The sequence below is a fragment of the Hemiscyllium ocellatum genome, chromosome 26, assembly GCF_020745735.1.
Source record: "Hemiscyllium ocellatum isolate sHemOce1 chromosome 26, sHemOce1.pat.X.cur, whole genome shotgun sequence".
Taxonomy (NCBI): Eukaryota; Metazoa; Chordata; class Chondrichthyes; order Orectolobiformes; family Hemiscylliidae; genus Hemiscyllium; species Hemiscyllium ocellatum.
Window position 1 is genome coordinate 44486116 of NC_083426.1, and position 72089 is coordinate 44558204.

The 72089-nt window shown below is 47.3% G+C and overlaps 2 protein-coding genes across 2 annotated transcripts; both read left to right on the top strand.

The window, feature by feature from the left end:
- The first annotated feature begins 34190 nt into the window (after positions 1 to 34190).
- On the top strand, positions 34191 to 36222 carry LOC132828122 (uncharacterized). Its single transcript, XM_060845029.1, has 4 exons — positions 34191 to 34405; positions 34452 to 34651; positions 34752 to 35643; positions 35805 to 36222. Exons 1-4 carry the CDS (start codon positions 34191 to 34193, stop codon positions 36220 to 36222), a joined length of 1725 nt encoding a protein of 574 aa, XP_060701012.1.
- A 1084-nt stretch (positions 36223 to 37306) lies between these two features.
- Positions 37307 to 38981, top strand: LOC132828123 (uncharacterized). Its single transcript, XM_060845030.1, has 2 exons — positions 37307 to 37391; positions 38329 to 38981. The coding sequence occupies exons 1-2, from the start codon at positions 37307 to 37309 to the stop codon at positions 38979 to 38981; spliced, it is 738 nt and encodes a 245-aa protein (XP_060701013.1).
- The last annotated feature ends 33108 nt before the right edge of the window (positions 38982 to 72089 follow it).

Here is a 72089-nt window from a genome sequence, read left to right on the forward strand (position 1 = left end):
CGGGAATTGAACCCGGGTCGCAGGCGCTGTGAGGCAGCAGTGCTAACCACTGTGCCACCGTGCCGCCCACTATGTGTAAGTTGAGCTCATAACAGGACATTACTTCAATTTAAATAAAAAACATTCAATTTAAATCATTCAGCTTTAGGATTAAGAAAAAGTCAAGTTACCTTCTTGGGACCCAATGAAATATCCTCCTCTTTAAAGACCTAAGCTACATATCAAATAAAGGAGGGAAAATAACCACAATTGTCCTGCCCAGTACAAACTATACCACTCAACTCCCTGAAGGGAGGTGGGTCAGGAGCAGGCAGGTTGGACTAGTTTAGTTTGGGACTATTGTTGACATGTACTGGGTTGGACCAAAGGAGCAGTTTCCATAGTCTGTGATTCTATGACTCCATGACCTTATTAGAATGTGACTGAGCTAATAATAAAATCTTTGCCCAGCCCTGAAAAATGAAGTATTCACCAATCTTTACAAACCAAGTACCTCTGCCTCAGTTATTGCACTTCCAAATATTGAATTTTTTTCTGATATTTTCCATCAATTTATAATGTTTTTTTTCCCTTTTTGCAAACAGTTAATGTGTTCTCCTCTGAGTCTCAACTTCAATCTTTTTGCCTGAACTTTGTGTCCTCCAGTAAAATCTATGACTCATCTCCATGCATTCGTTCAGATGGGGAAAAATACATTGCACTTGATGAAGAGCCAAACATTAAGCCCTTAAAATTATGATTTTGTTTTACTTTATTCAGAAATTATATTAAAAAGGAAAGCTGCTTTATGCTTTTGTACATCTAAAGTCAGCAATTACATTTTGTAATGGCAATATGTAAATGGCACTCCACTCAATTTTAATTCAACAAAGTTTTTCCCTCAATAATTTTAAGTGGTTTAATGGCATTCTTAAAAGAGCAAGAAGTAAAATGGTGTAGAAATATGTTTTTTATTGATACCCTTTGATGCCCTAATCCAAATTGAAGGACTTTGACATTTTCTTATTCTTGTCTGTGTGGAGTTTGTACATTCTCCCTGTGTCTGTATGGGTATCCTCCGGATGCTCTCATTTCCTCCCACAATCCAAAGATTTGCAGTTTAGCTGGATTGACCATGCTAAGTTGCCCATTGTGTTCAGGGATGTGCAGGTTTGGTGGATTAGCCATTGGAGATGCAGGGTTACAGGGATAGGGTGGGTCTGGGGGGGATACTCTTCAGAGGTTTGGTGTGGACTAAATGGACTGAAAGGCCTGCTTCCACTCTGTAAGGATTCTATTCTATGATTCAATGGAACTATTAGTTGTCCTAGAACACTGACCATTCCCCCAGGAACAACCCTTATCTCTGCTTCTTTATGTCTTAAGGGACATACATTTTACCAGATATGTCAGAAAACTGGTTTTCTGGTCACCAGATCTGACTGGATCACAGAATGCACTCTCCAGTCCTGCTCTCCCATGCCAAATCTGCTCATTATTCCCAGATCATCCTGGTAATGCCCAGGTTCCTTCCTCCACTTCCAAATATCTTCTTATTTCCCTCTCCTTTCCCACTTTCATACTCACCTCCAACATCTGGAAAAGAACACCAAAATCGAGCCACTACTTGTGGCACACACAGGCTAATCCCAGCCTGGGACATCCCTAGATCTGCATCTTTTTATATACCCTAGAGCACTATAACACACAACCGAATGCTTTTTTCTCCCACCACCAAATCATCGTGACTTTTGTTTTCTGTTTTTAACTATTAACCAATACTAGTAAATGTCCCACGTAGCCAATTGCGTATTAACATGCAAAGCTTGATACAGGCAACGCAAGCCATAAAAGTAATACAGGGGTTGAGGGTGGGGAGGGGCTAAATCAAAATGGAGTGGGAGGGAATTAAAGCACCGCATTTGCCATGTGCCCTCCTCTTTCTAAAGGCATTAGGACCATTGGTGAGCATTGCGTTCTCCATCTCCAGGGATACCTGGGCACCAATGTGACCATGGAAGAGGGGCAAACGGTCAGCAGATATGCTCCCCTACATCGCCGATGCCTTGCCCTGTTTACAGCCAGGTCCAGAGAAGACCCACAAGGAGACCCTCCAATTTTCCCAAGCCCCTCTGCTGGGTATTGATTGTCATTTATAATCAGCCACCTCAGGAATGTTATGATACACCCCTGGAGCAGACGGGACTTGAACCAGGGCCACTACAACCCGCACTGCAAGAATGTAGCCTTTTGTCTGCGTTTTGATTTAAAATTAGCCTGTTCAGATGTTTTTTTGACACACCTCTGGAGCAGATGGCACTTGAAGCAAGATCTCCAGTCTCAGAGGTAGGGACACCACCACTGCACCACAGTAGTCCTCTGCATCTGTATTTGTTTTGGATGTAGTTGAGGGTGTAATCCCTTTAAGAGGGTTTGGGCAAGTGACTCAGAGAGAGGGCAGAACTGGCTGTGGAGATGTGAGCATCGTCAATAATGTGTTCATGTTCAGATTTACCATTCTTCTTCATGGTGTATAATTCCTGACTCCAAAGGAAACACCAACATAACAGCTTCTTTTTCAACATATTTTCTCATCAACTTGCTCAGTAATGTTATTACACATCTCTAGAATAGATGGGGCTTGAATCCTGGCTCAGAGATAGGGAAACTACCACAGTGCCACAAGAACCTGAGAATTGATCTGCCTTATTTTCCTTTCTATTTTCCAATCAACCTGTTCAGAGATGTTATTACATACATCAAGAGCAGGTGGGACTTGAACTCAAGTCCCCTAGCTTAGAAGTAGGCACTATCATGACACTACAAGAGCCCCTAGCCCTGAGCTTGAATCCTTCTCTGATTCATGAGGCCCACCTGTTGATCTTTCAATCCACCACCCAATAATTGATTGATTCCCCAATATCCCATCCTGGAATCCACCTTATCTGATATTGTTAGACATTCCCTCTCTCCAGCTCTTGTGAATCACTTCTTCAATTCTGATGTAATCACTCCTCTTCTTGAAAAAGAAAACAATCCCTGACCTCTCCACCCTGGGCAACTACTATCCTAACTCCAACCTGCTGTTTCTTTCCAAACTTCTAGACTGCTTGCCTTTTACCATACCTTTCTTTCCCAGAACTCCATGTCCAAATCCCAGGGTTCCCACCTTGAAGATGTTCTCCTCCTCCCTCCACAAAGACATTCTCCTTCCTACCTATCTGATCCAGCCTCCCTCTGACCTATCACCATCACCATCACCACCCCCCCACTTGCATCTACCTATCAATTTCCAAGCTACCTCCTCCCCCAGACAGTACCCACCCCCGCAACTCCTATTTATCTCTCAGCCACCTTCCACTTCCCTGATGAAGGACTTATGCCCGAAATGTTGACTCTCCTGCTCCTCGGATGCTGCTTGACCCGCTGTGTTTTTCCAGGGCCACACGTTTCGACCCTGATCTCCAGCATCTGCAGTCCTCACTTTCTCCCTGCCAGAATACTAAACTAACTCTGATCAGAATAATAACCTACATGACTGTAAGAAAGACACATTTTCTCTTTCTCTCTATCTCAACCTGTCTGCATTCTTTAATGACCTTGATTGCATCACCCTCCTGTAATGCTTGTCCATTGTCACGAAGCTCAGTATCACAACCCTCACTTTGTTTAAATCTTATCCATCTAACTGTAGCCAGAGAATTGCTTGTAATGACTTTTATTTGGGCTCCTTACCTTATACAGTCCCCGAAGGATCCATCCTTGGCCCCTCTGCTTCTGAATTCTCAGAATCCTCCCACCACCAAGTTAAAACAGAATGGCCTATTGTTGCTGGCTGGGTGAATCATTCTTTTATAAGATTCTTTGAACAGGATGCAACATTTACAAATCATCAGTCATCTGACATCACCCTGAGTCTAAAGGATATTGAATGTAGGATTTGGAATGTCATGTTGCATCTGTACAGGGCATTGGTGAGGCCACTTTTAGAATACTGCGTACAATTCTGGTTGCCCTTCTATAGGAAGGATGTTGTTAAGCTTGAGAGGAGGTGGAAGACATTTGCAAGGATGTTGCTGGGTGCTGTGGTAGTATCCCTATCTTTGAGCCAAGGAACCGGGGTTCAGCTCCCACCTGTTCCGGTGATGGGTAATAATATCACTGTGCAGGTTGATTAGAAAGCTGCTTAAAAAATTGGTTGTACTTTCTATGGAACCAGGAGGGTTTGAGCGATAGGGAGAGGCTGAATCGTGTCTAGATTAGAGTGGTGCTGGATAAGCACAGCAGGTCAAGTAGCATCCGAGGAGCAAGAAAATCAATGTTTCGGGTAAAAGCCCTTTATCAGGAATGAGTGCTTCATTCCTGATGAAGGGCTGTTACCCAAAACACCAATTTTCCTGCTCCTCGGATGATGCCTGACCTGCTGTGTTTTTCCAGCCCTACTCTAATCTAGACTCTGATCTCCAGCATCTGCAGTCCTTATTTTTGCCTCGAGGCTGAATGGGCTGGGGCTTCTTTCCCTGGAGTGGCCGAGGCTGAAGGGGGTGACCTTATCGGGGTTTATAACATCATCAGGGGCATGGATAGGATAAAGAGACAAAGCCTTTTTCTGAGGATGGCAGAATCCAAAACTGGAGAACATCTGTTTAACATGAGAGGGGAATGATATAAAAAGGACCTAAGGGGCAACTTTTTCATGCAGGGGGTGGTGCATGTATGGAACGAGCTGTGCGAATTGGGAAATTTGAGGTGATGATCAATGTGAATGGTGATGCCAACTCAGGGCAGGAATCCACCACCATCAGGACATGTGATATCAAAAACTCCTAAGTTGTCTCAGATGATGGGTTTATGCCCAAAACGTCAAATCTCCTGCTCCTCAGATGCTGCCTGACCAGCTGTGTCTTTCCAGGGCCACACTTTTTGATGCCAACCCTGCAACAGGATCAAGAGCAGAAATTATCCCACAACATTGTCCAAGGACAACTTCATGTGTGGAAACCTTTGCCTTCCCAGAACTGACGTGTTCAGCCATCAAAATAAGTGCAGCTGATGATCTCATTTAATGCCACAAATGTTTAGGAGTACTATTCGCATCATCACTTGCAAATAGAATAGTGATAATCATTTTCCACATATCTCGAAATTGTATATTAGAAAATGTAACCTAGTCCCAACATGACTGCCTTAATTGTAACCAAACAGAGCAAGTCTGCTAAATATCTGCAGCATTTTCTGTTTTCTCTACGATTAGAAATATAGTGTCAGGAGAACGTTTATGTGCTTTAACTCTGAAAGGCAGTCATAACCCATATTTTCTGTCATCTTTCATAGTATTTTAGAGCGGTTTTATGGACAATTTATATGATTTCTTCACTGGGCAGTCACAAGCAATTTGTGTTGTTCTACATTGAAGATTGTGGTATTTCGAACAAAGTTAAGGTGAGCAATGAATAAAATAAATGTCAATTTCTGAACAGCACAGAGGTAGCAGCTTTGGGGTGGGTTAAGAAATACAAATTCAACCTCTCAAATGTTAAAATGGACGTGCTGGTGACTAGATGAGCTAATCTCTCGAATTAATCTTAAATCAGCACTCTCCTCTCACACAGAATAAATATTGGTTTTCCACTAGAACTGGCTTTCCTGCAAATTGCCCTAATGATGCAAAATGAAAATCTTTTGACATGTCAGGCTGAATCTTAAGTTTTCTTTGGCAGAGAGTGAGGGTGAGGTTGAGTTTTCGACTGGGATTGGCCAAGCGAGATTTCTCACAGTAACTTACCCAACTTGCCTTGTGAACTATCTACCTCAATCCAATGGCATCTCTCATGTGTAATTCTTACCATTCGCTGTGCCCAGAACCATTAGCTAGTCATCAGATTTTCTCTGACAAACCTGCATCCCTTGCATCCCTTGGATAGTCTGTGCCAACTGCTGGCAGTCTGGAGCTGCCCTACATGCTGCCTGCCATTTTCCCTGCACATGGCAGACAAGAGGAAATCGGTGCCCTGCTTTGCGGGCAGTGACCTAGGGGTCCGGCTGGACAGGGCAGGACTGAGGTAGGACTTCCTCAATCCCCAGGACGAACAAAGAAGGCTGCAGAATGAGACAATGCCAGTCTGGCCTAGGGTTGTCATGTAGGCTAATGCAATCTCTACAGCAAAGCCCAGAGGTAAAGGAAGATGGCCAATGATTGTTGCCACCCCATCAGGATTGGTGCCACCATCTTATCCCTGATACTTCACACTACCTCTGCTACTGTACCCAGCTCCCGCCAATGCTCATCCTCTGCCGCTGTCCCTATTGCCTGCAATATTTTCCGTCACTCGCTGTAGTGCATCCCAATCTCTGACACCGCTAACCCTGCATGTCCTCTGCATTGCCTACTCACTCGCTTAGGACACCAATTTGCTGCTGCAGCACTTCCATCCACTTGTAATACCTGCCTTGCTTTTATTGCAGGAGGAAATCAGCCCACGATAGGGCGAAGGATGACAAGCTGGGTGGTGGGCAGCCTGACATTTAACACCCTACTCCTTATGTGTGCAGTATCCTGACTCTGAGTGGTTCACTGACACCCTGCACCCCCCCCCCCCCCCACCTTGTCCAAACCCCTGCTCTGGTATCAGAGGCTGCCCTTGACATGACATACTGAGGCCCACCCTCCAAGCCCAAAGCCTGCTCACTACCATGACAAGCTTTGTCTGACATTGTGCCTGCGTCAAACTGCAAGGGAAGACAGAACTAAGGTGGGTCTGAGGGGACAAAGTGTAAAAATGCAAGGCAAAGGCAGGGATGCTGTGAGGGTTCAGATAGTCACAGAGTGAGTGAGCTCTATGAAAGAAAGTGAAGACTAAGAGATGCAGCCTGGTCCAGTGCAGGAGCTGGATGTGTGTGTCTCTGTGAGCACAGTGTCCTTGCTGCAGCATTACAATCAGAATTACTGCACAGCCCAAGCCCATGGTCCAAGTGTAGAAGTGAATAGGAGAAGTGCCATGAGGCTGGCACATGTCAGATGCCAATGTTAATGGGCATAGGGTGAATGAAGCTAGTGCCCAATGGGAGTACCCTGAGATGTTTGATGCTCCCTCGGAGCTGTGTGGTTGTATGTTGGGCAGCTCCTGCTGTTTTTCAGCAATACACAAGTTCTATTCTACTGAATAACTATCCACTTAAATTTGTGATACTCTCTTACTTCAGCATAGAATTGGAATTGTCATAATTAGATGTGGATGGGAAGAACTCCAACTCAGGCAATGGTGCAAAAACAGATGGTACCAGATTGACCATTTAATGGACTCTGAATGGCTGGGATGGTACTGAGTGCCTCGTTGTGGCCAATCCAATAATATCGGACTCGCAGCACTGCTTGAGACACATTTCTAAATGAAAATCTTTGCAGTTCATAAAATAAAACAGCCAGCTTTCCTCTAAGCTGATCTCCATTCAGTGTTACCCTCTGGAGAGTAACATGCAAAGGTGGCTGAGGTTTGTGTTGGATTCACCTTTGGCACTACTGTATTTATATAAGTTAGTACTTGAATATTGTTGAAGTAGGATGGTTAGTCAGACTCGTGGTATGGTGCATTTCAGCAGGGTCTTGTTGCTTGCATACAGAAAGAATATATATGTGCACGATGCCTGTTTCAACACAACAGAACTTGTGCCAGTTATTTGTTGGTTCATTTTGAAGAGCAATTCCCTGAATGTTCAGTGTAAATCAGCATAATTTAAATGCAATTGTGGTGGCACGGTGGCTCAGTGGTTAGCACTGCTGCCCCACAGCGTCAGGGACCTGGGTTCGATTCCTGCCATGGGTGACTGTCTGTGTGGAGTTCGTACATTCTCCCTGAGTCTGCGTGGGTTTCTTCCGGATGCTCCTGTTTCCTCCCACAGTCCAAAGATGTGCAGGTTAGGTGCATTGGCCAGGCTGAATTGCCCATAGTGTTAGGTGCATTAGGCAGAGGGAACTGTGTCTGGGTGGGTTGCTCTTCGGAGGGTTGGGGTGGAGGGAATCTAATCAAAGACTGGCAGTCCACTATCACACATTGTTAATTGGTGCCTGACAACGTCTCTTCCAATCAGAGTCCACTTGCCAACCAATCAGCACTCTTCTTTCATGCAGTAGAAATGTTGGTTTCCCCCTGTACTGATATCCTTGCAAACTGTCCTGGTGAGTGCAAAATGAAAAGCTTCAATACAATGTGTTCTTTTTCGGCAATATGAAAATTCTGTATGACCAAATTACTACTTACTTGAATCAGTGCTGCTCACTTACTTCCACTTACACATTATAAATGACTTCTTAAAAGACGTCATAGAGATGTACAGAATGAAAACAGGCTCTTAGATGTATATAAAAGATTTCCCAGAATTTCCTGACATGCATGTCTTCAGGAGAGACAATGTGAGTACTTCACAAGACATCATTGCATTTCACTACTGCATAGGTCTTGGTTATTTGTGCGTTAATGAAAGCAACAAATTATGCAGCATACTGGTCTCATTCTGTGTAACGATGTTTCCATGCAATCTGTCCGTGCTGAAATGCATTGCCCAGAACTGAACACAATCCTCCTGAGGAGGTATCCACAACTCTATGCAGGTGTGGTATAATGTCTATCTGTTGTTTTCCAATCCTCCTGAGACAATGGCCAACATTTCATTAGCCAATTGAATTTACCTGCTCTCTCACACAGTGGGGGAATGGGTTGAATTTAGCTTGTAATTGCATTCCTCCTCTTTAACCCAAGACAAGAAGGTAACATTTGATACACTCCTCCTCCTTTTTAATAGTATCCCTTACTAAGGAAGGCTGAAGATTTTCCGCAAACATTGCTTTACATTTTTATTTCAATCTTTGATCAGTAATCACTTAAAATGAACTCAAAGATACAACTTATTAGCAAAAGCATTCAAAAATGTGGAGAGTTGCTTTGCTACTGCAATCACACATACAAGGGAGAAAGAAAGGAAAAGGGAACAAAGTAAGTTACTAATTATCAATATGTTGAAAAATAAAACATGTTGGTTTCAGTTTCTGTTTCTGTGATTCAGAGTCCACTGAATCAATATCCAATTGGGAGAACGTCAGTTACCTAATCTTACAGCAATTATTTTCCTGGAAGTTGGGATAAAGATGGACACCAGTCAAAGGCTCAGCAATATCCTTTGTACTTGGAGAACTAACCTATTTTGGCAGGTGAGGCCTGAGATTCTTTCTTGAAATTAATAATCTGAGAGAGGCAGAGAGCTGGAGAGCATGCCTTCAAGCTGCTGAAGTCCGGAGTTGTCTTTTGCAATAAATTAAGACAGTAACTAACATCGAATCCCAGCGCTGTATACTGAACCAATTCAGCAAGCTCAGTCATGTGATAGACACAAGTGTCTCATATACTGAGGCTCCATTGTGGCAAAACAAAAGACCACTATGTTAACAGTATAACATACCCCCAATCAGATTTTCCATTGTGAGGTGATAAATAACTAAAAGTGTTGATGCTCATTTTAACACAATGACTTTTGATATTTTCCTTTGACTGGAAGCAGATGGTTATCTGTGAGTGTATTCTGTCAGCTTTAGCTGGAACATAATGTGGGAGAGATGTAGAAGCTTCTGTGATATAATCCAGTGATCAGCTTCAGCCATGTTATAAGTCCAGCAAAGTTGGTCAGAAATTAAAAACCAAAAATGTAGAAGAGAATATATTTTTCTTGGGATTTCTCTCATGCTTTCTGAACATGATGCTGCTAATGAGTGTTAAGTGATATCTGTACTGTATTTGGACCCTAAATAGCGTCTTGCTATGTAGAACAGAGGCTGTTCATTCTTATTTCGAAACAATTTTAAGACCTCTATTCTTTTCATCTCAATCTGCATACGTTGTAGTTCTCTTTCTAATAACTTATTCTTAGGACTCGTGCTTCATTGGCAATGCTTGTATGTAGTGTCCATCTACAGACTCCCCTGACAAGGTTGTGATGGACCTCTTTCCTGAATGGTTGGACTGTGTATGTGAAAATACTCTGACATTGTCCTAGGACTGGGAGTGCCAGGAGATCTGCCAGCAACAATGGAGAAACAGGAATGCATGTGCAAGTTAGAATAGATTTTGACTTGAGGGCTCCTTGGATGTGGTGCTGATACCAAAAAAGCCGTTGCTTTTGTCCTTTTAAATGGTGGACACTATGAATTTAGAATGCATGTCTATAATAAATAATTGTGCACATCAATTAGGGTGTGGGAGTTTCAACTTTTGCTCGTTCTACGATTGATGGATACCATGATAATTGTCAGATGAATTAGGAGTGCAATCGTTATTAATGCCACCAATAGCTTAAATTTGTATGGAACCCTTATAGTAGGAAAGTACCCCAAGTGGTTCACAGGCAAACTAGCAAATGAAACTTGACACAGAGTTGCAAAAGGAAATATAAGGACTGGTAAACTTGGTAAAAGAGGTCATTGAGTCATAGAGTCAAAACAGAACATCTGGTCCAACTAGTCCATGCCAACCATGTTTTCCAAACTGAACTCGTCCCACTTGCTTGCATTCAGCCCATATCCCTCTCAACATTTCCCATTCATATACTTATCCAAGTGCCTTTTAAACATTGGAACTGTACTTGCATCTACCACTTCCTGTGGAGGTTAATTCCACACATGAACCACTACTGTAAAAAAACGTTGTCCCTCAGGTCCTTATTAACTCTTTCTTCTCTAACCTTAAACTTATTGCCCCTAGTTCTGAACTCCCCCACCTGAGGGAAAAGACCTTTGCGATGCACCTTATCTGCACTCCTCAATATATTATACACCTCCACAAAGTCCCCCTTCAACTGCCAGTGAAAAAAGTTCCCAGCCAATTCTTATAAGTCAAACTCTCCAGTCTGGCAACACCCTGGGAAATCTTTCCTGAACCCTCTCCAAGTTAATAATATCCCACTTATAGCATGGTGATAAGAACTGCATGTGGTACTCCGAAAGTAGCCTCACCAATGTCCTGTAAAACCTTGACTCGGTCTTTTCTCCCCTTGTCCAGTCCCTTCCCCACTTACATCCGCACATCCTCTGATGCTTTATGCCAGTTTCAGAATTTCCAGTTTGCAGGCTCCAGCCTCCTCCTCTTTACCATGCATGTGCAATCCCTTTACATGACCATCCCCTGCCAGGGTGGTCTCATGGCTCTCCCCTTCTTCCTGGAGCCAAGGCCTGAACTGTCCCCACCCACCATCACCCTCCTCCACTTGGCCCAGCTTGTACCTCACTCTCAACAACTTCTCTTTTCACCTCCCTCACTTTCTTCAGGTCAGAGGGGTGGCTTTGGGTATGCCTTTGGGCCCCACTTCTGCATGGCTTTTCATGGGGTGTGTGGAACATTCCTTGTTCCAGTCCATTTCCAGCCCCACCCACAATTCTTTCTCCCATATATTGATGGTATCATTGGTGCCGCTTCCCTCCCTCACCTGGAATTGGAAAAATGTATCGATTTTGCTTCCAATTTCCATTCCAACACCACTTTTACTTGGTCCATCTCTAATTCCTCCCTTCCCTTCCTTAATATCTCTGCTTCCATTTTTGGGGATAGGGTCACACTAACATCCATGACAAACCCAATAATTCCCATAGTTAGTTTGGCTCCACATTCTCATACCCTGCTTCCTGTAAAGTCTCCATTCCATTCTTCCAGTTTCTCCAGCTCCGTCACACATGTTCCGATGAGGCCAACTTCGACAAGGGCACCTCTGAAATGTCCACCTTCTTTCTCAATCGAGGGATCCCTAGTACTATAGTTGACAGGCCCCTCAACTGAGTCCAATCTATCTCCCACATGTCTGCCCTCATTCCCTGTCTTCCCTCCCACGACAGCGATAGGGTTCCCCTTGCCCTTACCATTCCACCAGCATCTACATTCAAAGGATCATCAGCCAACTTCAGCGAGATGTCACCACCAGATACATATTCCCCTCCCTTCACTTGTAAGCCTTCCGTAATGGCCATTCCCTCTGAGGCACCCTGGTTCAGTCCTCCTTCACTCCCAACTCTTCCCCACACTCCCACAGCACGGCAGAAGGTGTAACTCCTGCCCATTTACTTCCTCCCTCCTCAGGTTGCAAGGCCCCAAACACACCTTCCAGGTGAAGCAGCACTTTACCAGCACTTCACACAATCTAGGCTGCTCACAATGTGATCTCCTTTACACTGGGGAAACAAAACATAAATTGGATGACCACTTTGCAGGACACCTGTAAAGCTTGAGCTTCCAGTTGCCTGTCACTTCAACACATCCCCCTGTTCCCTGACAAACATCGCTGTGTCAGGCTTGCTGCAGTGCTCCAGTGAAGCTCAGTGCAAGTTGGAAGAACAACAGCTCATTTTCCACTTGGGAGTTCCCCAGCCTTCTGTACTCAATATTAAGTTCATCAATTTTAGGCCTTGAGCTCTCCCATGTCCTTACCCCAACCCCTACACACCAGCCTTTGTTATCACATTATTTACATATTACACACAACCCGGTCTGCAAGGTGCTCAGTGGTTAGCACTGCTGCCTCACAGCACCAGGGACTTGGGTTCCATTCCACCCTCAGGGACTGCCTGTGTGGAGTTTGCAGCTTACTCCCATTGCCCAGGGGTATGCAGGTTAGGTGGATTGGCCTCATTAAATTGCCCATAGTGTCCAGGGATGTGCAGGCTGGGCGAGTTAGCCATGAGAAATACAGAATTACAGGGATGGGGTGGGTCTGGGGTCTGGGTAGTTCTTTCAGTTTATATTTCGGAAAGGAATGCCAAGCGTAGGTCCCATGCAGCTGAAGACTTGGCTGTCATGGCGGTGTGATATCAATCATGCACTTGCCTAAGGCCAGAACCAGAAGAGGGAAGAGATCTTAAAGGTTGTAAATGTGGTGGAGGCTGGAGAAAAATGAAGGGGAGAAACCATAAAAGCGTTTAATTGATTAGACTTCCTCCCTGAAGAAAATTACTCTTCCTCTGTGAAGGTCTCAAGTAATATTTTTAGTGTTGTATATCTTCTTTCTGTCTTTCTTGGGATTTGAAATGCACAAAGTTTCCTACTCCATTAATAATTCATGTAAGATACTGCACTGAATTGCACTCACTTGTTTATTGACTATAGATCTGTAGTTTGTTGCACTTGTTTTATTTTGGAACAATTCCTAAGGGATATTCTTATTACTTTCACTGTCGAATAATTGTAATCAAAGTAATGGCTAACTCCAGGGATGCTGCTATTTCCTTAGAGTGCCTGATAGTTAAGGGAGAATGAATAAATGATAAACAGAATGGACAATTTAAATGGGTTCAGGGGTCAACGTGATATCTTTGTGGAGAAAGAGAAGACAGGAACACAACACACTGAATGTGAGCTGATCTGTGCATCCCCTGTGACTGAGATTTCTAATTCACTGTGACTAAGACACTTGCATGAAATTCAATTCGTTGTTATTTTTAAAAAATGTCACCCTTTGAATAGCATGGCCTCATTCAAATAGAATTAAAGAGGAACAATTCATTAAATTCAACTGATTACAAACAAATAAAAGCAAACTCCTGCAAATGCCAGGAATCTGAAACTTACACAGACAGTGTTGGAGAAGTACAATAGCTCTGGCAATATCTGTGGAGAGAGAAACAGAGTTAACATTTCCAGTCTGGTATGACTCTTCTTCAGAAGTTGCTGTTTTTTGGAGCTTGTATTCCTTAACACCTGAAAGGAAGAGAAAATGTTAAAGTATCAAATGAGATCAAGAACGAAATGGAACTGGTGACTGGGTCTGTTTGGAAATAGCTTGAGGCAGTGCTGATATAGAGAGAGATGTTGAGAGTGTTGCAGGTGATGGTGCATGGCACTGAGTGTAGATCCCAGGGTGTAACAAGAGCAGCTGTCTGAGGAGTGTTGTATCTCTGCAGAATACCTATAATTCTGGATAGATTCAAAATATGAAGGATGAAATTTCAGTTGTGGTGTAGGACAGAGCCTGAGACAGTCACTGAAGAGGTGATTTAGCTATGAAAATGAATTTTGGAAACTTATCCAAAGTTAGGAGGGAGATAGATAGTAATAAATGTGAACAAGCCAGAATCCCATTGGAGAGAAGAGCAGAGCTATTTCAAAGTGCGCATACCTGGAAATGGGCAGATGTTAAACGCAACAAATTGTCAGACTCCAGATATGGGCTGAGAGCTCATGACCAAGAAAATAAGGACTGCTACCTCTTGCTCACCTTAACCACTGCTGTCCCCACCCTGCCATACCCTTCCATCACAATCACCAATCTCCTTCCAAAGGAGCATCTGAGGGGTTCACACTGTGAAGCAAGAATAAAGATTGGTTCTGATGGAAGGATTCTGAGTTTACAATAACACTGTCCATGTTAAAGGATGGGTTTAGAAATGGAAGTGCCATCACCATCACACTCACCTCTCCCCACCATGAGACCCTTCCATGTGGGACAGAGGGAGAAACTGGAAACGTAAGAGGGAAATGTAGTTAAAGAACCAGAGTCCTGTGTTAGTTCTCAGTATATATTTGTTTTGTGTTTAAACATTCTGTTTTCACAAGATACATACTTAGTAATGAGGCAGGAGACAATAGTCCAACTGTTTAGACTGCCAGCTTGTCAACTTATCAATATGAATAATTCAGCAAATTTAATTAGCATTTTCAGCTCATGTAATTGGCTGCTATCTAATTAAATTGACAATTTCCCACCACCGTGCTTTTATAGCTGCACTCTCCAGTGAGAACAGAAAAATAGTTTCAACAACAACTTGCTCTTTGTGCTCCATCACCAATTAACATTGGATAGTTGGCATTGAGTATATGATAAGTAAACTCAAACTGAGTTAACCCTCAGACTGCTGGTAAATTCAGAAAATTTCTTTCTGAGTTGGCTGACTTTGTAAGTTTCAGTTCAGCTGAAACAGACACAAGTATCATTGCACCAGTCCTTTGTCTTCCTGCTCTGATAAACACAGAAAGATCCCATGGGATTGTTTGAAGAAAAACAGAAGATCTGTCCCGTGTCTTGTTCAATGTCATAACATTGAATAGTACAGCACAGGAACGGTGTTATGCCAAACATAATGTCAAATTAAACTAATCCCTACTGCCTGCTCTTTATCCATATTCTTCCATTCTTTACAGATTCATGTGCTTACCTGAAAACCCATTAAACACCCCCACCGCATCTGCCTACACTACTCCCAGCAGCATGTTCCACACTCCTACCACTTTCTGGGCAAAACACCCGCATCTCTTTTGAACTTTCCCTCTCTCACCTTAAATACATGCCCCCCAGTATTAGACATTTCAACTCTGGGAAAAAAATTCTGTCAACTCTTACTGTACAGCCCACAATTTTATAGGTTTTGGCCAAATCTCCCCTCAGCCTCCACTGCTCCAGAGAAAACAACCCAAGCTTTTCTGGTTTCTCCTGATAGCTCATACCGTCTAACCCAGAACAGCATCCTGGTAAACCTCTTCTGCACCCTCTCCAAAGCCTCCACATCCTTCCTGTTAAGTGCAGATCAGAATTGAGTTTGATATTCAAAGTGTGGCCTAACCAAAATCTTATAAAAATACAACATGACATCCTGACTCTTGTATTCAATGCCCTGACCAACAAAGACAAGCATGCCACATGCCTTCTTTACCACTCTATGTATTATTATGGCCACTTTCAAGGTGTTCATCTCAAACAATACCCTTAAACCAGATTAAAACGTCTCTTACTTACACATATAGTATTGTTCTTTTAGTTGTCACATTTTTAATTTTCCCAAAGGCTTGGACAATATTGAACACTGAATCCAAACACCAAAAACAGATCTTCTCATTATGATATTGTTATTGGTCTCGTGTAGTGTTGGATTGTATCAAGGGCTGACTGGCCCATTGACCTGGCTGTAAATGTATTCAAATGCTTGGCATAATTGAAAGCCAAACAATCTCATCACCATGATGCCATGTTCTCTGAGCCTTTATCACATGGAAACCTGTCATTTTACACATCATGTGATGGTTACCTGAATGAAGTCAATTTTTTTTTAACCAAACATGGTTACATCCAGTTATGGCCCTTTGATTGGACAGGTCAAACCATAACATCACAGGGGAAGCCTCACGGTCACACAGTGCATCACCGTTCGACCAGATGCCACAATAGGTTGGTCATCTGAGTAACTTTGTGGCAAGACGCTGGATAATTAGTTTAGTTGCAGGGAAGCAGCTCAACTAACTGTTATTCAATTTATCGAGGAACGACTGTGGCTGCGCAAGAGCATGTGAGCAGGTTTGCTTTGTAAAGGGAGTTTGGGCAATGGGACCATCTCTGATAGCTGTTGGTTGCAGGGGTGTTGTATAGGAAGGTTTGTTTAGAGCTGCAGTCCATTTAACAGCAAGATCCTGGGCGGCACGGTGGCACAGTGGTTAGCATTGTTGCCTCGCAGCGCCAGAGACCAGGTTCAATTCCTGCCTGAGGCTACTCTCTGTGTGGAGTTTGCACATTCTCCCCGTGTTTGCATGGGTTTCCTCCAGGTGCTCCGGTTTCCTCCCACAGTCCAAAGATGTGCAGGTTAGGTGAATTGGCCATGTTAAATTGTCCATAATGTTAGATGCAGGGATAAATGTAGGAGAATGGGTCTGGGTGGGTTGCGCCTCGGTGGGTCAGTGTGGACTTGTTGGGCCGAAGGGCCTGTTTCCACGCTGGTAAGTAATCGAATCTAATCCTCTGTAGTAAATGTGAGGATAGAAAGGTTCAAATCCCAGAAATTGAAAACACGTTGTCTGGGCTGATAAGCTCATCTTGGATCAATTGAGATTGTCTTTTGGAGAACTGATCTGATCGAATAATTTTAACAGTAGATGGAGTCGTCATAAACAGGCTCCAAAAAATCGAGTGTTGGTGTTTCACTCAAATGTGCTGTTTGGGACTGAATCAGACACAAGGAGGGAGAGGGAACAATTGGATATTGAAAACTCAAATTAATTATGTATGAACATAGATTATTACAACAAGATTGTTATAGTTAGACATAAGCTGTGAAATCATGCAATTATGAATTGGACGTTGGAGAAGGAAGAATGTGAAAGGATAGAAAGGAAGGCAAAAGGCTTAGGTAGTGTCAGTTGAGCTTCTGGTAAATGATGTGCCCTTCGATACTGTAACTGAGCCACTGTAATGGCGAATGGGATGGCCAGTGGACTATAAGCAGCACTTATTTCAGCAATGTTGAGAAATATTCTACAGCGTGAATATTTGTACAGTTTCATTATCACTGAGACTCAGCAGCTGTTTCCTTGGTTTGTTTTGTGAGATTTTCTCTTACTTTAACCACCCACCCCCCTCACACCAAACCCATTTAAGTCAAGGACCTACAGGCAGATACAGAAGGCCGTAGTGGAAACATAGAGCTCAATGTTCCTCTTGTCTGCAATCCCATTGGAACTAGATTGAGTAGACTTGGGAGCTGCCCACATATCTTTTGACACTGGAGAAGAATTAAGTTCAAAATAGAATAGGATATATATGTAAAAGGAGAAATCTTGAGTGGATGAATTGGTTAGTCATTTGAACCAGGCCACACACAGCGAGATAGGCTGAACAACCTTTTGGTCATCATTCTGTGACATCGCAGGGTAACCTTTACACTCAACACTGTGCCTCACAGTGACATCAGATGTCACAGTAGGTTGGCCATCTGAGTAACAATGAGGCAAGAGGCAACTGCATCATCAGCTTAAGTGAAAGAAAGTAAGCAAGACCGACTGATTTACTGTTTGATTTATCTAGGAGTGAAACTAGGCTTACGCTGGTGCATCTGAATGGATTCGCTTCGCGCAGGAGGTTCAAGCAATGGAACCATCTCTGATCAGCTGGCAACTGGAAAAGTGTTGCAGTGGAAAATTGAAGTTGCAGTTCCAGGTGAAAGCCACAGTAAGTAACAGCCAAAGCTACTCTAGTGACTGTGCAACTAGAATTTCCTGAAAAGGAGAGAAGATAGGCAGGCGGAGGGAGATGGGGAAACTGTCATGTGATGCAGAAATGCTGAAAGGATAGATGCAGGCAGCAGGTTGGCACTGTACACCTTGCCACATTCTTGAGCTGTCGGCAAATATTTGAAACACAGTCCTCACATGGGTAAAGGTAATAACCATTTCAACCTAAAATTGTTCTCTGGAAAAGTTAACTTCTTAATTTAACTCTGTGTTTAAAAACTGCCAGGGGAAGGTGGAGCCCATGGTTGGCTCAGCCAATGATGTGAAAAGAGTTGAAAGAACATAAGAAATAAAAGCAGCAAGAGACCATTCAGCCCCTCAAGCTTGTTCTACCAGTCAATAAAGTCATGGTTGATTTAACTCCACTTTGCTGACCTATCCTTTCCTCAATGGCCTTTGAACTGTGAGCAGATTTGCTTCCATTAGAGTTGTTTCCTTCATCCAAGTCATTGATATAGATCGTGAACAATCGCAGACACAACTCTAACTCCTGTGACACTCCACTAGTTATTTTGCCAGCCTGAAAGTGATCCATTTAACCATGACTGTCCTTTCTGTGCCTCAACCAGTCCTTTTAATCATGCTAAAATATCACCTGTGATGCCCTGGTTTTCCTTATGCCACAGTCTGGAGCTGGTGAAAACGGAATCTCTTATATTCCTGCTCTTGGCTGCTGCTGCCAATCCCTAGGTCTCTTTCCAAGGCCTTTTCAAGTTACCTGACTTAATGCTGTCACATAAAACAAGAAAGCAAAGGGTCAGTAATGGTCAATTTGTGACTGGAAGACCTCTCTGAGGGCTCACTCTTACTCTCCATGATATATATTAATGATCTTGACTTAATCAAGATGAGAAGATAAAAAGTGTGCAGTCGATACAAAAAAATGACCTGGCAGTTTAAATTACAAAAGAAAAAAAATGTAGATTGCAAGAAGATATGAGTTGAATTGGTTAGTTGGGCAATTAAATGTCACTTGCAATTCACTTGGATGAGTATCCGATGATGACATCTCGGGAGGACAGACAAGACAAGGGTTTCCACAAAGAATGTGAGGGGAAAAGAAATAGTGAAACCTTGTAACAGAAACGGTAGAGATAATGTTGTTAAGAAGGTTGGTGGGATACTTTGCTTGAAGCATAAAGTTAAATATAATTTCTTCAAAATTGGTTTAATATAACTTTAAATCAGGGATGTTCTGCTAGAATTGCTTAAATCCTCAGTTAGGACTGGTGGGTGGATATGCTATTATCACCAGAGAGAGTATGATGGAGACTGAAGACAGTGTAAACAGAATGAACAATGTTAATGATGAGGAAGCATTTCAAAAACCTGGGGTTGTTTCCTTTGGAAGATGAAGGCTGACAGGAAGATTATTTGAGCTCCAAGGAATTAGGAGAGAGCCATTTCCAAGAGTTTGGTCAAACATTTAGAGAGGAGTTGATGAGATTCTTCTCATTCAGTTTTTGTTTTCTAAATGTGCCAGAGAACTCTCTCTGTTCTCTTCCAGAAAGCTGCCCGTTGAAGTGTAAAAGTGGACAATTTTGGGGTCTTATTTTACAGGTGCAGGGAGTGACTTTCCTTTTGTGGAAGTGGGTATGTTAGACAGCTGGAAAACAGCTAGACCTAACCCCTCAGGAAAATATATCCTCCATTCATCTGAAGAGAATTCTTTGCATGAAACAACCATTGCAGAGCAGTTGCCAAATTACAATACTGGGGATTGTTTCAGCTCTTATGTATCATTTTGTATTTCTGTCTAAAGAGACTGTTGCTAAAAGGACCAGCTGCTGTATCTGTGGGCAATGAGATTCACGCTTTCCCCATATCCTTGAACTTGCTGTTGGCAAATTCACAAACATTATCCATCACAAACTTTGCTGTTGTCCCAAGTCCACTGCATATCAATTACCTCATTATTTTGCTTCTAATGCCATCTTATTATTATTACACATTAGGACAGGAGACAAAATACATGGTAAAGGTGTTTGCTATTCCAAGAAGCTAATTCATGAAAAATAGTACTAGGGTCAATCTTAGTAAAATCTGAAACAAAACCAGGAATTGCTGGAGAAACTCCGACAGCATTTGTGGGAGGAGAGCAGAGTCATTGTTTCGAGTCCAGTCTATCAAAACTGTTCATAGCTTGGGGATAACTGGTTTATACACATACACACTGCAGCTGAAGTGGGGGAGGGTGGGTGAGAGGCTGGTGTGAGGGGAGCTGGGCAGATCGATGAAGATGGAGTCAGGAGACAGGGAGGTATGAAAAGGGTAGGTAAACAATAACAGGCCAGGACAGAAGAAAAGCTGAGTAAGAGATAATGAGAGCCACAAGTGAGAAAACAGGTGAGCTAAAAGTAACCCATGTCATGAAGGGAGCAAGCGTGGGGGGTGGGTGAAAACCATGGAAAGATGGAATCGGACTCTAAAGTTATTGAACTTGATATTGAATCCCCAGAGGCTGCAAGGACCTCAAGTCAGAAATGAGATGTTGTTCTTCTGCCTTGTGCTGAGCTTCACTGGAGCACTGCAGCAAGCCCAAGGTAGAGATGTTGGTGTAGGAACACAGTGGTGAGTTGAAATGGCAGGCAACTGCAAGCTCAGTCATTTTTTGTGGATGGAACATCGGTGTTCCACAAAGTGGTCATCAAGGAGGCGACATTGTAAGTAGCAAATGGGAGATTAGATTGAGTGAATATCAGGTATGTGGCTACTTCACCTGGAAGAAGATATGGCTGGGGCTTTGGTGAGAGAAGGAGGAAGTAAATAGGTAGGTGTTACACCTTCTGCGGTTGCAGGGGAAGGTTCAATGGGAGTAATGGGGAGTGATGGAGGAGAGGACCACGGTGTACCGGAGGGAATGGTCCCTGTGAAATGCTGTAAAGGAAGGAGAGGGGAATATGTGTCTGATGGGGACATCTCACTGGGAGTGATGGATGCGGTGGCTGGTGGAGTGATACGTGAGGACCAGGGTGACCTTATCATTGTTGTGGGAGGGAAAGGAAAGACTGAGGGCAGAAGTGAGGGAGATAGGTTGAACATGGCTAAGGGATTTGTCAATCATGGCAGTGGGGAATCCTCGGTTGAGGAAAATGCCGGATATTTCTGGATACTTCTCCAGGAGGTGGCAAGAGATGCAGCGGAGGCAGGGAAACTGGGAGAATGGAATGGAGTCTTCACAGGAAGCAGGGTGCAAGGATGTAAGAGTCGATGTAACTGTGGGAGTTGGTGGGTTTGTGGTGAATATCGGTGGACAGCCTGCCCTCAGAAATGGAAACAGATGTCGAGGAAGGGAAGGGAGGAGTCAGAGATGGATCAGGTGAAAGTGAGAGCAGAATGGAAATTGGAAGCAAAGTTAATAAACTTTTCTGACTCCAGGTGAGTGAGGGAAAAGCACTGTTGATGTCATTGAAATATAGGACAGAGAGTTATGGGCAGCAGGAGCCAGAGGACGACTGGAATAAGGAGTGTTCCGTGTTACCCACAAAGACAGGCATAACTAAAGTCAATGAGATGTACAGCATGAAAACAGACCCTTCGGTCCAACCTGTCCACGCCGACCAGATATCCCAACCTAATCTAGTCCCACCTGCCAGCACCCGGCCCATATCCCTCCAAACCCTTCCTATTCATATACCCATCCAAATGCCTCTTACATGTTGCAATTGTACCAGCCTCCACCACATCCTCTGGCAGCTCATTCCATACACGTACCACCCTCTGTGTGAAAATGTTGCCTCTGAGGTCTCTTTTATATCTTTCCCCTTTCACCCTAAACCTATGCCCTCTAGTTCTGGTCTCCCCGATCCCAGGGAAAAGACTTTACCTATTTACCCAACCATGCCCCTCATAATTTTGTAAACCTGTATAAGGTCACCCCTCAGCCTCCAACGCTCCAGGGAAAACAGCCCCAGCCTGTTCAGCCTCTCCCTATAGCTCAAATCCTCTAACCCTGGCAACATCCTTGTAAATCTTTTCTGAACCCTTTCAAGTTTCACAACATCTTTCCGAGAGGAAGGAGACCAGAATTGCACACAATATTCCAAGTGGCCTAACCAATGGCATGTACAGCTGCAACATAACCTCCCAATTCCTGTACTCAATACTCTTGACCAATAAAGGAATGCATCCCAAATGCCTTCTTCACTATCCTATCTACCTGAGACTCCACTTTCAAGGAGCTATGAACCTGCTCTCCAAGGTCTCTTTGTTCAGCAATACTCCCTAGGACATTACCATTAAGTGTATAAACTAGGTACCATGCAGGTACCCATGGCCACCCTTCTGACCTTAAGAAAGTGAGAGGTGTTAAAAGTGAAGTTGTTTAAGGTGAGGATGAGCTCAGCCAGGCAGAGGAGGCTCGGCTGGTGGTCCATGGGGACGGTTCAGGCTTTTTGTTTTGCAGGTAGAAGCGGAGAGCCCTGAGACCATCCTGGGGGTGTCCTGATGGGGGACATGATGGGCCATGGTGACAACAGAGGCAGCTCGAGCTTGAGAACTGGAAATCAATTTGCTCAGAGCTGCATCACTTTGTGCCATCCTTGGGTATGGCTTCAGATGTCAATATGCAGTGAGAGATCCCTGATATAATTCCAAGGTTAGCACTATGTTGGAGATATGTAATCACGAGCCTTCGGTTTATCCTCTGTAGAACATCAGTGACACCCAAAATGACTGGCTTGTTTCAATTCTAACACCAGAAATTTATAAGTCATGATATTCTAAGGTTTCCTGATAATAGGTTTCACCATGGTCTTCCAGTTGTGTGGGTACACAATTCCCAGCCGCAGTGTTTTCCAATAATGAACATTTTCTAAATTTATGAAGACCGATTGCCTGATTTGTGGCAAGTCATTCTGATGGTTTAATGCTGTTATTGTGTTCAAGAGAACGTAAACCTACTGCCCCTTACAGTGTCTTGATCATTATCGTCACTGCCTGCTTTGTCTGCCACAGCTCACCGACTCTGACCACAGAGGACATCCTACTGATGACAGCCAGTGCCCACTGCCTTGGGTCCTGCGCTAGGCCCACCGATGTCAGAGGCACACCGCTCCAGTGCCATCTCTCACAGTCGATGCTGTCGTGAGCTCTCTTCAGGCCTGCTCCCTCCGTGCTGGACTCAGTCTCTCCGAGAAGCCACTAACTGCTGCCACCGCTGATGCAGGTGTTCGGGAGGCCAGGCCTGCTCGCACCCTGCTGAAAAGCCTCAGTCTTCAGCCATCACTGAAGCAGCCATGAGGAATGGCCATATCCACTCCATTGTTACAGCCTTCTTAGACCTTCCTCTCACCTGTGGCCTGAACTCGGTATTGTAAGGTGGTTCTCGAAACATCTCGATGGAATCTGTGGGGAACCCAAACTCACCACGCACCAGGCCCACTGGTCATTGCCGATACTGTCGCTGGCATGGACCCCTTTGCCGAGAGGTAAGTAAAACAAAATAAAAGGGAATAAGAAATCAGAGAAGCGAGAGAGAAAAATTAAAGAAACAAAAAGAAAAGCAGAGATAGTGGTGGAGCCCTGGGCCCAGAAGCCCTTCACCCCTGCCCTCTTACTGGAAGTTGGCTCGTGGACCCCAGCCCTTATGCACCATGTCTACTCAACAGCTCTCAGCCACCTCATCCTGCCTTCCGCACCTCCTGCTCATTCACTGGGACACCTCCTGCTCATTCTCTTCCATCCACTTCTGTCACATTCAATCCCTGCCTTTCACTCAATTAGGAAATATTATCCCAGCCGTCTGGACTGATATTCCACAGCACCCTGACTGTCCTGGTTTTAATTCCCAACTTGCTTACCCCCAATCTGCAGAACTGACAGAGTGCCAGAACACTGCTCCCTGGAATCTGATCGAACCTGATGATTGGGACTGAATCCCTGGACTGGAACAGGATGAGCCCCTTGACGGACTGTGGCATTACCCCAGGATTATGTCCCTGGTGATGGGGACCATTTGTATTCCCCTCCCCACCTCGATCTGCTTTCCGTAAAGACCATTCCCTCTGTGACTACCCGGTCAGGTCCACACTCCCTAACAAGCCCCCCTCCCCTCCTGGCACCTTCCCCTGTCACTGCAGGAATTGCCAAACCTGCACCCACACCTCCCCCCTAACCTCTGTCCAAGGCCCCAAAGGAGCCTTCCACATCCATCGTAGTTTTACCTGCACTTCCACACATGTCATTTATTGTTTCTGTTAATCCCAATGCAGTCTCCTCTACGCTGGGGGGACTGGATGCCTTCTCACAGAACGCTACAGAGAACATCTCCGGCACACCCGCACCAATCAACCCTACCATCCCGTGGCCGAACTCTTCAACTCTCCTTCCCACTCTGCCGATGACAAGCAGGTCCTGGGAGACCCCCATCTCCACTCCCTCACCACCCAACGCATGAAGGAAGAACACCTCACCTTCCACCTTGGAACCCTTCAACCCCCATGGCATCAATGTGGACTTCACCAGTTTCCTCATTTCCCTTCCCCCCCACCTTACCCCAGTTCCAACCTTCCAGCTCAGCACCATCCTCATGACCTGTTCCATCTGTCAATCTTCCTTCCCATCTATCCACTCCACCCTGCTCTCTGACCTATCACCTTCACCCCCATTCACCTATTGCACTCTTTAGATACCTTCTCCCCAGCCCCCATTCCCCTCCCAATTATCTCTCCATGAGCGAGGCTCCCAGCCTCATTCCCGATGAAGGGCTCTGGCCCGAAACATCTGCTCCCCAGATGCTGCCTGACCTGCTGCGCTTTTCCAGCACCACACTCTCGACTCTGATCCCCAGCATCTGCAGTCCTCACTGTCTCCTGGTGGTTTGCCGCTGGCAATCTGTACAGGTGAAGGGTCAGGGAGGATGGTGGCCATGGGAGCATGCAGAGGGACATCATTGTAAAGAAGTGTTTGGGTGAGGGATGGGACAGAGCTGCAGCTACCAGCTACCCATTGTGATTTAGGTCTCGGGCCCTTCGTTCAGGCTCCACGTTGTTTATGATGAGGTGGAAAATGAACAATTGTCCACCGCTGATATCACGTCAAGTCTTTTGTCTCCTTGTGCTTAGTAGATAGCAGCAAGCATAGAGAAACACATTCGTTAGTTTAAAGGTTTGCAGGAGTTGTGCTTTCTATGTAATCTCCAGTTTTAGCTTTTACATGTTCACAATTGATGCGATTCATACATATTTAGATCAAATATACATTATTGAGATGTATTCCAGATTAGAAGAGGTATGTGTGTGTGAGTAAGTGTGTGTAATTGAGTATGTGTGTGTGTTGAGTGAGTGTGTGTTTTTGAGTATATGTGAGTGTGGGTGAGTTTGTAATTGAGTATGTGTGTATGAGTGTGTGTAATTAGTATATGTTCATGAGTGAGAGTGTGTAATTAAGTGTGTGTGAATGAGTATATGCGTGTGTGTGTGTAATTGAGTATGTGTGTGAGTGAACATGTGTTTTTGAGTATGCGAGTGTGTGTGTGTGTAATTGAGTATGTGTGTGCGCGTGAGTGTATGTGCGAGTGAGTGAGTGTAATTGAACATATTTGTGTGAGTGAATGTGTGTAATTGAGAATGTCTGTGTGTGAATGTGTGTAATTGAGTATATGTGTGTGTAAGTTTGTGTAATTGAGTACATGTGTGATTGAGTGTGTACTATTGATACATAGGTGTGAGTACTGAGTGTGTAATTGAGTACATATGTGTGAGTGGGTGTGTGTAAGTCAGTATGTGTGTGAGTGAGTGTTATTGAATATGTGCGTGAGAGATTGTGTGTAATTGAATACATGTATATCTTAGTGAGTGTGTATAATTGAGCGTGTGTGTGTGTGTGTGTGTGATTGAGTATATGCGCGTGTGTGTGTAAGTCATGTAATTGAATATGTGTGTGCACGTGTGTCCTGACCTTCTTCAGGAAGAAGGGCTCATGCCCAAAATGTCGATTCTCCTGTTCCTTGGATGCTGCCTGACCTGCTGCACTTTTCCAGCAACACATTTTCAACTCTGATCTCCAGCATCTGCAGTCCTCACTTTCTCCCATATGTGTGTGTGAGTGAGTGTGTGTAACTGAGTATGCGTGTGTGTGAGTAAATGTATGTTATTGAGTATATTTGTGTGTGCATGTGTAATTGAATATATATGTGTGTGAGTGAGTGTGTGTAATTGTGTATATGTGTGTGTGAGTGAGTGTGTGTAATTAGTATGTGAGTATGAGTGAATGTGTCTTATTCAGTACATGTGAGTGTGGGTGTGAGTCTTGCAATTGAGTATGTGAGTGTGAGTGGGTAATTATGTATATATGTGTGTGTGAGCGCGTATGTGTAATTTAGTATGGGTATGTGTGTGAGTGAGTGTTTGTAAGTGAGTATATGTGTGTGAGTGAGTGTAATTGAGTATGTGTGTGAGTGAATGTAATTGAATATATTTGTGTGAGTGTGCAATTGAGTATATATGTGTGTGAGTGAGTTTGTGTAAGTATGTGTGTGAGTGAGTGTGTGTTATTGAGCATGTGTGTGTAATTGAGCATGTGTGTGAGAGTGTGTGATTTATTACGCACGTGTGTGTGAGTGAGTGCGCAATTCTGTAAATGTGTGTGTGAATGAGTGTATGGTAGAGAGCATATGTGTGTGTGTTTAATTGAATATGTGAGTATGTGAGTGAGTGTGTGTAATTGAGTATATGTATGTGTGAGTGAAAATGTGTTATTGATTATATGCGATTGTCAGTGAGTGTGTGTAATTGAGTATGTGTGTGTGAGTGAGTGTGTGCAATTGTGTATATCTGTGAGTGACAGAGTGTGGAATTGAGTATGTGTGTGTGCGTGTGTGTGAGTGCATGTAATTGAGTATGTGTGTGAGTGAGTGAGTGTAATTGAGTATATATGTGTGTGTGAGTGAGTATATGTAATTTAGTATGGGTATGTGTGTGAGTGAGTGAGTGTGGAATTGAGTATATGTATTTGTGTGTGAGTGTGTGTAATTGAGCATGTGTGTGTTTGTGTGGGAGTGAGCGAGTGTGTGCAATTGAACATATTTGTGTGTGAGTGAGTGTATGTAATTGAGAATGTTGGTGTGTGTGTGTAGTTGAGAATGTGTGAGTGAGTGTATGTAATTGAGTATATGTGTGCGAGTGAGTTTGTGTAAGTGAGTATGTGTGTGAGTGAGTGTGTGTTATTGGGAATATGTGTGTGTGAGTGTATGTAATTGAACATGTGTATGTGAGTGTGTGTGATTGGGTACTCGTGTTTGTGTGTGAGTGCGCAATTGTGTATATGTGTGTGAAAATGAGTGTATGCTATGGAGTATATGTGAGTGTGAGTAAGTGTATGTTATAGAGCATATGTGTGTGTGTTTAACTGAATATGGGAGTAGTGTGAGTGAGTATGTGTAATTGAGTATAAGTGTGTGTGGGTGAGCATGTGTAATTGAGTACGTGTGTGAGAGTGAGTATCTGTTATTGGAGTATATGTGTGTGTGGGTGAGTGAGTGTGTGTTATGAAATATGTGTGTGTGTGACTGAGAATGTTTTATTGAGTTTGTGTGTGTGTGAGTAACTGAATATGTGAGTTCGAGAGTGGGTGTGTGTAATTGAGTATATGTGGATGTAAGTGAGTGAGTGAGTGTAATTGAAAATGTGTGCATGAGTGAGTATGTGTTATGTAATACATGTGTATGTGACTGAGTATGTGTTAGCGAGTATTTGAAACGTGCATGTATTTGAATATATATGTGTGTGAGTGAGTGTGTGTAATTGTGTATATGTGTGTGAGTGAGTGTGTGTAATTGAGCATGGGTGTGAGTGTATGTGTGATTGAGTATATGTGTGTGTGAGTGAGTGTGTGTCATGGAGTATATGTGTGTGAGTGAGTGTGTGTTATGGAATACGTGACTGTGTGAGACTGTGTTATTGAGTATATGTGCGTGTGAGTAAGTGTCTGTTATAGAGCACATGTGTGTGTAACTGAATATGTGAGTGTGTGAGTGAGTGTATAATTGAGTATATGTGCACGAGTGAGTGTAATTGAGTATAATTGAGTATATGTGTGAGTGAGTGAGTGTAATTGAGTATGTGTGCACGAGTGAGTGTGTGTTATGGAATACATGTGTATGTGACTGAGTATGTGTTACTGAGTATATGATATGTGTGTGTGTATATGAATATATATGTGTGTGATGAGTGTATGTAATTGTGTATATATGTGTGTGTGTGAATGTGTGTAATTGAGTGTGTGTGAGAGTGTGTGTTATTGAGTGTATGTTTGAGTGAGTGTGTGTAATTATGTATATGTGTGTGTGTGTGTAATTGAGTATGTATGTGTGATTGAGTATGTGTGTGTGTGAGTGAGTGTGTGTTATTGAGTATATATGTGTGAGAGAGTATGTGTAATTGAGTATATGTGAGTGTGAGTGAGTGTGTGTAATTGAGCATGTGTGTGTGTGCGTTATTGAATATATATATGTGTGAGAGAATGTGTGTAATTGAGTATACGTGCGTGGGAGTGGGTGTGTGTAATTGAGTATGTGTGTGAGAGTGAGTGTGTGTTATTGAACATATATATGTGTGAGAGAGTATGTGTAATTGAATATATGGGGGTGGGAGTGAGTGTGTGTAATTGAGTATACGAGAGTGTGAGTGTGTGTAATTGAGCATATGTGTGTGTGAGTGAGTGCGTGTAGTTGAATATGTGTGTGCGTGTGGTATTATTGAATATATATATGTGTGTGAGAATGTGTATAATTGAGTATATGTGTGTGTAGGAGTGAGTGCATGTAATTGAACATATATGTGTGTGATTGAGTGTGTGTAGTTGAGTATATATACGTTTGTGAGAGTCTGTGTAATTGAGTATATATGTGTGAATGTGGCCTGGGGCGGTGTTGGAGGTGGGCCCGGGACAGTGTCACCTGTAGGTCTAGGACAGTGTCACCTGAAGGCTCAGTTCAGGGTCTGGAGACGGTGTCGACTGTGGGCCCAGGGCTGGGTCTGCTGTGGGCTGGGGCAGTATCACCAGTGGGCCTGGGGCAATGTTAGAGATGAGCCCGGGGCAGTGTTGGGTGTGGGTTTGGGGCAATATCAGCCGTGGTCCTGGGCAATGTCAGCTGTGGGCCTGGGGCGGTGTTGGGTGTGGGCCTGGGGCGGTGTCGTCTGTGGGCCCAGAGCAGTGTTATGTGGGGGCCCGGGGCAGTGTTATGTGGGGGACAGGGGCAGTGTTATGTGGGGGACAGGGGCAGTGTTATGTGGGGGACAGGGGCAGTGTTATGTGGGAGACCCGGGCAGTGTCAGCCGTGGGCCCAGGGCAGTGTTGTCTGTGGGCCCAGGGTGATGTCAGCCATGGGCCTAGGGCAGTGTCGTGAGTGAGCCTGGGGCAGTGTCGCCTATGGGCTTGGGGTAATGTTGGAGGTAGGCCCAGGGCAGTGTCGTGTGTGGGCTTGGGGCAATGTCAGCCGTGGTTCTGGGCAGTGTCGTGTGGGGGTCCCGGGGCAGTGTCGTGTGGGGGTCCCGGGGCAGTGTCGTCTGGGGGCCCGGGGCGGTGTTGGGTGTGGGCCTAGGGCAGTGTCAGGTGTGGACCTGAGGTGATGTCGGCTGTGGACCTGGGGTGGTGTCGTGTGAGGGCCTGGGGCGGAGTCGGCTTTGGCCTGGGGCAGTATTGGGTAAGGTCCTGGGGCAGTGTCGGCTGTGGGGCAATGTCGATTGTGGGCCCGGGGCAGTGTTGGGTGTGGGCCTGGGGCAGTGTCGGGTGTGGGCCCGGGGCAGTGTCGGGTGTGGGCCCGGGGCAATGTCGATTGTGGGCCCGGGGCAGTGTCGGGTGTGGGCCCGGGGCAGTGTCGAGTGTGGGCCCGGGGCAGTGTCGATTGTGGGCCCGGGGCAGTGTCGGGTGTGGGCCCGGGGCAGTGTCGGGTGTGGGCCCGGGGCAGTGTCGAGTGTGGGCCCGGGGCAGTGTCGGGTGTGGGCCCGGGGCAGTGTCGGGTGTGGGCCCGGGGCAGTGTCGGGTGTGGGCCCGGGGCAATGTCGATTGTGAGCCCGGGGCAGTGTCGGGTGTGGGCCCGGGGCAGTGTCGAGTGTGGGCCCGGGGCTGTGTCGGGTGTGGGCCCGGGGCAGTGTCGGGTGTGGGCCCGGGGCAGTGTCGGGTGTGGGCCCGGGGCTGTGTCGGGTGTGGGCCCGGGGCGGTGTCGGGTGTGGGCCCGGGGCTGTGTCGGGTGTGGGCCCGGGGCAGTGTCGAGTGTGGGCCCGGGGCAGTGTCGGGTGTGGGCCCGGGGCAGTGTCGAGTGTGGGCCCGGGGCAGTGTCGGGTGTGGGCCCGGGGCAGTGTCGGGTGTGGGCCCGGGGCTGTGTCGGGTGTGGGCCCGGGGCTGTGTCGAGTGTGGGCCCGGGGCTGTGTCGGGTGTGGGCCCGGGGCTGTGTCGAGTGTGGGCCTGGGGCTGTGTCGAGTGTGGGCCTGGGGCTGTGTCAGGTGGGGGCCTGGGGCAGTGTCGGGTGAGGGCCTGGGGCGGTGTGGGCTGTGGGGCAGTGTCAGGTGTGGGGTAATGTCGACTGTGGGCCAGGGGTGATGTCGGCTGTGGGCCAGGGGTGGTGTCGGCTGTGGGCCTGGGGCAGTGTCGGGTTTGGGGCAGTGTTGGAAGTGGGCCTGGGCAGTGTCGGGTGTGGGGGAGTGTTGGGCATAGGTCGGGGTGATCACGTCTGGTGTGGGCCCGGGGCAGTGTCGACCGTGGGGCGGTGTCGGGTGTGGGCCTGGGTCAGTGTCGGGTGTTGGCCCGGAGCAGTGTCGGGTGTGGGCCCGGGGCAGTGTCGGGTGTGGGCCTGGAGCAGTGTCGGGTGTGGGCCCGGGGCAGTGTCGGGTGTGGGCCCGGAGCAGTGTCGGGTGTGGGCCCGGGGCAGTGTCGGGTTTTGGCCCGGAGCAGTGTCGGGTGTGGGCCCGGGGCAGTGTCGGGTGTTGGCCCGGGGCAGTGTCGGGTGTGGGCCCGGGGCAGTGTGTGTGAGGGCCCGGGGTGGTGAGAGTGTGGGCCTGGGGCAGTGTGTGTGAGGGCCCGGGGTGGTGAGAGTGTGGGCCTGGGGCAGTGTGTGTGAGGGCCCGGGGTGGTGTTTGTGTGGGCCCGGGATATTGTGAATATGGGCACAGGGCAGTGTATGTGTGTGGGCTCGGGGCATTGTGAGTGTGGGCCGGGGCGGTGTGAGCGTGGGCCCGGGGCAGTGTGCATGTGGGCCCGGGGCGGTGTGAGTGTGAGCCTGGGGCAGTGTGAGTGTGGGCACAGGGCGATGTGAGTGTGGGCACCGGGCGATGTGTGAGTGTGGGCCCAGGGCGGTGTGAGTGTGAGCCTGGGGCAGTGTGAGTGTGGGCCCGGGGCGGTGTGAGTGTGGGCACAGGGCGATGTGTGAGTGTCGACCCAGGGCGGTGTGAGTGTGGGCCCAGGGCGGTGTGAGTGTGGGCACAGGGCAATATGTGAGTGTGGGCCCAGGGCGGTGTGAGTGTGAGCCTGGGGCAGTGTGAGTGTGGGCCCGGGGCAGTGTGAGTGTGGGCCCAGGGCGGTGTGAGTGTGGACCCAGGGCGGTGTGAGTGTGGGCCCAGGGCGGTGTGAGTGTGGACACAGGGTGATGTGTGAGTGTGGACCCAGGGCGGTGTGAGTGTGGGCCCGGGGCAGTGTGAGTGTGGGCCCAGGGCGGTGTGAGTGTGGGCCCAGGGCGGTGTGAGTGTGGACACAGGGTGATGTGTGAGTGTGGACCCAGGGCGGTGTGAGTGTGGGCCCGGGGCAGTGTGAGTGTGGGCCCGGGGCGGTGTGAGTGTGGACACAGGGTGATGTGTGAATGTGGACCCAGGGTGGTGTGAGTGTGGGCCCGGGGCAGTGTGAGTGTGGGCCCAGGGCGGTGTGAGTGTGGGCACAGGGCAATATGTGAGTGTGGGCCCGGGGCAGTATGAGTGTGAGCCCAGGGCAGTGTGAGTGTGGGTCCGGGGCGGTGTCGGCAGTTGGCCCGGGACAGTGTTGGGTGTATCTCTAAGCAGAATACATAGCGGGGACTGATCCAGAGTGAAATGGAACAAGCCGACACTGCCCCAGGCCCACAACCGACACCGCCCGGGCCCACAGCTGACACTGCCCTGGGCCGATAGCCAATGGTGCAGCGGGCCTACAGCTGACACCGTCCTGGGCATACAGGTGACACTACCTGGGCCCATAGCTGACACTGCCCCAGCCCACAGCAGACCCAGCCCTGGGCCCACAGCCGACACCGCCTCCGGCTCAAAGCAGACCCTGGCCTGGGCACATAGCCGACACTGCCCAGGGCCCACAGCCGACACCGCCCCAAGCCCATAGCTGTCACTGCCCGGCCCCAGTGAACCCAGTCCTGAGTCTTCAGGCAACACTGCCTCTGGCTCATAGTGGACCGAGTCCTGAGCCTTCAGGTGACACTGCCCTCGGCCTCCAGGTGACACTGCACAGTGCTCACAGCCGACATCGCCCCAGGCTCACAGCGGACCCAGCCCCGGGCCCACAACTGTCACAGCGCCAGTCCAACAGCGGACCCAGCCCCAGCCCCAGGTCCTCAGCTGTCACTGCGCCGGGCCCACAGCGTACCCATCCCTGGGCCCACAGCTGTCATGGACCCGGTCCCACAGCAGACCCATCCCTGGGCCCACAGCTGTCATGGACCCCGTCCCACAGTGGACCCAGCCCTGGGCCTACAGGTGACACTGACCCATGCCAACAGTCGACACTAATCTGGCCTACACCTGACACTGCCTCAGGCCCACGGCCGACATTGCCCCAGGCCCACAGCTGTCATGGCCCCGGTCCCAAAGTGGACCCAACCCTGAGCCCGCAGGTGTCATGGCTCCAGTCCAACAGCAGACCCTGTCCTGGACCTTCAGGTGAAATTGCCCTCGGCCTCCAGGTGACACTGGCCCTGTGCCCACCTAACACCACCCCAGGTACACAGCTGTCACTGCCCCGGGCCCACAGGTGACACTGCCTCGGGCCAAAAACTGACACTGCCCCAGGCCCACAGCCAACACTGCCCCGTGCCCACAGCTGCCACGGCCCCTGTCCCACAGCGGACCCAGCTCTAGGCCCATAGCTATCATTGGCACCGTCCCACAGCGGACCCATCCCTTGGACTCTAGGGACACCACCCTAGGCCCACAGCTGACACTGCTCCAAGCCCACAGTGGACACATCACTGGCCTCCAGGCGACACTGCCTCAGGCCCACAGCCGACACTGCTCCGGGCCCAAGACCTGTCACTGCCCCGGGCCCACAGCTGACACTGCCCTTGGCCAACAGTCTACACTGCTCCAGGCCCACAGCTGTCACGACCCTGGTCCCACAGTGGAACCAGCCCAGGGCCCACAGCTGGCACAGCCCCAGTCCCAAAGCGGACCCAGCTCTGGGCCTTCAGGCGACACTGCCCTCGGCCTCCAGGTGACACTGCCCCGGGCCCACTGCCGAAACTGCCCCGGTCCTCCAGGTGACACTGCCCTGGACCAACAGGCGACACCGCCCCAGGCCCAATGCTGTCATTGCCCCGGCCCACAGCAGACAGCCCTGAGTCTTCAGCTGACACTGCCCTGGTCCACAGCCGGCACTGCCCCGGGCCCAAGATCTGTCACTGCCCCGGGCCCACGGCTGACACTGCCCCTTGGCCACAACCAACACCGCCCCAGGATCACTGCTGTCGCAGCCCCAGTCCCACAGCGGACCCAGCGCTAGGCCCACAGCTGCCACTGCCCCGGTCCCAACGTGGGCCCAGCCCTGGGCCCATAGCGGTCACAGCGCCAGTCCCACAGCGGATCCAGCCCCAGGCCTTCAGCTGTCACAGCCATGATCCCAAAGCAGACCCAACCTCAGGCCCACAGCTGTCACAGTTCCGTTCCCAAAGTGGACCCTGCCCCGGGCACACAGCTGCCACTGCCCCAGTCCCACAGCGGACCCAGCCCTGGGCCTCCAGGTGACACTGCCCCCGGCCAACAGGTGACACTGCCCCAGGCCCACAGGTGACACTGCCCCGGGCCCACAGCAGACAGCCCTGAGTCTTCAGCTGACACTGCCCTGGCCCACAAGTGACACTGCGTCGAGCCCACAACCGACACCACCCCAGGCCCCCAGGTGACACTGCCCTTGCCCACAACCGACACGACCCCAGGCCCACAGCTGTCGCAGCCCTGGTCCCACAGCGGATCCAGCCCCGGGCCTTCAGCTGTCACGGCCATGATCCCAAAGCAGACCCAGCACCAGGCCCACAGCTGTCACAGTTCCAGTCCACCAGTGGACCCTGTCCTGGGCCTTCAGGCGAAAATGCCTCGGCCTCCAGGTGACACTGCCCTGTGCCAACACCCAACACCTCCCCAGGTACACAGCTTCATTGCCCCAGGCCAGCAGCAGACAGCCCTGAGTCTTCAGAAGACACTGCCCCGGGCCCACAGGTGACACTGCCCTGGGCCCACAGCTGTCATGGCTCCGGTCCCACAGTGGACCCAGCCCTGGGCCCATAGCTGTCACGGACCCAATCCCACAGCAGACCCATCCCTGGGACTCCAGCCGACATTGCCCCAGGCCCAAGATCTGTCACTGCCCTGGACCCACAGCCGACACTGCCCTGTGCCCACAACTGTCACTGCCCCAGGCCCACAGCCGACACGACCCCAGACCCACAGCCAACACTGCGCCAGGCCCACAGCTGTCACTGCCTCAGTCCCACAACGGACCCAGCCCTGAGCCCATAGCTGTCATGGCCCTGGTCCCACAAGTGTCCCACCCCTGGGCCCACAGCTGTCACAGCCCAGTCCCACAACGGACCCAGCCCTGGACCCATAGCTGTCACGGTGCCAGTCCCACAGCGGATCCAGCCCTGGGCCTTCAGCTCTCATAGCCATGGTCCCAAAGCAGACATAGACCCAGACCCACAGCTCTCACGGCCCCAGTCCCACAGTGGACCCAGCCCTGGGCCCACAGCTGTCACGGCCCCAGTCCCACAATTGTCCCAGCCCTGGGCCCACAGCTGTCACTGCCCCAGTCCCACAATTGTCCCAGCCCTGGGCCCACAGCTGTCACGGCCCTGGTCCCACAGTTGTCCCAGCCCTGAGCCCACAGCTGCCATGGCCCCGGTCCCACAGCGGACCCAGCCCTGGGCCCACAGCTGCCATGGCCCCGGTCCCACAGCGGACCCAGCCCTGGGCCTCCAGGTGACACTGCCCTTGCCCACAACCAACACCGCCCTAGGCCCACAGCTGTCGCAGCCCTGGTCCCATAGCGGATCCAGCCCCGGACCTTCTGCTCTCACGGCCATGAGCCCAAAGTGGATCCTGCCCCAGGCCCACAGCTGTTACTGCCCCAGTCCCACAGCTGTTACTGCCCCAGTCCCACAATGGACCCAGCCCCAGGCCCACAGCTGTTACTGCCCCAGTCCCACAACGGACCCTGCCCTGGGCCTACAGCTGTCACGGCCTCAGTCCCACAGCGGATCCAGCCCTTGGCCCACAGCTATCACAGTGCCAGTCCCACAGTGGACCCAGCCCTGGGCCTGTAGACAACAATGCCTTCGACCTCCAGGTGACAGTGCCCTGTGCCAACAGCCAATACCACCCCAGATCCACAGCTCTCACTGCCCTGGGCCCACAGCAGACAGCCCTGAGTCTTCGGCTGACACTGCCCTGGCCCACAGGTGACACAGCCCCGGTTCCAGAGCAGACCCAGCCCAGGGTCCACAGCTGTCACGGCTCTAGTCTCACAGCGGACCCAGCCCTGGGCCTGCAGGTGACACTGCCCTGAGCCCACAGCCGACACTGCCCCAGGCCTCCAGGAGACACTGCCCTGTGCCAACAGGCGACACCGCCCCAGGCCCAATGGTGTCATTGCCCCACACCCACAGCAGACAGCCCTGAGTCTTCAGGTGACACTGCCCTGGCCCACAGGTGCCACTGCCCAAGGTCTTCAGGTGACATTGCCCCGGTCCCAAAGCGGACCCAGTCCTGGACCCACAGCTGTCATAGCCCAGGTCCCAAAGTGGACCCAGCCCTTCTGGGCCTTTAGGCGACACTGCCCTGGGCCTCCAGGTGACACTGTCACAGGCCCACAGCAGTCAAGGCCCTTGGCCCACAGCGGTCCCAGCCCTGGGCCCACAGTGGACTCAGCCCTGGGCCCACAGCTGTTGCAGCCCCCGTCCCACAACAGACCCAGCCCCGGGCCCACAGCTGTCATGGTCTCATTCCCACAGCTCACCCTGTTCCAGGCTTCCAGTTGACACTGCCCCAGGCCCACATCCAACACTGCTAAAGGCCAAAAGGTGACACTGATCTGGGCCTAAAGCTGACACTGTACTGTGCCCATGGCTGAAACTGCCCTGGACCCGCAGCCAATAATGCCCCGGGTCCCCAGGTGACACTGCCCTGGCTAACAAGTGACACTGTCTCGGGCCCATGGCCCACACTGCCCTGGGCCCACAGCTGTCACGCCCCCGGTCCCACAGCGGATGCAGCCCTAGGCCTTCAGGCGACACTACCCTGTGCCCACGGCCGACACTGGCCTCGCCCTTTTGGTGACATTGCTCCGGCCCACAGCCAACATTGCCCCGTGCCTACAGCCGACACTGCCCTGGCGGACAGCTGACACTGCCCTGACCCACAGGGTGACACTGCTCCAGGCCCACACCCGACACTGCTCCGGGCCCACACCCAACACTGTCCCTGACCCACAGGCTGACACTGCCCTGGTCCACAGGGTGACACTGCTCCGGGCCCACACCCGACACTGCTCCAGGCCCACACCCGACACTGCTCCGGGCCCACACCCAACACTGTCCCTGACCCACAGGCTGACACTGCCCTGGTCCACAGGGTGACACTGCTCCGGGCCCACACCCGACACTGCTCCAGGCCCACACCCGACACTGCTCCAGGCCCACACCCGACAATGCCCCAGGCCCAAACCCGACACTACTCCGGGCCCACACCCGACACTGCTCCAGGCCCACAGGGTGACACTGCTCCGGGCCCACAGGGTGACACTGCCCTGGGCCCACACCCGACACTGCTCCAGGCCCACAGGGTGACACTGCTCCGGGCCCACAGGGTGACACTGCCCTGGGCCCACACCCGACACTGCTCCGGGCCCACAGGGTGACACTACTCCGGGCCCACAGCCGACACTGCCCTGGGCCTTCAGGTCACACTGCCCCAGGCCCACAGCAATTTCCCACACCAGATGTCGAAACCACTTGGAACCCATGACTACTACTACAGTCCTATCGCTGCTGCTGCGTAACCCTCCAGAACTCCACAGAGAAAGTTTAAAAACACAATAGGAGAGAGAGAGAGGAAGGAATAAAGATGCAGCCAGCCTCGAGCCATCAGGCCTGCAGTACCCATGCCACCATCTTGAATCGCTGGCGTGCACTACCCTCTGCACTGTCAGGTCTTGTTTTCTCTCTTCCTCCTGCTGCTGCTGCTAGGCTCTTTCTCTCTCTCTTCTTTCTTTCCATCCCCCCTCCACACTGCCAGGTTCTTCTCTCTCTCTCTCTCTCTCTCTCTCTCCCTCTCCCTCTCTGTCCCGCTCACTCTCTTTCTCTCACTCTCTTTGTCCCTCTCCCTCTCTTACACACTCTCTCTCACTCTCTTTCTCTCTCCCCTCCACACTGCCGGTTCTTCCACCCCCTCTCTGTCTCTCTCACTCTCTTTCTCTCTCTCACCCTCTTTCGCCCTCTCACTCCCCTCCACACTGCTGGGTTCTTCTCGCGCTCTCTCTCTTTGTCTCTGTTTCTTTCATTCTCTCTGTCTGTCCCTCTCATTCTCTCTCTCTCTATCTCTCTCTCTCTCTCTCTCTCTCTCTCTCTCTGTCTCTCTCATTCTCTCTCTCTCTATCCCTCTCTCTCTCTCTGTCCATCTCATTCTCTCTCTCTCTCTCTCTCTCTGTCCCCCTCTCTCTCTTTCTCTCTCTGTCTCTCTCACTCTCTTATTCTCTCTCACCCTCTTTCTCTGTCTCTCTCCCCTCCACACTGCTGGGTTCTTCTCTCGCACTCTCTCTATTTCTCTCTGTCTCTCTCTATCCCCCTCTTTCTCTCTCTCTCTCTCTCTCTCTCTCTCTCTCTCACACACACACACACACACACACTCTCTTTATCTCTCTCTCTGTCTCGCACTCCCCTCCACACTGCCAGGTTCTTCTCTCACTCTTCTCTCACTCTCTCTGTTTCTGTTTCTCTCACTCTCTCGCTCTTTTTCTCTTTCTCTCTGTCTCTCTCTCTCCCCTCCACACTGCCCTTTGAGATTCAGCTCTGTTGTCAGCTTATTCATTTTCTGCTATTCACTTTTTCAGCCCAGGGCCTCCAGATGACACTGCCCTGGGCCCACAGCTGTCACAGCCCTGGTCCCACAGAGGACCCAGCCCTCGGCCCACAGCTGTCATAGCCCTGGTCCCACAGAGGACCCAGCCCTGGACCCAAAGCGGACCCAGCCCTGGGCCCACAGCTGTCATAGCCCTGGTCCCACAGAGGACCCAGCCCTGGACCCAAAGCGGACCCAGTCCTGGGCCCACAGCTGTCACAGCCCCAGTCCCAAAGCGGACCCAGTCCTGGGCCCACAGCTGTCACAGCCCCAGTCCCAAAGCAGACCCAGTCCTGGGCCCACAGCTGTCACAGCCCCAGTCCCAAAGCAGACCCAGCCCTGGGCCCACAGCTGTCACAGCCCCAGTCCCAAAGCGGACCCAGTCCTGGGCCCACAGCTGTCACAGTCCTGGTCCCACAGTGGACCCAGCCCTGGGCCCACAGCTCTCATGACGCTGGTCCCACAGCGGACCCAGTCCTGGGCCCACAGCTGTCACAACCCCGGTCCCAAAGCGGACCCAGTCCTGGGCCCACAACTGTCACAGTCCCGGTCCCAAAGCAGACCCAGCCCTGGGCCCACAGCTGTCACAGCCCCAGTCCCAAAGCAGACCCAGTCCTGGGCCCACAGTTGTCACAGCCCCAGTCCCACAGCAGACCCAGCCCTGGGCCCACAGCTGTCATGACCCTGGTCCCAAAGCGGACCCAGCCCTGGGCCCACAGCTGTCTGACAGTGATTTCTCCCCACTTAGTTGTCCTTTAGGGTTATGGGGTGGATCAAAGAATTTCTTTAATTCATTTTGTGTTGCCTAGTCAATAATGGTTAATGCTGCCTGAGAGCAATGTAGAGAGGAGAAACACGTATGAGCATGCTCGTGCACATTAGAGTGTTAAGGTGGAATATGAGTTGTTTCAGATTCTCCCCTTTAAATTATGGCTCAATCCCATTAATGAGCTTCATAATCAGCCCATCAATGTTTCAGAGCCAGTGAAGGGAGAGCTGGAGATAGTTTTGATCTTGAGGATGATGTGACAGTGTCCAATGTGTGGCTGACTTGGCTGGGACACACGACCGTTCTAATTAAGGATATACTTGACTATTCTAATTGAAGCAATTTTACCAACATCACTCAGCCCCTGCAGTGTCCACAGCCCAGCAAGTAAAGGTTGCTGCACAGTGGGAAGGCCAGGCTGGGGGTAACTGACGAAGGATAAGCAAATAGTGACGACAGGGAACAGCAAGGCTGTGTTCATCCAGTCTGCAGCCTTGCCTTTGGATGTCAGAGTTCTCCAAATGTCATGTGTCTCATGAGATCTCAGTAACCTCCCTGATACTGATGGCAACTAAAGTATTACCTAAACTGTCCTGCTACCTCTGAGTAATGAGGTCTCCTATTATCCGTAATAAGGCTGAAAGCATGAAGGTGCTCTGTAAGTTTCTGATCTCTGAGAAAATTCAATAAGCAGCCAGTCAGTGCGATGAGTCGGAGCTCAGGAATTGGGAATGGTCCCGAGGTCAGGTTCAAAATGCTCAATGCAAAATTCAGCTAAACGTTTCGAGCCCACTGCCCGAATTCACTCAGCCCAGATCAACTTAAGGAAGTGTCATCAACTCCCCAGCAAGATAAAACTAAACTGGGACAAATTTAATTTAGGCCGGGGATTCACGTAAGTGGAGAATTTGAACAATCTTTCCAACAGTTTCACATCTTGGCAGGAATGTTTGATTTGTTTATCCCTGAGTGTGGTATAAGCTCACTGTGCTCAGTCTCTGCTCAAATGGGGTCAGCAGAGTGAATGGTGAGAGCTGTCATCCTGTCAGGGGCCAGTGTGATCTCCTGCACTCTGAAAGGGGTGGGAGAAGAATTTTCCAGATCCTTTTTCCCAAAATGGCCCAGATTTTTGATCTGGTTTTTCACCTCTCCCAGGAGATCACATGGTCTGGGTTGGTGTTGGGAGGAGGGTGCGTACTGAGATGCACAAGGCAGCATCGCTGTTGTGTGGGATAGGCTGAATGGACCAACAGGGTCTTCTCTGTCTGTCACTTTGTTGTTGGTTTTATGCACATTGTTTAATTGGCTGAAATAATAGAACTTTAACATCTGGAAATAAATGCAGAAGAAAATGAAACAAACACCCTGTGTCTTCTCCTGATTTGTGTACGGATCACAGCAACAAACAGAAAGGTGCAGAAACCACACTGAGGATAAACCCAGGTTTCAGCTACTGACTGGGCAAACTCTCTGAGCCACACTAAACCCTGTGCAGAGTTGTCCCAAATCTGTATGAGGCCCACACACATCACATTCTCCTCATTAGCAGTAATACATCACAAGCTGCCATCCCGTGTTCATCCAAAGCTTTGCTTAAAACAAGAAAGACACATATCTGGCTCAGGGGAAGGAAGAAACATTAGTCAATTGGTGTGGAATTGGGTGAGGTTCTGGGGGAGCCTAGCTCCTTGCCCCTTGCCAGCTCCCCAGTCTGAAACACCAACTCCCTGTAACTGGGAATGTCTTCTCACAAGCTTGCTCAGGATAGAGGGTGGCACGGTGGCTCAGTGGTTAGCACTGCTGCCTCACAGCACCAGGAACTTGGGTTCAATTCCAGCCTCCAGTGACTGTCTGTGTGGAGTTTGTTCATTCTCCCTGTGCCTATATGGGTTTCCCCATACAGTAAGTCCCAGTTATCCATGTTAAGGATCAGGCCAGACTCCCTTAAAACATTTCAAGAAGGTAACTTGCACCCTAACCTTTCTAGTTGTTTGAAGCAGGTGTAAAGTGGATACTCTAGGCGCGATGTACCTGGCCCAACCACTGTTTTTAACAAAACAGGATTTATTTATACATGAACAAAATATAACTTAATCTACACCAATATAACTAATTAAAAAGCCAATTGACTCTATAGCAACTTAATGATGCTGTTCCAAATACTTGGAAAACTAAAGGTAAAATCAAATGCAGGTTCTTACAGGAGGGATGTCAGAGAGATAGAGAGATAGATAGGTAGATAGAGAGAGAGAAAGAGAGAGAGAGATAGAGGATCAGTAGGGAGCTGTTTTCTTGACCCGCAGCCTCAAAAAGGACTCAGAATTGCAAAGCAGCCAGACTTAAAAACAAACCAAACCAGAGTAAAGCTGAGCTGGGAGAACTGGCCACTCCCCTTTCATTGTCCAAGTGTTTTTCTTAAACTTAAAAAGCTTCTTCAAGATAAACCCAGAGATTTCAGCACCTGTGTCTTTACAACCCCTTCGAAAACAAAAACCAAGGACAACATAACCTTGTTAAAGGAGCAGCAGCATCAAATCTGCCACCAGATTTTCTCATATTTCTGGGGGCTGAGGGCACTTGTCGCTCTCCGATTCACTGGCACCAGCTGGAAGTGACTGTCCTGTAAACAGACAGGACTGGCTCAGACTGGCTCAGACTGGCTGCTTTGGCATTGGCTTCAAATCTGGAGGACCTTCATGATATCAATGTAATTGTTTCTCTTGACACAATATTCACATTTGTGTGCTTTTTAAATGTTTATCTGGAGTTTAAACTTTGCAGGTGAAATGAGCTCATTGACTAATAGAGTCAGAGTCATACACCACTGAAACAGATCCTTTGGTCCAACCAGTCCATGCCAGTTATAATCACAAACTAAACTAGTCCCACCTGCCTGCACATGGTCCATATCCCTCCAAATATTTCTTATTCATGTATTTATCGAAATGCCTTTTAAACATTGTAACTGTTCCCGCATACACCTCTTCCTCTCGAAATTCATTCCATACACAAACCATTCTCCTTGAAAAGAAATTGACCCTCGTCTTTTTCAAATCTTTCTCCTTTCACCTTAAAAATATGCTCCCAAGTCTTGAAATCCCCCACTCTATGGAAAATACATCTGCCATTCACCTTATCTACACCCCCACGATTTTATAAATCTCTAAGGTTACCCCTCAACCTCTACGCTCCAGTGAGAAAGGTCTCAGCCGATCCAACGCCTTCTTATAATTAAAATCTTCTATTCAAGTCAATACTTTGCTAAGTCCCTTCGGAACCCTCTCCAGCTTAATATATTTCCGATAACGGAGACCAGAACTGGACACAGTACACCAGGAGAGGGCTCATCAATATTCTGTACAAGCTCAACATGAAGTCCCAACTCCTGTACTCAAAGGTCTGAGTAATAAAGGCTAGCATGCTAAACACCTTCTTCACCAAAACTGAAAGAACTGTAAATCAGAAACAAAACCAGAAATTGCCACAAATGCTCTGCTGGTCTGGTGGCATCTGTGGAGAGAAATCAGAGTTAACGTTTCAGGTCCAGTTCTGAGGAAGGGTCACTAGATGCAAACCGCTAACTCTGATTTCTCTCCACAGGCACTGGCAGACATGCTGAGCTTTTCCAGCAATTCCTGTTTCTGTTGCCTTCTTAACCATCCTGCCTACATGTGACACAAACTTCAAAGAATTAAGTACCTGAAGGCCAAGGTCTCTTTGTTCTACAACACTACCCAAGGCCCTACTTTTAACAATATCATCCCTGCTCTTGCCTGTTTTACCAAAATGCAATACCTCACATTTATCCAAACTGAACTCAATCTCCAATCCTCAGTGCATTGACCCAATTGATCAAGATCTCTTTATAACCTTTGACAGCCTTCTCCACTGTCTACTATACCACCAGTTTTGGTATCTTCTACAAACTTACTCACCATGCATTCTACATTCTCATCTAAATCCTTCATGTAAATGACAAACAAAAGTGGACCCAGAACTGATCCCTGTTCAACACCGGGGGTAACAGGCCTCCAGTCCAAAAAAGCAGTCCTCCACCACCACTCTCTGTCTCCTGTCATGAAGCCAATGTTGAACCTAATGAGCAAGCTTACCCTGAATCCTGTGTGATCTAACCGTACTGGTTAGTCAACCATTTGGAACCTTGTCAAAGGCTTCACTAAAGTCTGTGTAAACAACGTTCAGCAAAGCAGGAGAAATGACACGAGCCTTAATGTGATGGAAGCAAAACAAATATTTCATGAGATTTAACTTTTTGAAACCTTTGTTACACTATAAGTTTTCAAATAAATGCTTAGTTTTGAAAATGTAAATTGTTTCAGCTTTTACTAGGATACCCAAAAGCAAGTGAACAGTGAAACTGTGACAATTAAGTAATGTACTGTGATCTTATATAAAAAGCTACGTTTAATCTGGATAAATGTGATGTACTGCATTTTGGTTAAACAAACAAGGGCATGACTTATACAAGTAGTGGCAGGGCCCTGGGTGGTGTTGTCAAACAGAGAGACCCCTAGGGGTTCAGGTACATAAATCTTTGAAAAGTAGACAGGGTGGTTAAGAAGGCATTGAGCACACTTGCCTTCATTGCTCAGGCCTTTGAGTATAGGAATGAGGATGTCATGCTGAGATTGTACAGGATGTTGCTGAGGTCTTTTCTGAAGTACTGTGTCTAGTTTTGATCACCCCGCTATAGGAAGGATATTCTTAAACTGGAGAGGGTTCAGAAAAGATTTACCAGGATGTTGCCAGGAATGGAGGGTTTGAGTTATAGGGAGAAGCTGGATAGGCTGGGACTTTTCTCACTGGCATGTAGGAGGGTGAGGGTGACCTTATAGAGATTTATAAAATCATGATGGGTCTAGATAAGGGGAATGGCAGCTATCTATTCCCTGGTGTGGGGGGAGTTCATAACTAGAGGGCATATTTTAAGAAGAAAACTTTTCATGCATATCTTCCTTAAACTTTTCCCCTCTCACCTTGAACACGTGGCTCCTAGTAATTGAGTCCCCCACTCTGGGAAAAAAGCTTCTTGCTATCCACCCTGTCTATACCTCTCGTGATTTTGTAGACCATAATCAGGTCCCCCTCAACCTTGGTCTTTCTACTCATTCTGATGAAGGAAAGCATGCTGTACACCTTCTTGACCACTCTACTGACCTGCGTTGTCATGTTCAGGGTATAGTGGACCTGAACACCCAGATCTCTCTGTACATCAATTTTCCCCAGGGCTTTTCCATTTATCATACAGTTCACTCTTGAGTTGGATCTTCCAAAATGCATCACCTCACATTTGCCCAGATTGAATTCCAACTGCCATTTTTCTGCCCAACTTTCCAACCTATCTATATTCTGCTGCATTCCCTGACAGTCTCCCTTCACTATCTGTTACTCTACCAATCTTAGTGTCATCTGCAAACTTGCTAATCAGACCACCTACACCTTCCTCCAGATCATTTATGTATGTCGTCAACAACAGTAGCCCCAGCACACATCCTTGTGGAATACCACTGGGCACAGTTCTTCATTTTGAGAAACTCCTTTCAGCTACTACTCTCTGTCTTCTGTTTCCCAGCCAGTTCTCTATCCACCTGGCTAGAACACCCTGCACCCCATGCAACTTCACTTTCTCCATCAGCCTACTTTATCTAATGCCTTACTGAAGTCCATGCACATGACATCTACAGCCCTTCCCTCAATCAATTTTGTCACTTCCTCAAAGAACTCTATTAAGTTGGTAAGACATGACCTTCCCTGCACAAAACCACGTTGTCTATCACTGATAAGCCCATTTTCATTTAAATGTAAATAGATCCGATCCCTCAGTATCCTCTCCAGCAGCCTCCCTACCACTAACATCAGGCTCACCAATTCATAATTACCTGGATTATCTCTGCTACCCTTTTTAAACAAGGGGACAACATTAGCAAATCTCCAGTCCTCCAGGACCTCATCCATGTTCAAAGATGCTGTAAAGATGCAAGGATGTTCAAGGAACTTGTTCCTTGAGTTGGTAGAGGTAGGGGAGGTTTTTGATGAATATTTTGCTTCAGTATTCACTTGTGAAAGGGACCTTGTCATTTGTGAGGACAACGTGAAACAGGCTGATATGCCCAAACAGGTTGATGTTAAGGAGGAGGATGTGCTGGAAATTCTGAAACACATGAAGATAGACAAGTCCCCTGGGCCAGACACGATACACCCAAGGTTCTACAGGATTCAAAGGAACAGATTGATGGGCCTTTGGTGATGATATTTGCAACCTCACTGTCCACTGGAATAGTGTCAGATGATTGGAGTGTTCAAGAAAGGGAATAGGGATTACCCTGGGAATTACAGACCTACGTTGAAAAGTGTGGTGCTGGAAAAGCGCAGCAGACCAGGCAGCATCCGAGGAGCAGGAGAATCGACATTTCGGGCATAATCCCTTCTTCGGGTACAGATCTACGTCAATCTAGTGTCGGTGGTGGGTAAATTATTGGAGAAGATTCTGAGAGACAGGAAAAGCATAGTTTGTTTAGAGGTGGTCAGCATGGCTTTGTAAGGGGCAGGTCATGCTTTGCGAGCCTGATTGAATTCTTTGAGGATGTGACAAAACACATTGATGAAAGTAGAGTAATGGATGTGGTGTAAAGTCATAGAGATGTACACCATGGAAACAGATCATTTGGTCCAACTCATCCAAGCCAACCAGATATCCTAAATTAATTTAGTTCCACTTGCCAGCTCTTGGCCCATATACTGTAAACCCTCCTAATCATATATTCCTTCCAGATGCCTTTAAAATGTTGTAATTGTAATTGTATCAGCCTCCACCACTTCCTCTGGCAGCTCATTCTATTCAGGCATTACCCTCTGCATAAAAAGTTACCCCTTAGGTCCCTTTTAAATCTGTCCCTCTCACCCTAAACCTATGCCCTCTAGTTTCTGGACTCCCACACTCCAGGGAAAAGACCTTTGCCCCTCATGATTTTACTAACCTCTATAAGGTCACCCCTGAGCCTCCAAAACTCCAGGAAACCAGCCCCAGTCTATTCAGCCTTTCCTGTAGCTCAAACCCTCCAACCCTGGCAACATTCTTGTAAATCATTTCTGAACCCTTTCAAGTTTCACAACATCCTTCTGAAAGGAGGTACACCAGGATTGCACACAATACTCCAACAGTGGCCTAACCAATATCCTGTATAGCCGCAACATGACATCCCAACTCCTGTACTCAATACTCTGACCAATAAAGGAAAGCATACCAAACACCTTCTTCACTATCCTATCTATCTGAGAATCTACTTTCAAGGAGCTGTGAACCTGCACCCCAAGGACTCTTTGTTCAGCAACACTCCTTAGGACCTTACCATTAAGTGTATAAGTCCTGCCTTGATTTGCCTTTCCAAAATGCAGCATCTCGCATTTATCTAAATTAAATTCCATCTACCACTCCTCAGCCCATTGACCCACCTGATCAAGATCCTGTTGTGCTCTGAGGCAACCTTCTTCACTGTCCACTACACCTCCAATTTTTGTGTCATCTCAGCAAACTTACTAACTATACTTCCTATGTTCACATCCCAGTCATTTACATAAATGAAAAAAAGCAGTGGACGCAGCACTGATCCTTGTGGCACACCACTGATCAGAAGCCTCCTGTCTGTATTGCAACCCTCCACACCACCCTCTATCTTCTACCTTCGAGTCAGTTCTGTATCCAAGTGGCTAGTTCTCCCTGTACTCCATGTGATCTAACCTTGCTAATCAGTCTCCCATGGGGTACCTTGTTGAATGCTTTACTGAAGTCCATATAGATCATATCCCCCACTGTGCCTTCATCAATCCTCTTTGTTATTTCTTCAAAACACTCAATCAAATCTGACAGACATGATTTCCCACGCACAAAACTATGTTGACTATCCTGAATAAGACCTTGCCTTTCCAAATACAAGTAAATCCTGTCTCTCAGGATTCACTCCAACAACTTGTCCACCACTGATGGATTTTAGCAAGGTGTTTATTAAGATTGCCCATGTTAGGCTTATTCAGAATATAAAGAAGAATGGGAAAAAAGGAAATCTGGCTGCCTGAATACAGAATTGGCTGGCCCATAGAAGACAGAGGGTGGTGGTAGATGGAAAGTATTCAGCCCGGAGCTCAGTGAGCAGTGGTGCTCCACAAGGAACTGTCCTGGGACCTCTGCTCTGTTGATTTTTATAAATGACTTGGATGAAGAAGTGGAAGAGTTGGTTAGTAAGTTTGCCGATGACACGAAAGTTGGTGGAGTTGTGGACACTGTGGAGGGCTGTGCTGTTGGTGGTTGCAAAGGGACATTGACAGGATGCAGAGCTGGGCTGAGAAGGGGCAGATGGTGTTCAACCTGGAAAAGCGTGAAGTGATTAATTTTGGAAGGTCAAATTTGAATGCAGGTTATAGGGTTAGAGACAATGTGGAGGAACAGAGGGAAATTGGGGTCCATGTCCATAGATCTCTCAAAATTGCCACCGAAGTTGATATGGTTGTTAAGAAGGCGTATAGTGTGTTGGCTTTCATTAGCAGGGAGATTGAGTTTAAGAGCAGGGAGGTTATGTTGCAGCTGTATAAGCCCTGGTTCAACTACACTTGGAATATTGTGTTCAGTTCTGGCCGTCTCATTGTCGGAAAGATGTAGAAACCTTAGAAAAGGTGCAGAGGAGATTTACCAGGATGCTGTCAGGATTGGTGGGCATATCTTATGAAGAAAGGTTGAGAGAGCTAGGGCTTTTCTCATTGGAGAGAAGAAGGATGAGAGATGGGTTGATAGAGGTGTACAAGATGATGAAAGGCATAGATAGAGTGGATAGACAGAGACTTTTTCTCATGGTGGAAATGGCTATCATGAGGGGGCATAATTTTAAGGTGATTGGATGAAGGTTTAGGGGAGATGTCAAAGATAGGTTCTTTAAACAGAGAGTGGTGTATGCGTGGAATGCACTGCCAGCAGTGGAGGTAGAGTTACATACATCAGAGACATTTAACTGACTCGTGTATAGACACATGCTTGATAGTAAAATAGTATGTTCGTTAGTTTGATCTTAGAGTAGGATAAAAGGTCAGCACAACATTGAGGGCCTGTACTGTGTTATACTGTTTGATGTTCTACATTCTATGACACGCTACAGCATTAAGGGTTCAGATAGGGTGGAATTTGTTAAGTGCGTTCAGGAAGGTTTCCTCAAGCAGTATATAGAGGGTCACAGGAAGGGCAAACCTCGATTCCTCTTGGGAAATAGGGCAGGACAGGTGACAGAGGTGACAATGGGGGAGCACTTTGGGACCAGTCACCATAGTTCTATTAATTTTAAAATAGTTATGGAGAGGGGCAAAGCTGGTTTACAGGTTCGAGTTCTAAACTGGAGCAAGGTGAATTTGGATGGAATTAGACAAGAGCTTGCAGGGGTTGGTTGGAGTAGTTTGTTTGCAGACAAAGGGACCTCAAGCAAGTGGGGGTTCTTCAAAGTGAGATAGCTAGAGTACAAGGTCTATATGTTCCTGTGAGAGTGAAGGGCAAGATGGCAGGAATAGATGACAACAGATATTGAGACATTGATCAGAAAAAAGGAGGTGTGGCTCAAGGTACAGGCAGCTGGGATCAAGGGAATCCCTGGAGGTATATGGGTGGTGGTGGCGGGGTGGGTGGTGGTAGTGCACGAGGTTACTGAAGAAGGAAATCAGGAGGGCGAGAAAGGGAGCATGTGACAGCCTTGGCTGAAAAGATTAGTGTGAATCCAAAGAGCATATTTAAGTATATTAAAGGAAAATAAAATAATTAGAGAGAGAAAAGGGACCCCAAAGGTCCAAAGTGAACATGTCTGTGTGAAACCACAGGAGATGGCCAAGGTTCTCAATGAATATTTTTCCTCTGGGTTTACTGTGGAGAAAGACATGAAGAAGACTTGGGAACTTGAAGAAGTTAATGGTGAGATCTTGAGGAAAGTCCATATCACAATGGAGTTGGATGCATTGGAATGTATGAAGGTGATTAAATCTCCTGGTCCTGACCAGATATATCCAGGAACACTGCAAGAGGCTAGAGAAGAAATTGCAGGACCCTGGCTGATATTTTTGCAACATATGAGCCACAGGTGAGACCCCGGAAGACTGGAGGGTGGTGAATGTTGTGCCATTATTCAAGAAGGGCTGCAAAGAAAAGCCTGGGAACTATAGACCAGTAAGCCTAACATCTGTGGTGGTAAGTTACTTGAGAAGATTCTGAGGGATAAGATATACATGAATTTGGAAGGACGGAATTTCATTAGGAGTGGTCAGCATGGTTATGTGAGCGGGAGATCATCCCTCACAGATTTGTTAGAGTTCTTTGATGAAATGACCAGGAAGGTTGATGAGGGCAGGGCAGTAGATGTAGTCTATATGGATTTCAGTAAGGCCTTTGATAAGGTTCCACAAGGATAGGCTGGTCTAGAAGATTAGTTCACATCGAATCCAGAAGGAGCTGAAAAATTGGATGGAACATTGGCTTGATGGTAGGAAGCAGAGGGTAATAATGGAAGGATGCTTGTCAGACTGGAGGCCTGTGACTAGTGGAGTGCCTCAGGTGTTAGTGCTAGGCCCATTACTGTTTGTTATTAAATTAGATTAGATTAGATTAGATTAGATTATTTACAGTGTGGAAACAGCCCCTTCGGCCCAACATATCTCGATCAATGAATTGGATGAGAATGTACAAGGCATGATTAATAAGTTTGCAGATGATACTAAAATAGGCATTATCATGGACAGTGAGGACGGTTATCAAAAATTGCAGCAGGGCCTTGATCAGCTGGGAAGGGGCTGAGATATGACAAATGGAGTTTAATACAGAAAAGTGTGAGCTATTGCATTTTGGAAAGTCAAATCGAGGTAAGAGTTTCATGGTGAATGGTAGGGCCTGAGGGAATGTAGTGGAACAGAGGGACCTTGGAGTTCAGTCCTTCTTTCTGTTCATTCTCTGATGTCTCTGTGCCAACTCTGGCAAGTGACCAATTCTGGGGGTAAAGCTCCACTTGAAAGGAGCTGGGGTATGATCTCAGTTCCAATGTAAATGCAGCAACATTGGGAGAAATAAGCTTGTAATTGGAAGTGAGTGTAGAACTATGTAATAACTCACCAGGCTCCTTCTAATGCCTCTTCCAAACATCCAAACTCCCAACCAGAAAGCCCAATAGTGGCAAGTATATGGAAATGCCACCTCCTACAAATTCCCGTCCAAGCCACATATCTTGACTTGGAAATAAATCACCATTCCTTCACTGTCATTGGGTCAAAATCCTGCAACTCCCTTCCTTACAAAACATATTGACTCTGTTACTGTTTAAGTAACCGGCTGTATTGACAAGCTGGGATGGGATGGTAATGTGGTGGCAAATCGACCCATATCCCCTCTGCCACCTGAAGCTTATCATCCACAACAATGAATATCACCACAGGCTGTTGACAGGAGCCAGCCTGGGGAGAAAGTGAGGACTGCAGATGATGGAGATCAGGATCGAGAGTGTGGTACTGGAAAAGCACAGCCAGTCAGGCAGTATCCAAGGAGCAAGAGAATTGACCTTTTGGACAAGAGGCCTTCATCAGGAATGAGGTCCCGGCCTGGGGAGGTCAAGTCATTGAGTATGTTTCAGACATACAAAGCAAGCTGAGTTCTAGCTTTGTAAAGGGCATTAGGGTTAGGGAAAGAAGGTGAGAGAATGGGGTTGAGAAACACATCAGCCATGATCAAATGGTGGAGCAAGACTTGATGGGTTGAATGCCCCCTGTATCTTATGGTCTTATAGCCTACCATGTGGTCCAACCCAACCTCTGTGGGCTGTGCTAATGTCCCAGCAATTTGGAGAATCCATAAATATTTCAAAAAGGGCAAGATGAGTAAAAGGGAAGACATGGTGTTCAAAATTATTTGATGAACTTCACCACTCAACCTTTCTCACAACCAAAATCTTCTATTATCCCCATTTCTGAAGAAACTGTTTTCTCTTCACAGATACTGCCAGACTCGCTGAATTTCTCCAGTAATTCCTGTTTTTATTAATTTCAGTTCACTTTTGGCTCCTTCTAATTCCCTAATGCCCTCCCTTCCCCTGTCAGAAAGACCATTTAACTCACAGGCTGGGCCCCTTTGGCCTGTCAGAAATATATCTGCAGATGCCTACTTGCTTGAGCATCTTCCACTCTGGCCCCAGTTTAAACTCCAGAGTCTCAAGACCACGTTCCTCTGCAATCAATCCCACCGCCCCCAGGATAGTCCCACCTCCACTGTCTCCCTCCCAGTGCCACTGTGTACTGGGAAACAGCAGCCAAGTTCAAACTGAAATTGCCTCATGTATCTCTGGCCATTTTCATTGGCACATCAAAGGGGCTGGGTTTTCCAATGCCACACAACAGAAGAGATTTAATATGTCACTCAGGAGACTGGTGGAACAGTTGCTTCACAGTGATCAGTGTATTGCAGGGGGTGCTTTGGAAGGGTACATATCTGCTCAGAAGGCTTCTCATAGGTGTGGGATAGTTTGGAAAAGTATTCTCCTACACTCTGAGCTTCAGGCACCATCAGGAAGGGCAAACAGAGAACATTTCAGTATCGTGCGCACTGCAACAAACTCACTTTCCTGGAGATATCTGAACCCCAGTGCAGGAGGAGGTTTCAGCTGCTGGTCGAGATATTGACCAACCCCTAAGCCTTCCTTAATGATCACCGGGCATTTGAGAGGGTATTAGATGATTAAATACATAAAAGGCAGGAGAAAGACACTGTCAGAATATGCTTTCAGAAATCTGGTGCAAAAATGGTATGCTGCCTCATGCACTGTAACAGTGTAATTGGTCCTGACAACAACTCTGGATAAGCCCTGCTGCTGGCACTGAGGTGAGCATGTCTTTTAAACTCTCAGTATTGGTCTCTGCAGCTGAGTATCCCAATTGACTGTTGGTCACTGTATTCATGCTGTCAGGGATGCTCTCTTCACTGAAGCCAACAGTTTCCAAACAGACGTGACCCCACAAACACAACACAATGGGCTTAGCAACACTAGTCTGTTTGTGCCAGTGTAATGGACAGCACTCATGTGACCATAAAGATTTCCATGCAAACACCAGGCTGAATAATTAAGAGTGCTGGAAAAGCACAGCAGTTCAGGCAGCATCCGAGGAGCAGTAAAATCGACGTTTCGAGCAAAAGCCCTTCATCAGGAATAAAGGCAGAGAGCCTGAAGGATGGAGAGATAAGCTAGAGGAGGGTGAGGATGGGAAGAAAGTAGCATAGACTACAATAGGTGAGTGGGGGAGGGGATGAGGGTGATAGGTTGGGGGGGAGGGTGGAGTGGATAGGTGGAAAAGAAGATAGGCAGGTAGGACAAGTCATGGGGACAGTACTGAGCTGGAAGTTTGGAACTAGGATGAGGTGGAGGAAGGGGAAATGAGGAAACTGTTGAAGTCCACAGAACACCCCTGGTGCTCACCTTCCACCCTACCAACTTTCGCATAAACCAAATCATCTGCCGACATTTCCACCATCTCTAAAAACACCCCACCATCAGGGATATATTTCCCTCCCAACCCCTTTCCGTTTTCCACAAAGACAGTTCCCTCCGTGACTACCTGGTCAGGTCCACGTCCCCCCCAACAACCCACCCTCCCATCCTGGCACCTTCCCCTGCCACCACAGGAATTACAAAACCTGTGCCCACATCTCCTCCCTCACCTCTATACAAGGCCCTAAAGGAGCCTTCCACATCCATCAAAGTTTTACCTGCATATCCACCAATATCATTTATTGTATCCGTTGCTCCCGATGCGGTCTCCTCTACATTGGGGAGACTGGACGCCTCCTAGCAGAGCACTTTAGGGAATATCTCCGGGACACCCGCACCAATCAACCACATTGCCCTGTGGCCCAACATTTCAACTCCCCCTCCCACTCTGCCGAGGACATGGAGGTCCTGGGCCTCCTTCACCGACGCTCCCTCACCACCAGATACCTGGAGGAAGAACGCCTCATCTTCCACCTCGGAACACTTCAACCCCAGGGCATCAATGTAGACTTCAACAGTTTCCTCATTTCCCCTTCCCCCACCTCACTCCAGGTCCAAACTTCCAGCTCAGCACTGTCCCCATGATTTGTCCTACCTGCCTATCTTCTTTTCCACCTATTCACTCCACCCTCCCCCCCCAATCTATCACCTTCATCCCCCCCCACTCACCTATTGTACTCTATACTACTTTCTCCTCACCCCCACCCTCCTCTAGCTCATCTCTCAACGCTTCAGGCTCTCAGCCTTTATTCCTGATGAAGGGTTTTTGCCCGAAACGTCGATTTTACTGCTCCTCGGATGCTGACTGAACTGCTGTGCTCTTCCAGCACCACTAATCCAGATTTCCAGACATCACCCTGTTCCCTGGCTAACATCTCTGTCTCAGGGGCACTGCAGGGTTCCAGTGAATCTCAGTGCAAGCTGGAAGAACAGCACTTCATTTTTCACTTGGGAACTCTGTGCAGTGTTCTGGACTCAATGTCAAGTTCACCAATTTTAGGTATTAAGGTGCCTTCTCCCAGAGCCTTACTCCCATCCCCCCAACACCAGGCCTTGTCATCACATGGGCTGCTACCACAAACAACCCATTGCCAGTTCCTATTAGCCCTTATTCACAGCTATTCGTTCTCCCAGGCTGTCCCCACCCACTCCGAATGTTGTTTTCTTCCTCTGGAAGTTATCTCCAACTTTCGTTTACTGCTCCTCTCTCTCCCCCACCCTATCTTTTGCATAAACACCAACCTTTTCCTCGCTACCATCAGTTCTGAAGAAGAGTCACTGGACGTGAAATGCTCATGCTGATTTCTCTCCACAGATGTTGCTTCTCCTATGGAGTTTTTCCAGCAATTTCTGTTTTCGATTCTGATTTCCAGAATCCACAGCTCTTTTGGTTTTTTTTAAATCAGTTTTACCAACCCCCCCCCCCCCCCCCCTGTCAGATCCTCTCTTTCTTTCCCACTGACAAACCATTAAAACCGAGGTTTATCTGCTTCACTGTGCTGCCTGAATCTCTTTAGCAGCAGCACTGTCCGTGTGTCCAGGATCACAATACTCCCTCTCTCAGGGAGACTGTTGGTGCCGAGAGGAGACTGAGTGAGATGAGTACAGATTCATTTCTCACAGTCAGGTATTTGAACTGTGACTCCATTATATGAGCCTAATATTCTCCAGCAGACAAGTCCAGCAACATAAGTGGAGTTGACAACCATCTAAAGTGCATAAGCAACAAACCCTTTAACAGCTTCCCTTACTTTGATCATTCAATGGAACTTCAGCGGTTCAACTCACCGGACTGACACATTATATCATCATGTTATGCAGTGCCTCAATTTAAAAAAACACTCTTATCTGAACTGTGTGCTACACAGCCATGACATGGCACATGTGAATGATTATAGAATCATAGGATCCCTACAGTATGGAAGAAGGTCATTCGGCCCATTGAGTCCATTCCATTCCACCCAGATCCATCCCATCCCTGTAACCCTACATTTCCCATGGCTAACCCACCTAGCCTGCACATCCTTGGACACTATGGGGCAACTTAGCATGGCCAAAGAACCTAACTTGCACATCTTTCAACTGTGGGAGGAAAGAGCCAAAGAGTGTGGTGCTGGAAAAACACAGCCAGTCAGGTCACTCTGATCGCCACAGCCACTCTGATCGCCAGCATCTGCACTCCTCACTTTCTCCCTGTGGGAGAAAACTGGATCATCCGGAGGAAACCTCCACAGACACGGGGAATGTGCAAACTCCACACGGATGCTTGAATTATTCTGACTCTGGAAAGATTTCCACCACATTTGAACTTCAATATAATGTCTTCCCAATCACTGAAAAAGATTTATTTTGTGCTCCACTTGTACACCAGGACTAGCTGCAGAATGAGCTGTCCTCAATACAATGGAGTGCGATGATTAGCTGGAGTCAGTTAGCCAACTAATGATCCAGTGGCTAATCCATCAACTCACAGACAGAACCAAGACTGAGTAATGGTGTGGAAACCCCCCCAAATTCACCAAAATAGATAACAGTTGATAACCATTGGTACAGATTTTTAAAGGTGATTGATTCTGTCAGCTCATGCATCAGATATCAATATTTCGAGACATATTTACTCATACTTGCACTCATAACTAAAATTGTGGTTTCATTGGATGACAACTCGAATTTTGGATGCTTTAAATTCTGGAGCAAAGATAAGGAATTGAATAAGCCTCCAAGATCATAACTCTTCTCTCAGCTAGAGGGACCATTCTGTTTTACCACCTGCAAAACCACCTTCAATTCTTCACAACAGCGTAAACAATTTTAACAAGAATACATTGAATTTATGAGGCTATGATATCACAGAATGTCTCAGTTTTGAGGTAATTGAAGATATGCACATTTTACACACAAACACATGCACACACACATACACACAGACACCCACACACCCACAGACACACACATACACATAGACAGACAGAAACACACACAGACACACACAGGGGCACACACACAGGGACACACACAGACACAGAAACACACACATATAGACATATAGACACACACACACATAGACAGACAGAAACACAGACAGGCAGAAACATACACAGACACACACATCGACAGTCAGACACATACACAGACACACACGCAGACACACACAAAGACAGTCACACACAAAGACAGTCACACACAGACACAGACACACACAGAGACACACATACACATACATAGACAGACAGAAACACACAGAGACACATACAGAACACACAGGGGCACACACACAGGGACACACACAGACAGACACAGAAACACACACATATAGACAGAGAGAAACACACACACACAGATAGACACACACAAATAGACAGACAGAAACACAGACAGACAGAAACACACACAGACACACACAAAGACAATCAGACACACACAGACACAGACACACACATCGACAGACACACACACACACACACACACAAAGACAGTCAGGCACATGCACACACACACTCTCTCCATCACAGAGCTGATGAGGTCACAATGAATACAGGCCTTACCATCGATGCTCCCATTCCACAAATGATGAGGTAAAAAGTTCACAGGTGCATTCCACTCTAGTTTAACATGTTCATTCTCAGAAATCCAGTGGTAGTCTAGACACATGTGCATACCAGTCTGTGAGCAGGTTCAGCAATCATATGTAAATTGGATTTACATTAAATCCTGAGCTCAGTATGGTGAGGCTTGAAAGAGTAAAGGGGGAACCATACAATCAATTCTTCCCACAAAGCAGAGATACAACTTTGTAATATAGAAATACTTTAATGGTTCCCAGTTTAGATCAAAACAGATCTTTGTGTGTTCATGCCATCTGCACAGAACTGTCTACTATTCCATGCCAACTGTCAGGTCATTCAGAGAGGCTGCTGTGGAACTTGTGCACAAACTATCGAATAGAACAAGAGGTTGGAGAATTTTGGCAGAATTTTAATAAAGCCATGCCCACACTGATTCACAATAAACCTAATTATTCCCCTAGATTGAGAAGGATATTTGAGGTAATTTCCAACCTGTGGATTTCTGTTCACTCATACACATGCACACACTTTCATATAAACTCAACCTCGCACACATCCAAGAAAACATCTCACAGCTGGGTACATGCTGCAGATATTTCTATAAATAATCCGGTAAAATATTAGTGTAGACTTTAATAACAGGAGGAACTTTCAAGGAAATTAAAGCAAAAAGACTCTGGCTCGAATGAAATTAATCTGTTCAGAAACGCCTGTCACAACCAGCTTCAAATACAAGGAAACTGATTCATTTTCACCGAGCACCTACCACAGGGAGAGCTATGGGGTTTCAGCTGTCCAATACGTTCACCTGTCAATTCCATTCATTGGGAGAGGGGGGACGTGCTGGGTCCGCGGGACTGCACCGTGACTGTTGAAGTGAAAGGTGAGCCGCAACCGAGGGGAGAAGCTGCGAGACGGATTGGGAGCTGCATGGGGGAGGGGGGGGGGCGCGGGAGTTGTATTGGGGAGAGGGGGTGGGAGCTGTACTGATCATGCTGTGTTATATCGTGGGTGGGTGCGGTGGAAGCTGCATTGGGGATGCTATTTTATATGGGGGGAATGGGTGGGAGCTGTACCGGTGTTATATCGGGGTGTGGGCGACCTGTACTGAGGGAGTTGTATTGGGGATGCTGTGTTATATCGGGGATAGGAGTTCCATTGGGGGTGTTGTGTTATATTGAGGAGGGGGAGTTCTATCGGGGTGCTGTGTTATGTTGGCGATGGGGAGTTCTATTGGGGGTGCTGTGTTATATAGTGGATGGGGAGTTCTATGGGCATGTTGTGTTATTTTGGGGATGGGGAGTTCTAGTGGGGGTGCTGTGTTATATCGGGGATGGGGAGTACTATTGTGGATGCTGTGCGATATTGGAGATGATGATTTCTATTGGGGGTGCTGTGTTATATTGTGGATGGAGAGTTGTATTGGGGGTGCAGTGTTAAACTGGGAATGCGGAGTTCTATTGGGGATGCTGTGTTATATTGGGGATAGGGAGTTCTATTGGGGGTAGTGTGTTTTCGCGGGCATAGGGAGTTCTATTGGGGATGCTGTCTTATATTGGGGATGGGGAGTTCGATTGGGGGTATTTTGTTTTATTGGGGATGGGGAGTTCTATTGGGTGTGCTGTGTAATGTTGGGAGTGAGAAGTTCTATTGGTGGTGCTGTGTTATGTTGGGGATGGGGAGATCGATTCGGGGTGCTGTATTATATCGGGGATTGGGAGTTCTATTGGGGATGTTGTGCTATAATGGAGATGTAGATTTCTATTGGGGATGTTGTGTAATATTGGAGATGGGGAGTTCTATTGGGGGTGTGTGTTATATTCGGGATGGGGTGTTCTATTGGGGGTGCTGTGTTATATTGTGGATGGGCAGTTGTGATGGGGGTGCTGTGTTATATTGTGGATGGGGAGATCTATTGTGGGTGCTATTTTCTATTGGGGATGGGGAGTTCTATTGGGGGTGTTGTGTTATATCGGGGGTAGGGAGTTCTATTGGATATGCTGTGTTATATTGCTGATGGGAAAGTCTATTGGGGGTGTCGTGTTATATCGGGGGTGGGTAGTTGTATTGGGAATGCTGTATTATACCGGGGATGTGAAGGCCTATTGGGGTTGCTGTGTTATGTTGGGGTTGGGGTGATCTACTGGGGTGTTGTTTTATAGCGGGGGGTGGGGAGTTCTATTGGGGATACTGTGTTATACCGGGGATGTGAAGGTCTATTGGGATTGCTGTGTTATTTTGGGGATGTGGAGTTCAATTGGGGATGCTGTGTTATATTGGGAATGGGGAGATCTATTGGGGATGGCGTGTTATATGGGGGGGTGAGGAGTTCTATTTGGCGGGCTGTGTTATATCAGGCTTGGGGAGATCTATTGGAGGTCATGCATTATTTGGGGATTGGGAGTTCTATTGGGAGTGTTGTGCTATATTGGGAATGGGGATTTCTATTGGGGATGTTGTGTTATATTGGGGATAGGGAGTTTTATTGAGTGAGCTGTGTTATATTGTGGATGGGGAGTTCTGTGGTGGGTATTGTGTTATAGTGGGGGTGGGGAGTACTATTGTGGATGTTGAGTTATACTGGGGATGGGGACTTTTATTGGGGGTGTTGTGTTATATCGGGGGTGGAGAGTTCTTTAGGGGATGCTGTGTTAAATTGGGGATGGGGAGTTCCATTGGGTGTGTTGTGTTACATCGGGGGTGGGGAGTTCTATTGGAGATGCTGTGTTATACCAGAAATGTGGAGATCTATTGGGGTGCTGTAATATATTGGGGATAGGGAGTTGTATTGCGGATGCTGCATTATATTGGGAACGGGGAGTTCTATTGGGGCTGTTGTGATATATTGGGGATAGGGAATTCTATTGGGGATGCTGTGTTATGTTGGGGCTGGGGAGTTCTATTGGGGATGCTGTTTTATATTGGGGATGGGAGTTCTATTGGGCGTGCTGGGTTAAATCGGGGATGGGGGGGTTCTGTTGGGGATGATGTTTTATATTGGGGATGGGGAGTTCTATTGAGCGTGCTGGGTTATTTTGGGGATGGGGAGTTCTATTGGGGGTGCTGTGTTATATTGGGGATGTGGAGTTGTATTGGGGATGCTGAGTTATATTGGGGATGGGGAGTTGTATTGGGATGCTGAGCTATATTGGGGATAGGGAGTTCTATTGAGGGTGCTGTGTTAAATTGTGGATAGGGAGTTCTATTGGGGATGCTGTGTTATATCGGGGATAGGGAATTTTCTTGGGGATGCTGTGTTATATTGGGGATGGGGAGCTCTGTTGGGAGTGCCGTGTTATATCAGGGACAGGGGGTTCTATTGGGGATGCTGAGTTATATCGGGGATAGGGAGTTCTATTGTGGGTGCTGTGTTATATCGGGGATAGGGAGTTCTATTGGGGATGCTGTGTTATATCGGGGATAGGGAGTTCTATTGGGGATGCTGTGTTATATCGGGGACAGGGAGTTCTATTGTGGGTGCTGTGTTATATCGGGGGATGGGGAGTTCTATTGTGGGTGCTGTGTTATATCGGGGATGGGTAGTTGTATTGGGGGTGCTGTGTTATATTGTGGATGGGGAGATCTATTGTGGGTGCTGTTTTCTATTGGGGATGGGGTGTTCTATTGGGGATACTGTATTATATTGGGGTTGGGGAGTTCTATTGGGGGTGTTGTGTTATATTGGGGAGGGGGAGTTCTATCGGGGGTGCTGTGTTATGTTGGCGATGGGGAGTTCTATTGGGGGTGCTGTGTTATATCGGGGACAGGGAGTTCTATTGGGGATGTTGTGCTACATTGGGGATGGGGAGTTCTATTGGGGGTGCTGTGTTATATTGGGGATGGGGAGTTCTATGGGGATGTTGTGTTATATAGTGGATGGGGAGTTCTAGTGGTGGTGCTGTGTTATATGAGGGATGGGGAGTTCTATTTTGGGTGCTGTGTTTTATTGTGGATGGGGAGTTCTATTGGGGGTGCTGTGTTATATTGGGGATAGGGAGTTCTATTGGGGGTAGTGTGTTTTCGCGGGCATAGGGAGTTCTATTGGGAATGCTGTCTTATATTGGGGATGGGGAGTTCGATTGGGGGTATTTTGTTTTATTGGGGATGGGGAGTTCTATTGAGGGAGCTGCGTTTTGTCGGGGATGGAGAGTACTATTGGGGATGCTGTGTTACATTGTGGATGGTGAGTTCCATTGGGGGTTCTGTGCAATATTGGGGTTAGGGAGATCTATTGGGGTGATGTGTCATAACGGGGATGCAGAGTTCTATTGGTGATGCTGTGTTATATCAGGGATGGGTTGTTCTGTTGGGGGTGCTGTGGTGCTGTGTTATATCAGGGATGGGGAGTTCTATTGGTGGTGCTGTGTTATGTTGGGGATAGAGAGATCAATTCGGGGTGCTGTATTATATCGGGGATTGGGAGTTCTATTGGGGATGTTGTGCTATATTGAGGATGTGGATTTCTATTGGCAATGTTGTGTAATATTGGAGATGGAAAGTTCTATTGGTGGTGTGTGTTATATTCGGGATGGGGTGTTCTATTGGGGGTGCTGTGTTATATTGTGGATGGGCATTTGTATTGGGGGTGCTGTGTTATATTGTGGATGGGGAGATCTATTGTGGGTGCTGTTTTCTATTGGGGATGGGGAGTTCTATTGGGGGTGTTGTGTTAACTCGAGGTAGGGAGTTCTACTGGGGATGCTGTGTTATATTGTAGATGGGGAGTTCTATTGAGGATGCTGTGTTATATTGGGGATGGGGAGGTCTATTGGGGGTGTCGTTTTATATCGGGGGTGGGTCGTTCTATTGGGGATGCTGTGTTATATCGGGGATGTGGAGGTTAATTGGGATTATTGTGTTATTTTGGGGATGGGGAGTTCTATTAGGGGTGCTGTGTTATATTGGGGATGTGGAGTTGTATTGGGGATGCTGAGTTATATTGGGGATGGGGAGTTGTATTGGGATGCTGAGCTATATTGGGGATAGGGAGTTCTATTGAGGGTGCTGTGTTAAATTGTGTATAGGGAGTTCTATTGGGGATGCTGTGTTATATCGGGGATAGGGAATTTTCTTGGGGATGCTGTGTTATATTGGGGATGGGGAGCTCTGTTGGGAGTGCCGTGTTATATCAGGGACAGGGGGTTCTATTGGGGATGCTGAGTTATATCGGGGATAGGGAGTTCTATTGTGGGTGCTGTGTTATAACGGGGATAGGGAGTTCTATTGGGGATGCTGTGTTATATCGGGGATAGGGAGTTCTATTGGGGATGCTGTGTTATATCGGGGACAGGGAGTTCTATTGTGGGTGCTGTGTTATATCGGGGGATGGGGAGTTCTATTGTGGGTGCTGTGTTATATCGGGGATGGGTAGTTGTATTGGGGGTGCTGTGTTATATTGTGGATGGGGAGATCTATTGTGGGTGCTGTTTTCTATTGGGGATGGGGTGTTCTATTGGGGATACTGTATTATATTGGGGTTGGGGAGTTCTATTGGGGGTGTTGTGTTATATTGGGGAGGGGGAGTTCTATCGGGGGTGCTGTGTTATGTTGGCGATGGGGAGTTCTATTGGGGGTGCTGTGTTATATCGGGGACAGGGAGTTCTATTGGGGATGTTGTGCTACATTGGGGATGGGGAGTTCTATTGGGGGTGCTGTGTTATATTGGGGATGGGGAGTTCTATGGGGATGTTGTGTTATATAGTGGATGGGGAGTTCTAGTGGTGGTGCTGTGTTATATGAGGGATGGGGAGTTCTATTTTGGGTGCTGTGTTTTATTGTGGATGGGGAGTTCTATTGGGGGTGCTGTGTTATATTGGGGATAGGGAGTTCTATTGGGGGTAGTGTGTTTTCGCGGGCATAGGGAGTTCTATTGGGAATGCTGTCTTATATTGGGGATGGGGAGTTCGATTGGGGGTATTTTGTTTTATTGGGGATGGGGAGTTCTATTGAGGGAGCTGCGTTTTGTCGGGGATGGAGAGTACTATTGGGGATGCTGTGTTACATTGTGGATGGTGAGTTCCATTGGGGGTTCTGTGCAATATTGGGGTTAGGGAGATCTATTGGGGTGATGTGTCATAACGGGGATGCAGAGTTCTATTGGTGATGCTGTGTTATATCAGGGATGGGTTGTTCTGTTGGGGGTGCTGTGGTGCTGTGTTATATCAGGGATGGGGAGTTCTATTGGTGGTGCTGTGTTATGTTGGGGATAGGGAGATCAATTCGGGGTGCTGTATTATATCGGGGATTGGGAGTTCTATTGGGGATGTTGTGCTATATTGAGGATGTGGATTTCTATTGGCAATGTTGTGTAATATTGGAGATGGAAAGTTCTATTGGTGGTGTGTGTTATATTCGGGATGGGGTGTTCTATTGGGGGTGCTGTGTTATATTGTGGATGGGCATTTGTATTGGGGGTGCTGTGTTATATTGTGGATGGGGAGATCTATTGTGGGTGCTGTTTTCTATTGGGGATGGGGAGTTCTATTGGGGGTGTTGTGTTAACTTGAGGTAGGGAGTTCTACTGGGGATGCTGTGTTATATTGTAGATGGGGAGTTCTATTGAGGATGCTGTGTTATATTGGGGATGGGGAGGTCTATTGGGGGTGTCGTTTTATATCGGGGGTGGGTCGTTCTATTGGGGATGCTGTGTTATATCGGGGATGTGGAGGTTAATTGGGATTATTGTGTTATTTTGGGGATGGGGAGTTCTATTAGGGGTGCTGTGTTATTTTGGGGATGGGGAGTTTAATTGGGGATGCTGTGTTATATTGTGGCTGGGGAGTTCAATTGGGGATGCTGTGTTATTTTGGGAATGGGGAGTTCTATTTGAGGTGCTGTGTTATATTCGGGATGATGAGTTCTATTGGGTGTCCTGTGCTTCATCGGGGAAGGGGATTTCTTTTCAGGAAGCTGTGTTATATTGGGAATGGGGAAGTCTATTGGGGATGGCGTGTTATATGGGGGATGAGGAGTTCTATTGGGCGTGCTGTGTTATATCAGGGATGTTGTGTTATATTGGGGATGTTGTGTTATATTGGGGATAGGGAGTTTTGTTGAGGGTGCTGTGTTATATTGTGGATGGGGAGTTCTGTTGTGGGTATTGTGTTATATTGGGGGTGGGGAGTACTATTGTGGATGCTGAGTTATACTGGGGATGGGGACTTCTATTGGGGGTGTTGTGTTATTTTGGGAATGGGAAGTTGTATTGGGGGTGTCGTGTTATATATTGGATGGGGATATCTATTGGGGGGTGCTGTGTTATTTTAGGGATGTGGAGTTCTATTTAGTGTGGTGTTTTATATTGGAGATGAGGAGTTCTACTGGGGATGCTGTGTTATATTGTGGAAGGGGAGTTCTTTTGAGGGTGCTGTGTTATATCAGCGATGAGGAGTTCTAGTGGGGGTGCAGTATTATATTGGGGATAAGGGGTTCTACTGGGCGTTCTACTTGGGATGCTGTGTTATATTGGGATTGGGGAGTTCTATTGGGGTTGCCGTGTTATATTGGGGATGGGCCGTTCTATTGGGAATCCTGTGTTATATCGGGGATGGGGATTTCTATTGGGGATTTTGTGTTTAATTGGAGATGGGGAGTTCCATTGAGGTGGTGTGTTATATTGGGGATGAGGAGATCTATTGGGTGCTGTGTTGTATCGGGGATGGGGAGTTCTATTGGGGGTGTTGTGTGATATTGGGGATGGGTAGTTCTATTGGGGGTACTGTGTATATCCAGGATGGGTAGTTCTATTGTGGTGTTGGGTGATATTAGGGATGTGGAGTTCTATTCTGGGTGCTGTGTTATATCAGGGATGGGGAGTTATATTAGGGATGGGGAGCTCTATTGGGGGTGCTGTGTTATATTGGTGATAGGGAGTTCTATTTGGGATGCTGTGTTATATTGGGGATGGGGAATTCTAATGGGGATGCTATTATATTGGGGATGGGTAGTTCTATTGGGGATGTTGTGTTATATTAGTGATGGGGAGTTCTATTGGGAATATTGTGTTATATTGGGGATGGGGAGTTCTATTTGGGATGCTGTGTTATATTGGTGATGGGGAGTTCTATTGGGAATATTGTGTTATATTGGGGATGGGGAGTTCTATTGGGGATGCTGTGTTATATTGGGGATGAGGACTTGTATTGGAGATGCTGTGTTTTATTGGGATGTGGAGTTGTATTGGGGATGCTGCGTTATACTGGGGATGATGAGTTCTATTGGGGACGCTGTGTTATATCGGGATGGGCATGCTGTGTTAGATTGGGGATGTGGAGTTCCATTTGGGATGCTGTGTTATATTGGTGATGGGGAGTTCTATTGGGGATATTGTGTTATATTGGGGATGGGGAGTTCTATTGGGGATGCTATGTTATATTGGGAATGGGCATGCTGTGTTATATTGGGGATGGGGAGTTCTATTTGGGATGCTGTGTTAAATTGGGGATGGGGAGTTCTGTTGGGGATGCTATGTGACATTGGGAATGGGCATGCTGTGTTATATTGGGGATGGGCAGTTCCATTTGGGATGCTGTGTTATATTGGTGATGGGGAGTTCTATTGGGGATATTGTGTGATCATGGGGATGGGGAGTTCCATTTGGGATGCTGTGTTATATTGGTGACGGGGAGTTCAATTGGGGATATTGCATTATATTGGGGATGGGGAGTTCTATTGCGGGTGTTGTGTTATATCGGGAGTAGGGAGTTCTTTTGGGGATGCTGTGTTATATTGGGGATGTGGAGTTGTAATGGGGATGCTGTGTTATATTGGGGATGGGGAGTTCTATTGGGGATGCTGTGTTATATTGGGGGTAGGGAGTTCTTTTGGGGATGCTGTGTTCTGTCGGGGATTGGGAGATCTATTGCGTGTACTGTTTTATATTGTGGATGGGGAGTTCTATTGCGGATGCTGCGTTATATTTGCGATTGGGAGTTCTTTTGGAGCTCTTGTGTTATATTGGGGATCAGGAGTTCTATTGGGGATGCTTTGTTATAATAGGGATTGGGAGTTCTTTTGCGGGTGCTGTGTTATATCGGGGATGGGGAGTTCTATTGGGTGAGCTGTGTTCTATTTGGGATAGAGAGTTATATTGGGGATGGGGAGTTCTATTTTGGCTGCTGTGTTATATTGGCGATGGAGAGTTCTATTGGGGTTGCTGTGTTTTATTGGGATGGGGCATTCTATTGGGGTTCCTGTGTTATATTGGGGATGGGAATTTCTATTGGGGATTTTGTGTTATATTGGAGATGGGGAGTTCTATTGGGGTGGTGTGTTATATTGGAGTTGAAGAGTTCTATTGGGTGTGCTGTGTTGTATCGTGGATGGGGAGTTCTTTTGGGGGTGTTGTGCTATATTGAGGATGTGGATTTCTATTGGCAATGTTGTGTAATATTGGAGATGGAAAGTTCTATTGGTGGTGTGTGTTATATTCGGGATGGGGTGTTCTATTGGGGGTGCTGTGTTATATTGTGGATGGGCATTTGTATTGGGGGTGCTGTGTTATATTGTGGATGGGGAGATCTATTGTGGGTGCTGTTTTCTATTGGGGATGGGGAGTTCTATTGGGGGTGTTGTGTTAACTTGAGGTAGGGAGTTCTACTGGGGATGCTGTGTTATATTGTAGATGGGGAGTTCTATTGAGGATGCTGTGTTATATTGGGGATGGGGAGGTCTATTGGGGGTGTCGTTTTATATCGGGGGTGGGTCGTTCTATTGGGGATGCTGTGTTATATCGGGGATGTGGAGGTTAATTGGGATTATTGTGTTATTTTGGGGATGGGGAGTTCTATTAGGGGTGCTGTGTTATTTTGGGGATGGGGAGTTTAATTGGGGATGCTGTGTTATATTGTGGCTGGGGAGTTCAATTGGGGATGCTGTGTTATTTTGGGAATGGGGAGTTCTATTTGAGGTGCTGTGTTATATTCGGGATGATGAGTTCTATTGGGTGTCCTGTGCTTCATCGGGGAAGGGGATTTCTTTTCAGGAAGCTGTGTTATATTGGGAATGGGGAAGTCTATTGGGGATGGCGTGTTATATGGGGGATGAGGAGTTCTATTGGGCGTGCTGTGTTATATCAGGGATGTTGTGTTATATTGGGGATGTTGTGTTATATTGGGGATAGGGAGTTTTGTTGAGGGTGCTGTGTTATATTGTGGATGGGGAGTTCTGTTGTGGGTATTGTGTTATATTGGGGGTGGGGAGTACTATTGTGGATGCTGAGTTATACTGGGGATGGGGACTTCTATTGGGGGTGTTGTGTTATTTTGGGAATGGGAAGTTGTATTGGGGGTGTCGTGTTATATATTGGATGGGGATATCTATTGGGGGGTGCTGTGTTATTTTAGGGATGTGGAGTTCTATTTAGTGTGGTGTTTTATATTGGAGATGAGGAGTTCTACTGGGGATGCTGTGTTATATTGTGGAAGGGGAGTTCTTTTGAGGGTGCTGTGTTATATCAGCGATGAGGAGTTCTAGTGGGGGTGCAGTATTATATTGGGGATAAGGGGTTCTACTGGGCGTTCTACTTGGGATGCTGTGTTATATTGGGATTGGGGAGTTCTATTGGGGTTGCCGTGTTATATTGGGGATGGGCCGTTCTATTGGGAATCCTGTGTTATATCGGGGATGGGGATTTCTATTGGGGATTTTGTGTTTAATTGGAGATGGGGAGTTCCATTGAGGTGGTGTGTTATATTGGGGATGAGGAGATCTATTGGGTGCTGTGTTGTATCGGGGATGGGGAGTTCTATTGGGGGTGTTGTGTGATATTGGGGATGGGTAGTTCTATTGGGGGTACTGTGTATATCCAGGATGGGTAGTTCTATTGTGGTGTTGGGTGATATTAGGGATGTGGAGTTCTATTCTGGGTGCTGTGTTATATCAGGGATGGGGAGTTATATTAGGGATGGGGAGCTCTATTGGGGGTGCTGTGTTATATTGGTGATAGGGAGTTCTATTTGGGATGCTGTGTTATATTGGGGATGGGGAATTCTAATGGGGATGCTATTATATTGGGGATGGGTAGTTCTATTGGGGATGTTGTGTTATATTAGTGATGGGGAGTTCTATTGGGAATATTGTGTTATATTGGGGATGGGGAGTTCTATTTGGGATGCTGTGTTATATTGGTGATGGGGAGTTCTATTGGGAATATTGTGTTATATTGGGGATGGGGAGTTCTATTGGGGATGCTGTGTTATATTGGGGATGAGGACTTGTATTGGAGATGCTGTGTTTTATTGGGATGTGGAGTTGTATTGGGGATGCTGCGTTATACTGGGGATGATGAGTTCTATTGGGGACGCTGTGTTATATCGGGATGGGCATGCTGTGTTAGATTGGGGATGTGGAGTTCCATTTGGGATGCTGTGTTATATTGGTGATGGGGAGTTCTATTGGGGATATTGTGTTATATTGGGGATGGGGAGTTCTATTGGGGATGCTATGTTATATTGGGAATGGGCATGCTGTGTTATATTGGGGATGGGGAGTTCTATTTGGGATGCTGTGTTAAATTGGGGATGGGGAGTTCTGTTGGGGATGCTATGTGACATTGGGAATGGGCATGCTGTGTTATATTGGGGATGGGCAGTTCCATTTGGGATGCTGTGTTATATTGGTGATGGGGAGTTCTATTGGGGATATTGTGTGATCATGGGGATGGGGAGTTCCATTTGGGATGCTGTGTTATATTGGTGACGGGGAGTTCAATTGGGGATATTGCATTATATTGGGGATGGGGAGTTCTATTGCGGGTGTTGTGTTATATCGGGAGTAGGGAGTTCTTTTGGGGATGCTGTGTTATATTGGGGATGTGGAGTTGTAATGGGGATGCTGTGTTATATTGGGGATGGGGAGTTCTATTGGGGATGCTGTGTTATATTGGGGGTAGGGAGTTCTTTTGGGGATGCTGTGTTCTGTCGGGGATTGGGAGATCTATTGCGTGTACTGTTTTATATTGTGGATGGGGAGTTCTATTGCGGATGCTGCGTTATATTTGCGATTGGGAGTTCTTTTGGAGCTCTTGTGTTATATTGGGGATCAGGAGTTCTATTGGGGATGCTTTGTTATAATAGGGATTGGGAGTTCTTTTGCGGGTGCTGTGTTATATCGGGGATGGGGAGTTCTATTGGGTGAGCTGTGTTCTATTTGGGATAGAGAGTTATATTGGGGATGGGGAGTTCTATTTTGGCTGCTGTGTTATATTGGCGATGGAGAGTTCTATTGGGGTTGCTGTGTTTTATTGGGATGGGGCATTCTATTGGGGTTCCTGTGTTATATTGGGGATGGGAATTTCTATTGGGGATTTTGTGTTATATTGGAGATGGGGAGTTCTATTGGGGTGGTGTGTTATATTGGAGTTGAAGAGTTCTATTGGGTGTGCTGTGTTGTATCGTGGATGGGGAGTTCTTTTGGGGGTGTTGTGCTATATTGAGGATGTGGATTTCTATTGGCAATGTTGTGTAATATTGGAGATGGAAAGTTCTATTGGTGGTGTGTGTTATATTCGGGATGGGGTGTTCTATTGGGGGTGCTGTGTTATATTGTGGATGGGCATTTGTATTGGGGGTGCTGTGTTATATTGTGGATGGGGAGATCTATTGTGGGTGCTGTTTTCTATTGGGGATGGGGAGTTCTATTGGGGGTGTTGTGTTAACTTGAGGTAGGGAGTTCTACTGGGGATGCTGTGTTATATTGGGGATGGGGAGTTCTATTGGGGATGCTGTGTTATATTGGGGATGGGGAGGTCTATTGGGGGTGTCGTTTTATATCGGGGGTGGGTCGTTCTATTGGGGATGCTGTGTTATATCGGGGATGTGGAGGTTAATTGGGATTATTGTGTTATTTTGGGGATGGGGAGTTCTATTAGGGGTGCTGTGTTATTTTGGGGATGGGGAGTTTAATTGGGGATGCTGTGTTATATTGTGGCTGGGGAGTTCAATTGGGGATGCTGTGTTATTTTGGGAATGGGGAGTTCTATTTGAGGTGCTGTGTTATATTCGGGATGATGAGTTCTATTGGGTGTCCTGTGCTTCATCGGGGAAGGGGATTTCTTTTCAGGAAGCTGTGTTATATTGGGAATGGGGAAGTCTATTGGGGATGGCGTGTTATATGGGGGATGAGGAGTTCTATTGGGCGTGCTGTGTTATATCAGGGATGTTGTGTTATATTGGGGATGTTGTGTTATATTGGGGATAGGGAGTTTTGTTGAGGGTGCTGTGTTATATTGTGGATGGGGAGTTCTGTTGTGGGTATTGTGTTATATTGGGGGTGGGGAGTACTATTGTGGATGCTGAGTTATACTGGGGATGGGGACTTCTATTGGGGGTGTTGTGTTATTTTGGGAATGGGAAGTTGTATTGGGGGTGTCGTGTTATATATTGGATGGGGATATCTATTGGGGGGTGCTGTGTTATTTTAGGGATGTGGAGTTCTATTTAGTGTGGTGTTTTATATTGGAGATGAGGAGTTCTACTGGGGATGCTGTGTTATATTGTGGAAGGGGAGTTCTTTTGAGGGTGCTGTGTTATATCAGCGATGAGGAGTTCTAGTGGGGGTGCAGTATTATATTGGGGATAAGGGGTTCTACTGGGCGTTCTACTTGGGATGCTGTGTTATATTGGGATTGGGGAGTTCTATTGGGGTTGCCGTGTTATATTGGGGATGGGCCGTTCTATTGGGAATCCTGTGTTATATCGGGGATGGGGATTTCTATTGGGGATTTTGTGTTTAATTGGAGATGGGGAGTTCCATTGAGGTGGTGTGTTATATTGGGGATGAGGAGATCTATTGGGTGCTGTGTTGTATCGGGGATGGGGAGTTCTATTGGGGGTGTTGTGTGATATTGGGGATGGGTAGTTCTATTGGGGGTACTGTGTATATCCAGGATGGGTAGTTCTATTGTGGTGTTGGGTGATATTAGGGATGTGGAGTTCTATTCTGGGTGCTGTGTTATATCAGGGATGGGGAGTTATATTAGGGATGGGGAGCTCTATTGGGGGTGCTGTGTTATATTGGTGATAGGGAGTTCTATTTGGGATGCTGTGTTATATTGGGGATGGGGAATTCTAATGGGGATGCTATTATATTGGGGATGGGTAGTTCTATTGGGGATGTTGTGTTATATTAGTGATGGGGAGTTCTATTGGGAATATTGTGTTATATTGGGGATGGGGAGTTCTATTTGGGATGCTGTGTTATATTGGTGATGGGGAGTTCTATTGGGAATATTGTGTTATATTGGGGATGGGGAGTTCTATTGGGGATGCTGTGTTATATTGGGGATGAGGACTTGTATTGGAGATGCTGTGTTTTATTGGGATGTGGAGTTGTATTGGGGATGCTGCGTTATACTGGGGATGATGAGTTCTATTGGGGACGCTGTGTTATATCGGGATGGGCATGCTGTGTTAGATTGGGGATGTGGAGTTCCATTTGGGATGCTGTGTTATATTGGTGATGGGGAGTTCTATTGGGGATATTGTGTTATATTGGGGATGGGGAGTTCTATTGGGGATGCTATGTTATATTGGGAATGGGCATGCTGTGTTATATTGGGGATGGGGAGTTCTATTTGGGATGCTGTGTTAAATTGGGGATGGGGAGTTCTGTTGGGGATGCTATGTGACATTGGGAATGGGCATGCTGTGTTATATTGGGGATGGGCAGTTCCATTTGGGATGCTGTGTTATATTGGTGATGGGGAGTTCTATTGGGGATATTGTGTGATCATGGGGATGGGGAGTTCCATTTGGGATGCTGTGTTATATTGGTGACGGGGAGTTCAATTGGGGATATTGCATTATATTGGGGATGGGGAGTTCTATTGCGGGTGTTGTGTTATATCGGGAGTAGGGAGTTCTTTTGGGGATGCTGTGTTATATTGGGGATGTGGAGTTGTAATGGGGATGCTGTGTTATATTGGGGATGGGGAGTTCTATTGGGGATGCTGTGTTATATTGGGGGTAGGGAGTTCTTTTGGGGATGCTGTGTTCTGTCGGGGATTGGGAGATCTATTGCGTGTACTGTTTTATATTGTGGATGGGGAGTTCTATTGCGGATGCTGCGTTATATTTGCGATTGGGAGTTCTTTTGGAGCTCTTGTGTTATATTGGGGATCAGGAGTTCTATTGGGGATGCTTTGTTATAATAGGGATTGGGAGTTCTTTTGCGGGTGCTGTGTTATATCGGGGATGGGGAGTTCTATTGGGTGAGCTGTGTTCTATTTGGGATAGAGAGTTATATTGGGGATGGGGAGTTCTATTTTGGCTGCTGTGTTATATTGGCGATGGAGAGTTCTATTGGGGTTGCTGTGTTTTATTGGGATGGGGCATTCTATTGGGGTTCCTGTGTTATATTGGGGATGGGAATTTCTATTGGGGATTTTGTGTTATATTGGAGATGGGGAGTTCTATTGGGGTGGTGTGTTATATTGGAGTTGAAGAGTTCTATTGGGTGTGCTGTGTTGTATCGTGGATGGGGAGTTCTTTTGGGGGTGTTGTGTTATATTTGCGATGTGGTGTTCAATTGTGGTATTGTGGTATATTGGGGATGGGGAGTTCCATTAGGGATGGTGATTTCTATTGGGGATGCTGTGTTATATTGGGGATGGTGAGTTCTATCGGGGGTGCTGTGTTATATCATGGATAGGGGATTCTATTGGGGATGCAGTGTTATATTGGGGATGGGGAGTTCTATTGGGGATGCTGTGTTATATTGGGGATCGGTAATTCTATTGGGGATGCTTTGTTATAATAGGGATTGGGAATTCTTTTGCAGGTGCTGTGTTATATCGGGAATGGGGAGTTTTATTGGGTGAGCTGTGTTATATTTGGGATAGAGAGTTATATTGGGGGTGCTGTGTTATATCAGCAATGGGGAATTCTATT

Coding starts and splice junctions, on each gene's coding strand:
- LOC132828123 (XM_060845030.1), top strand. CDS start 37,307: ATGCAGCCAGCCTCGAGCCATCAGGCCTGCAGTACCCATGCCACCATC. Junction 37,392..38,328: donor ACTACCCTCTGCACTGTCAG/GTCTTGTTTTCT, acceptor CTGGGCCCACAG/CTGTCACAGCCCTGGTCCCA.
- LOC132828122 (XM_060845029.1), top strand. CDS start 34,191: ATGATCCCAAAGCAGACCCAGCACCAGGCCCACAGCTGTCACAGTTCC. Junction 34,406..34,451: donor ACACTGCCCCGGGCCCACAG/GTGACACTGCCC, acceptor CCGGTCCCACAG/TGGACCCAGCCCTGGGCCCA. Junction 34,652..34,751: donor CACAGCCAACACTGCGCCAG/GCCCACAGCTGT, acceptor CTGGGCCCACAG/CTGTCACAGCCCAGTCCCAC.